At 41.5% G+C, this 72,089-nt stretch overlaps 3 protein-coding genes across 7 annotated transcripts in view; all 3 read right to left on the bottom strand.

Moving 5' to 3' along the window:
- Window positions 1-1,967, bottom strand: part of tle2a (TLE family member 2, transcriptional corepressor a) — a 41,703-nt gene extending 39,736 nt beyond the window's left edge. For all 5 annotated transcript variants that reach the window (XM_083940139.1, XM_083940141.1, XM_083940143.1 and 2 more), the window contains exon 1: window positions 1,546-1,967. In XM_083940139.1, the coding sequence (XP_083796265.1) occupies window positions 1,546-1,569 (24 nt within the window). In that variant the 5' untranslated portion in view covers window positions 1,570-1,967. The remainder of the gene's footprint in view (window positions 1-1,545) is intronic.
- Window positions 1,968-19,363: 17,396 nt separating this feature from the next.
- plpp2b (phospholipid phosphatase 2b) lies at window positions 19,364-40,604 on the bottom strand. Its single transcript, XM_083940361.1, has 6 exons — window positions 40,187-40,604; window positions 26,161-26,312; window positions 25,625-25,887; window positions 25,407-25,464; window positions 23,393-23,569; window positions 19,364-22,379 (listed from the first exon to the last, which is right to left on the bottom strand). Exons 1-6 carry the CDS (start codon window positions 40,260-40,262, stop codon window positions 22,221-22,223), a joined length of 885 nt encoding a protein of 294 aa, XP_083796487.1. The 5' UTR covers window positions 40,263-40,604; the 3' UTR covers window positions 19,364-22,220.
- Window positions 40,605-48,161: 7,557 nt separating this feature from the next.
- On the bottom strand, window positions 48,162-62,951 carry mier2 (mesoderm induction early response 1, family member 2). The gene is given in 13 exon segments (XM_083940339.1): window positions 48,162-50,919; window positions 51,754-51,851; window positions 52,553-52,565; window positions 52,568-52,695; window positions 53,505-53,635; window positions 53,727-53,821; window positions 55,241-55,322; window positions 57,475-57,626; window positions 57,769-57,838; window positions 58,320-58,399; window positions 61,661-61,772; window positions 61,870-61,983; window positions 62,800-62,951. Coding segments are annotated over 13 exon segments (1,554 nt in total). The 5' UTR covers window positions 62,827-62,951; the 3' UTR covers window positions 48,162-50,467.
- Between the last annotated feature and the right edge of the window lie 9,138 nt (window positions 62,952-72,089).

The raw sequence follows: 72,089 nt of genomic DNA, 5'->3' as shown, positions 1-72,089 counted from the left end.
CTTCTGCAGAGGGTCGAAATGAAGGAGGGCCGCTGGCCTAAACATTCCACGCAGACCCGCCGCAGTCTGCTCCTCTCACCCCGGGACGCCTGCCCATACATTAAGATGTGGTTTGGAGGCTCTCACAGGAACACAGTGAAGAGAGGCTGGATGAGAGGGATTGGGTTTACAGTGCAAACCACAGACCCACAGTCTGCCTCCTGCCCTGCCTTCCTGCAGTCAACTACTACATACACAGCTGCTGGGGTGTGTGTGTGTGTGCGTGCTTGAGTAACACGTTTGTGTATGTGCTGTGTGTTTGGATAGAGGGAACTCTCAAGATCCCTTTATCACTCAAAGGAAATACAGGCTTATTTACTTAAATTTACAATGCTTAATGCAAATACACAAAAGCTACAAAAACAATGTGTTGTTTGGGGTCTTTAAATGAATTTGTGAGAAAAATTAATTAAAGTGGCATTCACACATTCACTTGGAGTTATACTTCACCGTGTGCTTAATCTGGTTTCAATGCATGGGACATGAATGTCAAAACACTGTCAGGGTGGGTGCAGGGTGGCATTGCTGAGGGATGGAGATGAGGGTTAGGCAAATGAGCAGGTCTTAATTGATACTTCACACAGCTGGAGGACCAGTGTTTATGTATTTCAGTCTGCTCAAAAGCTCTCCACCGAACTCGACTAAAACAAATTAAAGCCACGCCGCAATGAATTTCGCTCCTAACCTCGCAGAGATCCATCTCAAAACGAGACAATTTCTTTCTCATTTCACCACATTACCAGCCCTTATAGTGGACTTTGTGGCAATCGTCGGGGCAGTGAGCTTCTTGAAAAAGGGGGACGCTTCTAGTTCCCAGTCTATCAAATCTGGGTGCGTGAATCATCCAGCTAGGATGAAAGAGAAATAAAAAACAGATTAAAAAAAAAAAAAAAAAAAAAGAGTGGCACTTGAGAAGGGCAGACCATTGAGTGAAGATGTCAACAAGCCAAGCTGACTCACTCTCCCCCTCCTCACACACACACACGGAGCCCATGAGGAAAGGGACAAACAAACACACACTTCATCATCTGGGTCAACTCCACAATAGTACGGGACCAGAAAGAGGCTCCATGTTTCTAAACCGGAGGTGGAGGTGGTGGTGGCCACCAAGGACATGAGATCCACACACACACAAAGACACTCAGCAAAGTTGGATGTTGCACTAAACCCCTACTGACAGCAATCTGCCTGACCTTCATAGAGCAAAGATTACACAGGGCGTTCATATAAAAGACCAACGAGACCATGTGTTGTTTATAACAGCCTGTACTGTATCATAATTCCCCCACAAAGGAGTCCCCGGAAATACACAGTACGGGCGACAAAGGCAAAACAATTTCTGCTTACACTTTCCTATCGAGGCTCAATACGTTTAATAAAAAAAACAAATAAAAACAACCTGGCGTTTATTGCACATATGTTGTATTTAATGTGAGAGTCCGCATATATGACAATAACCTCGTTAAAACGCACGTAGACGGTTACATAGTAGCGTAGCCTACTTACCGGTGGTCGGTTCTGAGGAAACATTGTAGCCGCCGACTTGTGTGTGTGTCTCTCTCCGTGAGCGTTTTTTTTTTTTTTTGTCCTTCTTCTTTCTCGCTTTTCGGGGCGGAAAGCTTCGTCGAGAAATACGAGCAGCCGATGTACTATTGTCGGTCTCAGAGAGGCATTTGGCCCGGTTTCAAAGGTAATGGCAAAGCTAGTCTCGGCTCGCTCATTCCTCGCTTCAAGACTCCTTTGTTCTGGGGTTATATCTCCAACCGCACACCGCACTCGACGCGTAGTGAGGACGGGGGAAGAGGAGAGGAGGAACACCCGGTCCGAGAAGGGAGCTTTCTTTCCCAAGTCCTTTTCCAACTTCCAGCAATTTATAATATCGCAATTGGTTTCCCTCTCCGATGTGTCTTCGCCGTCTGTAGCATAAAGGCCAGAGAAAGAGAAAGAGAGAGGGAGAGAGAGAGAACGAGGGGGGAAATGTGGTTTGCTTGTGGCTTCAGAGACGGACACACCACCGGCACATTGAATGCAGCCGCAGCCTCTTTTGTCTCGCTCGTTGGCCTGCACTCTTTTCACACAACACTCCCAGTCCCTCACTCCTCTCACCCCCCCTCCTTCTCTGATCCTCAATGGGACATAACATATGAGTAGCTTTCTTTAAGGAGGAGGGGGAGACCTAAAAGACAGTGTTCTCTCTATCTCTCTCTCTCTCTCCACAGTTTGTTTTATCAAAATTAATAACCTCATGATGGTTCCGTGATGTTCTTTTTTTTTTTTTTAATCTTCACGATCATTCATTTAATCTACCATTCAAAGTTATAAATACTGGGCGAAAATCCGAGCATCGAGCTTTTTGCACAATGCTGTTTCTTCAAATAGCCTCATGATATTTGCAAAGAAGCTTTCTTTACCCTTTTTTTCTGAGTGTTGCATTAGAAGTAGGTTCACAATCATATATTCGTGTAATTGAAAAAAATGGATAGAAAAAAAATCTATCCATGTAATTAAACGATTTTAATTTCTGTAAAAAAAAAGTGCAACATTTGCTTTAGAAAGAAGAGGTTCAGATGAATTGTTCAACTGATTGAATGAAATCTCCACGTGGGGCTCGGCCTCGCCACGGTAAACACTGGTAAAATGAGCCAATGAGTGTTGAGAAAGCCCACGTGGGGCGTGCTGACCGTTTGCTGATTGGACGGTATAGGTAGCACAATGCTCCGCACGTCAATCAAGCAGCCTACAACTCCTCTGTGAGGTTAACCCTTTCCTGGGTACAAGGGGTGATTGAGAATGCGAGGAGTTGTGTGGTGGCTGTATCAAGATTCAGTGGTTTTCTTTTTTTCTCCCCACAAAACCATCAATGCATTGAAAAATCGCACATTTCCGACCAATTCGTCCTCATTGAAGTAGAAATAAATAGACTTTGCTCTAACTTCTGAAGCATCCTGCTCATTTCTAGATGTCGAAAATCAATCAGGGAGCTGACCGAACATGGAAAGACCAAATGCATTTGAATCTGAGCCCAAGAAGGCAGCACAACCCACAGAAGTACAATAGTGGTGATGCTGCAATGCTTGCATGGACATATATTGAATATGCGCATTGTTGTTATACCTGGAAAAAGGAGAATTATTCTGGAGAAGAAGGGAGAAATGGTGGAAAAAATTGGTATTCTGGTGGCACGACCCCTTTGGCGGGGCTCATAATTAGAGAGAGAGATATTGAAAAAGCAATTTCTGACAGTGGAAATCACAACCTGCCAGAGGTGGAGTTGGAAAATATAGATGGGTGTGTGTTTGTGTGAGAGTATATATGTGTGTGTGTATGTGTGTGTGTGTGTGTGAGAGAGAGAGAGAAACAGAGAGAGGAAACGCAGAGGGGGTGGGAGGGCGGAGGAAGAGAATAAAGGATGAAGGACAGCGGGGGGGTGCTGAGAAAGACGAGCCAGTAGGAGGGTGAGAGATTGAACGAGAAGGAGAGTGCACACGGGTGATGAAAAAAAAAGTGTGTATATGTGTGTGCGCCTTGTGCGTGTGTGCGTGCTTGTGCGTGTGCGTGCATGCTTGTGTATGTGTGTGTGTGTGTGTGTGTTTGTTGAGCAGACAAGTGAGGGAATGAAAAAGAGGGAAGGGTGAGGGGAGCAAGTGGAGAGAGAGGAGAGGGGAGGAGAGAAAGAGAGGAAGAAAGAGAGAAAGAAAGATTTTATTGCCATTTTTTCCCATGAATTTTAATGCACAGTGCTGGTCTCCCTCCCGGATTCTGGGATCACATTTATTAGAAGAAAAAAAAAAGTCATGAGGAATGCAGTGCTTTGCAGTCTGCTGGTGCACCGGGAGACGTTTCATGTTGGTGTGTTGGTGAAAGAAGGGCTGGGCCGTGGGCTTGGGGGGTGGGGGGAAGGAGGGAAGGGGGTGCACAGGATGTATGATGCTGCGTTACGTTGTGCTGGGGGGGGGTTATAATAATATAGATGATAGAAAATGATAAGTGAAGGACACATATTATTGCTATTGGCAGGTCAGATGAAGGAGTGTGCTAGGTGTGTGTGTGTGTGTGTGTGTGTGTGTGTGTGTGTGTGTGAGTGTGTGTGTGTGTGTGTTGGCTGAGCTCCAGTGATTAAATATACCAAGTCCACAGTGCCCTTCTCTCCTCCACCGAGAGGCTCAGAGCAACGGGACATCAAAGTGGCCCCACAATGGGACAGGACACAATGGTCGTAATGCTACAGGAGCTTTTTGGTTTTAGCTCGGTGGTGTGAGGTTGTAAACAGACACACATGCACGCACACACACACAGACACACACACACACACACACACACACACACACACACACACACACACACACACACACAATTCCGTCAAACACATATATGCTGAGTGCAACTGCTCACCTACACACACACCTTTTTTCAAAGGGGAAAAACAGTGGAAAGTGCCTGAGGGAGCAGCAGCATACCTTTATTATCACAACTTAAGGCAAGAAAAGAACAGCAGTGGAAGCCAAACCACCGATTATCCGAGGGCAAATAATCACCAGGCAGCAAAACATGAGGGAGGGAGATGTTTTTGAATGAGGTGCTGAAAACAAGTTAACTTCCCACGACTTCATACCTCTGTGGTTGCCAACAGCAACATCAGAGTCAAGCTGTGACAGTGATATTAGCGTTATAAATGATGCCCCTGATAACACCGGACAGGGTCTGCTGGACAGACATCCTGTCAAGAAGATGAACTATCATGTCTTTTCTTTTTCTTTATTACAATATTTTTGGCTTGGATCAATACGTTTCACTTGTCTGGTGCTCTCTCTGTAGACACTGGTGGTTGCTGGATTGATTACCAAAACCCTATCTATAAACATTGAGGGGCAATAACTGGAAAATCAAAAGAAAGATCAATGGGCAATATCACTGATGCACTGTGCATTTCCTTGCCTCTTCTCGTTGTTTGGTCGAGTGTTTTGTTTTATACGAGCGGCGAAAGGCCAAATCTAGATGACCACTTCAGTATTTTTCCAGCAAAGCGACAATAGAGTTTGATTTATGAAAATATGTTCAATCACATCACTGGTTAACATCTAGTTCGAAGAGCAAGGCCTTCTTTCCAGACCTACAATTTTGCAACAATCATACCGGTAGGACACGGTCATAGACACCGCAGGGAAACCATTTATCCCTCAGCAGTATTACCTCTACAGACCACAGTGTATGTGGGCTGAATACATTCTGCATATCGAGGGCTGCAACTACACATTGTTCCTGAAATTAAAAAGCCAACTTCTAGTTCTAATATCATTATTTTGTTCTCAATCATCTTATCATGTACATAGGTGGTACACATTCCAATGAAACAAGTTAATTTCCCTTTCTCTGTAAAAGTTTTGGGAAATGAAGAGAATCACTTAAGTCCCTAGTACTCTACGTGAGAACACATCGAATGGACTTAACCCTGCCAGCTCCACAAAGTCTTAGTAATGTCCGATTTAGCCCAAAGTGGGAGAATTTACAGCGAGCATGTGGGCGTGTTCGTGAAGTATTTATCATGCAGCTCACGCAAAACCGGAAGAAAGCAAACATCTGAGGGCGAAGAAGAAGGATGATTTACACGAAGACGGTTACAAAAATGTGTAACCAAAGAGACGAAGAGATTCAGGAACTTCTGTCACTAAAGGCCGAAATCGTCAGACAAATTCAAGGAACGACGAGAGGTTTCGGTTATTTTAAAATCAAATTACTAACTGACCACTGTGTAATCTGCGTCATTTCTTCCCTCCTGCATGCTCTACCCAGGCGCCACCCCCCCGCCTAAACCCACTCACTCACTCATCTTCAACCGATTATTCGGGGTCGGGTCGCGGGGGCAAACTTCCCTTTCCCGGGCCACATTAACCAGCTCTAACTGGGGGATCCTGAGGTGTTCCCAGGCGGAGATATAATCTCTTCACCTAGTCCTGGGTCTTCCCCAAGGCCTCCTCCCAGCTGGACGTGCCTGGAACACCTCCATAGGGAGGCGCCCAGGGGGCATCCTTACTAGATGCCCGAACAACCTCAACTGGCTCCTTTTAACGCAAAGGAGCAGCGGCTCTACTCCGAGTTCCTCATGGATGGCTGAACTTCTCACCCTCTCTCTAAGGGAGACTCCAGCCACCCTCCTGAGAAAACCCATTTCGGCCGCTTGTACTTGCGACCTCGTTCTTTCGGTCTCCCACTGAACAGAGTATTTCCAGTAAGTGAGTGAGACTCCTGTTTTATGCTACACACGTGCGAAAGGGCAACTCTGGACGATGTCTGCACTTTCTGATTCGTTCGGGTTCATATGAGAAAACAGCTCTACTGATCCTTAAACAGTCAAAATCAACTTACTTAAAAAAAGCATTTTATTTCAAAATCTCTCCAGGGAAGCCTGTAAAAAAGCGGATTTTCCTTCAATTCAATTTAATAGCAGTAAAGGCTCCTCTTTAAATAAAAAAGCATCCCATGGGGAAAAGGATGATGTGCGAGGATGGTGCTTTGGCTCAGTTCATAAACTTTTGGTTTTGTGGTATCCCTATTTGCTCCCCCTCCCTTCCCAGTCACCTCTGTTCAATTTACCCCAGTGCCTCTGGGATGGGGTCGTGAACGGCTCCTGCTCAGCGTGGGTTTGAGTGACAGGAAGACAAGGCCACAGTGTAGTCATGGTGGTGCACCCCCCCCCCCCCCCGCCACCCCACCCGCCCTCACCTCTCACCGCCCCCACCCCTTCCCTCTGTCCCTCATCAGAGAAGCTGGGTGTCAGCGCAGAGACGGCACTGTGATTTATTGGTCTCTACTCCTCTGGGACACCCCCACCCCCCTAACATGCACACATTCACGCACACAATCTCAACCCCTCCATTTTTCCCATCCCCCCTCCCCCCCAACACCCCTCCATCCATCCCCTCCCCTTCTGTCCTCTCCTGCTGCATGGCCCCTGGGGGAAAGAAGGGGTAATGACCCGCATCAGCAGCAGCTATGGTCTCTCTCTCACTCACACACACACACACACACACACACACACACACACACACACACACACACACACACACACACACACACACACACACACACACACACACACACACACACACACACCTCCTCCTTGCAGGCAGATACAAATAAATACCCTCTGTGACACACATATGTACACGTATGCACACATAAAACAGGCGCTGACACATTTACGCCCGCGGGCATGTGTATATGGGCACACAGGAATTTCTGTGCCGTAATGTTGTTGCTCAAAAATCTCCTCCACTGAGGAGATCAATACTGAACTGTCTACCTCTGTGTTATTTGCTTAATAGTTCTTTCTTTTTGTAAACAGGACGCTGTTTGCACCATAATCGGCTGAGGGAATGTACATTTCCCCTTTTCAATGGCACTTTTTTTCCTTCATAAAACAGGACAACTGGATGATTTGTGTCCCTGCAGTTAAGTGGAATAAGATCTCCTTTTGACTTTTCAAAATATCTGTGAATGCATCAGCTTTGGTCCTGAAAGCCAAAATTGCACTGCACGCACACAGAGGTAATGATGAAGCAAGAGGACTTTTAGAAAACACTTTCCTCATGGTGTCTTGATGCAAAAAAGACAACTTCATATGTATCAGTGTTTTATATTATAACATTCAGCAAGTGAGAAAGGGAGCTTCTTTTCAGGGGTTGATTTTGAATCCAGGCAGTCGATCTGCACTGAAGGGAGAGTGAAGAGGTTAAATCTGATGACGGACTTGCAAATGCTACTGACAGCGCTCTGCATGTGCTGTCACTCATCTCTCACACAGCCAAGCAATGCTCTCGTGCAAAAAGCGTGCAGCTACTGCCAAAGGTTTCCACTGTACATGAGTGGGTCAGGTGTTAATGTGTGTGTTAAAATAGCAAGAAGAATAGAGGAATTCATTTTGCATGCAAGGGAGGACAAGAAATGTAGCAGAGAGTGAAATGGTCTGTTGGTTTAAGACTGGGCAAAGTGACGATATATATCATCAAAACAATATAAAAATGTCTATCATATATATATATTTATATATATATATATATTTCATATAATTTAAATTGTATGTAGCAAAAAAAGCAGCCGACCTTCGTCATGGCAATATTATGATTCGAATGACTCTTTAAGCTCTGATCCTTGCAAGTTTTGTTAATGTTGCTCCAAGTTTCTTAATAAAATGAGAAAATACTCATTACTTTTGATTTGTCCAGTATTTACTTTATACAGAGGTATACAAAAATAGGTTTTACAATGTGGTTATTTCATATAGACTATTTACAGAATTACCTGAAAATCGCGACACATATCTTTATCTATATCAAATATGAAATGACCTATATTGGGGTGGAAGACTTTGGCCATATCCCCCAGCCCTGTTGGATGGACTTTACGTGACCTGAGGGTAATTGTTGTTGCTGTACAAAGTAGGAAAGAAGGCAATTATAAAGAGCTAAAATGGTAAATATCAATAAATGTGCAAGTTTAAAAATTCTTGAGAAAAAAAACTAGAGAAATTGAACTATCTAAAAATAATATTTAGCAATACATTTGTTAAGAATCAGATGTTAAACAATGGACTAACTTCGTTGTTGTTGTTGTTGTTGTATAGAGTAAGCAAACAGTTTAGGCTACACAAAATGTGTCAGTATCTGCCTTCCAGACAATTGGGCAAAAGTCAAGACACCGGGCTGTTGCAGAGCCTTCTGTGGGTTTGACCTGCGCGCATACAGACTGCAACCCTGCGTTATACTGCCCCCTCATGTTCGACAGCGGTACTGCAGCCACATCCAACTGAAACAGGTTGGGCAGGGTGTGCATACAGTTAATCTTTTGTTTGTCACTGCAGGGCGCGATACTGTAATCTCATTATTTAAACTACTGCCAACACTGTATGCTAATACACCTGTAAAATAACCTACATGTTCACAGGGGGAGGAGAGCTGGGGCTGTAAGGGAAACTATTTGCAAGTCTGCACAACCTGCTTTTCAGGAGGAGGTTTCCTGTTAACTTACCTGCTATTGGCTAACTTCGTCCAGGTACAAACTTCAAACCAATGCTGACAAACAGCTCTTCATTGTAAAAACTGTGTAATCTCTACAGTAGGGCGGTGAGTTAGAGGACGCCATTTTCCGGCAGCAGCCTGCAATTGGGGCTTTGTACCACACGATGTCACCATTACACTGTACATGTCAGGAAGTCAGTGCGAATCAGGAATATTTGTGTGTGTGTGCGTGTGTGTGTGTGTGCGTGTGTGTGTGTGTGTGTGTGTGTGTGTGTGTGCGTGTGTGTGTGTGTGTGTGTGTGTGTGTGTGTGTGTGCGTGTGTGTGCGTGCGTGTGCGTGTGTGTGTGTGTGTGTGTGTGTGTGTGTGTGTGAGAGAGAGAAGTTATAGTTCCCATAGGCCCTATGTGTATGCTTAGTCAGCACACAAGGTGCATTAGGCTACATTATTTTCCACGGAGCCTTTTATTCTCGCACACAAGCAATTATATTTGGGAATATGATTTCCTCAAAGACGTTTTCACAAACAAGAAGCCCATTGAGGGCCATTGGTGGAATACTATTATAACTATAGTTCAGCAATTATGACAAAACACAGTTAAGTCTTGGCTTGAGCCTTCAGTAGTAGGCTACTTTTCACCCACAGTGTGCCTGTGGGCAGAGCTACCCTATATATCCTGAATTTAAAAGCAATCCTTTATGTACTTTACCACCCAGTCAGATTATAATATTTTCACATGCACACATTTTGCAAACTTTGTGGAGGAAAATGTGCTTCGAATCAGCCACTCTTGTTGCTTTAGCGAGGGATTTGGTCAACTTGCTATACAACATGGTCTTTCTTATACTGTAAACATGCATTATTATCTGATTTATTACCAATGAGATTGTTAAGGTGGTTCAGTTGGTCTTGTATTAAATGTTACCATGGTTTCTCAATGTCAGCTGGGTATGACTTCATCAACCGACCTGGAACTAAAAACTGTGATTATGTTCGTACTGTCAGGTGCTGCTGTGAATGTCAATGCTAATAATGATACAAGTTAAGTCTTAGTCCTGCAGTCTGTGACTTTATATCCTGTTTTTTAACTTCCTAAGTGCTGAATCTTAAGACTCAAGTAACAACCTTTGAAGCTTTTTGTTTCTCTTTCTTTAACCACTTTACCTTCTTATCATTGAGGTAAACACACATTTTCCCCTTTCTTTTCTTCCTCCAGCTCTAGCTCTTCCCCCTCTTTAAAAAAATTTGCATTTTAGGAATATGAACCATCTTCTCCTTCTCAGCCTTGGCCAACAGCATGCACACTAAACTTTTCCCTGCTTCCATTCACTATTCCCTCTCACTCTGCAGATTTCTGGCACAGGAAGGCATCTTGTATTTTCCAGGAGAGACCAGCTGGCTGTAGAGCAGACCCAAGCCTCCCACTTCCCCTTGTGGTCCTTCTCTCTCTCTCTCTCTCTCTCTCTCTCTCTCTCAATTTCAATTTCAATTTCAACAAGCTTTATTGGCATGACTGTGGTTCACAATATTGCCAAAGCTACAGAATTACAGAAAAAAGTAACAACAACAATAATAATAATGATGAAAACAATAACAACAACAATAATAATAATGATGATGATAACAATAACAATAATAATAATAATAATAATGATGATAACAATAACCGTAATAAACAGCATATCAGTGTGCAGGTAAGAACTCAGTCAGGATCAGCTGGTTCATGTGGAGGAAATCATGTCAGGCATGGCAGGCGTTCACATATCTCTCTAACTGTCTGTCTGTCTCTCTAACTGTCTGTCTCTCTAACTCTCTCTTTCGCTCTCTCTCTCTCTCTCTCTCTCTCTCTCTCTGCTGCAGCTACATGAACAGCTACATACGATAAGAAAATTCCATTTTAAACCCATTTTGGTTAGGATTAAAGCTCAATTAGGCTTCTGAAATAGTAATGTATGTCTGAATACACCTGTATTCACCGTCTGTCTGAAACGCTTCGTTTTGGTGCCTGTCTCTTTAAGCCGCCCTCCTGAAGAGGCCAGTCTGCTCTGATTGGTCAGTGTTTTCAGATCTTTCACATCTGCGCTCTCTGCGTCTCAGCATCATCATTGCAGTAGCGGAATGACCTGTAAACTCACTGTTGTGGCAATTTCTGACTATACGTATATCGTAAAGTTGTAACACATCACATTTGTACAGAAGTCCTGGTGGCTCGTTTATAGTCACAGTTTCTGAATACGGGCATTTCCCTGTGGATTGAGTGTTTTGATACTTAATACACAGTATTTATACAGCACCAAGACCTACCTGATTTGTAATAATAAAAGAAAACAAAATATGGAAATCTCTCTAATGTAATTTCTAGCAACAATAAGATCTGTTTCAAGACTCAGATGTCAGCCTAATTCTTTCCCTGGCGCTATTGTGTTCATAGATATTGTCATTAAAAGTCGAACTAGCATGTAGCGAGAAATGTTAGAGGCCTAAAGCAATTTCCAGCACAGCTATGGGATTTATTATCCCAGGAAGACAAGACAGACCACATTTAGAGTAACTATGTAAACAGGAGTGTTAAATGACAAGTTCAGAATGATATACAACACCCTCGTACCCCACTGGGGGGTGAGTGACTGTGTACTCAATGTAGCTGATTTAGTCAGCAGTCAGAACATTTAGTTTGGGTTCCACAAAAATGTAGTTAAAGTGTCACTTAGGTAAACATATTGGTGTTTGTGAATCACCATCCCTAAACTGCAAAAATGCTGAGTTAGAGGGTTTGAATCATGTGTGTTGAGTTCACGGATGGCTTAAATCCACACACGTGTTATGCTAGACCTGTATCTCGCCTCTTGCCCCATAAGATAATACATAACTCTCTGTGTAATCTAAATCTGGAAACTCAAACATAACAGCATTATTAAAAACGTCTTGGGTTTAATACTGTAACTTAGTTGTGTTTGAGAGACACGTACGGGTGGTCTCTGCATGAGCCCATGCATGAGTGCTTTACAGTATGTCACTGTATATTAGTACCTCATTTTTTTGTGTAAACATACGGCAGAAACAAAATTTCACCTCTCCTGATTATCGTTCTTGTGCGTTAATAACTGCAGCCTGTATTCATCCACGTGGCCTTAACTACACGCTGCTGTTCCCTTTGGAATTACATCAGTCCTGCCTGAAACAGGACCTTGGGCTGTTTCCCAACAGAGACCTCTAGCGACGTTTGTTTACCCCTCTGTGTCGCTACTATTCCACGGTGGTACACGTTTTCCCCTGTCCATAAATCTATAAAGTCTTGCATGACCTGCAGGGTCGAGGCAGTATGACATGAAGTCCCTGGCCGAGGTGTGAGGAATGGTGTGTGTGTGTGTGTGTGTAAATATATAAATATATAAATCCCTCCATGGGTCACTGGTGGTAGTGGGGAGGATGGCTAGGAGCCAAATAAGCTTCTTCTTCTTCTCTCTCTCTCTCTCTCTCTCTCTCTCTCTCTCTCTCTCTCTCTCTCTCTCTCTCTCTCTCTCTCTCTCTCTCTCTCTCTCGCTCTCTCTCTCTCTCTCTCTCTCTCTCTCTCTCTCTCTCTCTCTCTCGGCTCCCTGAAAGAAATGTGCCATTGCCCAGCGGGTCCCCTACGGCCGGGCCCCCGAGCACAGAATCATTGTCCAAGACACCATGCAAAGGCCAAGAGCCTGGATGCTGGAGACGAGAGAGAACGCTTTAGATACCTCCTCAGACTGTTTATGACCACCTTTACTACGGCCAAAAGCTGCTCATACCCCACTACCTTTTCCTCACTACTTCTTTTCTTTCCAGTAGGTCATGGCCAGTGAAAGTGAAACGTCTTAATATCTCACCAGCCGTGCGGGCATTCCCGAGTTCAAATTGGACTGATGTGTAGAAAATGAATTACGTTTTGAGAGTACATGTTCCTGGCTTCCTCTCTCCAGCACTTAAGACTGCAGCTGAGCTAAACTCTCTCTCTCTGAGATACAAAATTGCAAGAAGTGTTAATAATATGTTGTCTGACATTTCTTAAATGAAATGTGACCTAAAACCTCTGGCTCACTGTTCTTGGAACAATGGAATATTACTTACAGTCAGATGCTCCACACATGCACATTCTAGCTTAAAGCCAAATGCCAAACTACAATCTGACTTGGATGAATCCTGACATTGTACAGACTAGAAACGTTTTTTTGAGTTTTTTATTAGACACTGGTCTCAATACATTCTTTCCTCACTTATTTCTCAATTTGTTTTGAGTCACCTTTTGGAGCTCAGGTGTAAGGTGAATGAGCAGATTAAACACAACTCTCTCCTCCCTGGGGATAACCAAGTGGTCCCAAAGCAGCAGCAGCAGGGAGGTTTAATCAAATTATCACGTCCAGGGTCGGTTCTGGGGTCTTCATGAAGGCTGTTATAACTGGTCCCTCAACAATTAGATAGAACCGAATCACTAGGGCCCACTAGAGTAACCATGTGTCTGCAGACTAGTGCTTGGTGGCCAGAGGAGCTGGTCAAAGCTTTTACAACTATCTTTCGGTTTTGCAAAGCAAATTAACTATTTGACAGGAAACGGAACGAACACTTCCCCCGACTATGGAGCATGCCTCTTTGCGAACAATATAAATATGACAATAAGGTAATTGCATGAAATCAGTGTGGTGTCTCACAGAAAAGATCAGGGAAACTGCAGTGAGCTGCACATTGGAAGTGGAGATCTAGAGATTAGACTGTTGCTATAATCCTTTGTTCTATCATCACTTTTCCTTTATCAGCAGACGAGGGTGAACTGGATGACAACACCATACAGAGCTTTTGAGCAACAAGCTGCTTCTGAACCCTGATTAGTTCAGGATAAGATCAACATTTGCAAATATGATAAAAGATTTCACCTCTGGGGTTAAGACATTCATTCATTCATTCATTCATCTTCAACCGCTTATCCCGGGGTCGGGGTCGCGGGGGGGCTGGAGCCGATCCCAGCTGACATCGGGCGTGAGGCGGGGTACACCCTGGACAGGACGCCAGTCTATCACAGGGCACACAGAGACGAACAGAGACAGACAACCATTCACACCTAAGGGCAATTCTTAGAGTAATCAATTCACCTAACACATGCATGTCTTTGGATTGTGGGAGGAAACCGGAGAACCCGGAGAAAACTCACGCAGACACAGGGAGAACATGCAAACTATACACAGAATGGCCCAGGCTGGGATGCGAACTTTGAACCTTCTTGCTGTGAGGCGACAGTGCCACTACACCACAGTGTAAACAGATATCTGCATATTTATTCAGATAAATAACCAAAAAAACAAATGAAAAGTTAAATCGTTGTCAGATGATAGCTGTCGAGTTTTGAGATTGCATTCCGGCCAAAGCGTTTTGCCTCTTTCGCTCTCCACACGGACTGTTTACCTGCATGCAACCAAACACCGCTCAAACGTGATTGGTCAATCCTCCTCGTCTTACAAACAGAAAATAACGCTTCCGATTCCAAAATCTTGTCCCGTTGCCAATATATTCTGATTTCATAAGCAGATATCTGTTTTATGGAGGGTCTCTGTTGCCACCAACTGGTTAAGGTCAAAGGTTAGTATCCTCATTATTGATGCTGTCATTATCATCATCGTTGCCCGCCAGACATCTCATCCTCATCTCCCTCAACCTCAATCTCCCATAGCAGAGTGGTGTAAATACAGTGGCTGTAAACCACTCAATCACTTGTATGGAGAGGAGATGTTTGAAAATTAATCACAGGTTTAGGGTCACTCTGATCTGTCATTATTGATTATAGAAGAGAGAAAAAATCATAACATCAATTTGAATAAATCCATGGATCACTTCCAAAGGCAAACAGCTGCAGGTTAGTGGGCTGGGGAAAAAATTAAAGTAAAAATTAATGCTCTCAGTGAGTAAAAAAAAAAAAAAATGAATATAGGATTTTGCTTAATAGGAGCAAACTTCCTGGTCCATTTAAATGTAAACAGTCTTTAACTGCAGAAAAATGAGCTGGGTATTTTAAAGGATGATGCTCCCTTACCATAAACATGCATACCTTTGTAAATAACTTTGTAATTAATGTACACCTTTACGTGGAAAGCTCATAAAGCAGCTATTTTTGTCCAAATTGACTCTAACATGTTTGTACAAGCTGCCTTATTGAAAAATGTGTGACCAAAACATTGAACCTCAGTAGGTTTTCATGGCAGAAATGCTAAAATTCTGATCATGAAACAATTCCCTCGGCACATAGGGATGACAATTCATCTGAGTCTTGTGGGTTTAATTATAAAATAACATATTCATGCTGTTATTTCAAATTGCACAAGGCCACGCCACTGACTGATGAGCCTGCATTAATACTGTCGGTATGTGTAAGAGTTTGTGAAATAGAAAAGGGGTTAATTAGTGAGCCTCTTTACAGGAGCAGAACTCTTAGCGATGGAGTAGAAAGAATAGCTACTGTCTATAATAGGAAGAGGAAAACAACAGAGACTAGCTGCTCATTTCTGGAGGCATTTTAATTGCTAGAATACAGCGCCAAGCTAAAAATGTCTCCACTGGCCTCCAGCGTGAGAGAGTAACAGAAGCTGCTCTCTGTAACACCTCTAATGTTGCAGAATAATCGCCGAACTTCTCTGAACTATAAGGCACTTACGTAAGGTAAACTTAATCAAACTAGATTTTATTGTAACGCCTACTTTCACATCTGAGTCTGATACAAATTATTCTCTCAAGCAAATCATCACATGAAAACAGAAGAAACGACTGCACTTTGGGTTTCAGACTGCTCAACTCAGCCAAAGGACTCTCATTTAAAATCATTAAACTGCAATTCCACCAACATTCTCCTGCCTTTTTTTTAATCAATGAAAGTACGTCCAGAGGGTCAGAAGCACCAGTAGTTCCTGAGGCTGCAGTATTGACTTTCTGTGTCTCTGTGAGTGTGCAAATGTGGAGCATTAATGCCGCTTTCCCGCGTTACGGCCGAACTCAACTCGACTTGCTCTTTTTTGGTTTTTCCATCAGCAGTTGTGGATACTACCTGATACCTGGGACCTTTGTGGCACCACCTCAGTAAAGCAAACTAGAAGGTGGAGTTTAAAGAATGCAGGATACTGATTGGTTCGTGAGAATCTTCAAAAGTGCAACACGGGCACTTCCAACAGCATTTAGCATTCAGCATTAATTCGGCCGAGATTAAAAAGATTAGCCCGTAACACTATATGGTACACTACACTGTACAATTGACAAAGTGCAGACATTCCTCTGTTTGGTCGCAGATGACAGGATTTAGCCAGTGTCACGTTGATGATGATGTCACGGCAGTTTCATGTGGCACCGTTATGCCAATCAGCTGAGACTGAGGGGGAACCATCCGCAGTGGAAAACGAAAAAAGAAAAGTATTGAAAACACGACATAAGTGACTTTCTCAGAGGCGGTTTTCTCCCTTTTTGAGTGCTGAAAACGGGATGTAAACAGTTCCAGCTCGATGGAAGCCACAAGTTAATAACGTTAAATTCGACACAGGCTGGAGAACAAGACCAGGCCTGTGCTTCCCATTTATCCACTTCTAATCATGTAAACCAGTTCGGTTCTCCTCCATGTCTGTTTCAGTTTTACAACGACCCTCCCCCTGATTCCCTTCGCTTCTTATGTTGCCTCGATATTCTCTCTTCCTCTCTGACAGTTTCTACAGAGACCTGAAGGGGACACTGCCCTTAGCTTGAGTCTCGTTGGGCTCCCCGATTCATCTGACTCCATCCATTTGATGATGTGTGTCATTAAATTATTGAACAATTTCCTGTCTTATACACACTCTTGAACAGTAAGCAAGGAAGGAACCAAAAAGAAGTAGAAGAGTCATCTACACAAGATGAGAGATGCCTCCCTTGGTTACTGTTGCTAGGCGTGTCAAGCTTTTATGTCAATAGGGTGTTTTCAATTAAACCAGTAAGAGATATTACAAAGAAAATAACAGCAATTGTATGGAGTAAAAATAGTGAAACAAAATCTGAGAGAGGAAGACCGAAAGGACTACAATATGCATCTGAGAGCTACATTCACAATATAACGTAAGACAACGACAACGATTTGTCAGCGGAGTATTGTGAATGAAGAGGATGTTAAAACCCTGGTCCCATAGTCTATGGCCCATTGCAGATGTCAGGCACCCCATGTCTTGACAATTCACGTGAGGGAATGTTCTTGTATAGACGGGGAAGTCAATATATTATCTTAATTTATTTTAAGTCAGAAACTTCTAGTCATACACTGTTAGCAGCATGCAGCCTTTAAAATGCAGTTGGACTTGCAGGTCCCATATGCACGCCGTTCCTTTGTGAAGGGTCAGTTGTGAACAAAGCGTTGGAACACGCCAGAGATTACAAATATTCATAATTTCAGGAATCTTTAAAAGGATCTTTCAGGGATCACAGATTTTCTAGGTGCACCCCTGTCCCACATCCATTCTTCTCTGCTGTTTCTGGTCCTGAAATTCCATCTTGAAACCATACGGCCGTCGCCCACAGGGACGTCGACCAAAGTGGGCTGAACGGTCGAGTATATAACATTCAGTGTCGTCTACCGCAGCATCAAAATACTGGCAGCCGGGTCATTTCTGTCATGCTTTACTGTTTCCAGTGCTGAGGTTTTCCCAAAACCGTTCATCTTGAGAGCCACTTCTCACCAGGCAGGCTCTTGGTCATTCACAGAATTCCACCCCTGTGGACCGAACCATTCATGGATGGCTGTGATGGTTTCTAAGGAATGATCTATTTGCTGCGTGACACTTTAGTCAGCAGATCAGACTTACCACATTATTTTGATATAAACCTATTTGCATTTTGGCTTAAAACAAGGTCTTGCACCATATTTAGCCTCTCATGAAAGACGTGTGCTGAACAATAGTTCATGATAGATGATGCTAGTTATTTCAACTGTCTAAAAGGATCCACAGCATGCTGATGGTTTGGTGACCTAAGCCACAGGAATCTAGCTATCCAGGCAGATAGTAGATCTGATGTCAATGCCTTTCAGATGGATAGAGTCTTACTAGTATTAACAACCAAAGGTGAATATGCTGTTTAGCAAGCTTAGAAATGCCCTGGTTACCATAGAGATCATGTTTCATGATTTAACAAGGTAAATTTAGTCTTAGGCCTTGAGGGTAATATATTCAGCAAGGGTATATTATGCATCTCTGGAGAAATGAATGAGAAAACTACAGATTCACATATTGTAAATCACCCTGAAGAAGAAGCTAAATGGGTAAAATATTCATGTAAATAAAACACCTTAATGTTTCCACTTCCACTTGTTTTGACACCACAGTAAAAAATAGTCCCTCGTACACACAACGTGGAAGTGAGCAATACTGTTTTAAATGAGGGATGACAGTGGTTTTCTATACTGCTGCCAACAAAACTCCCACAAATGTTCCCATGGGTCCAGTGTTTATTTCGTTATAAATATACACGTTTATTTTTGTGGAGCAGTTCATTCTCCTGCAGAATCTGGACGCACTGAGGCAGCAGAGGAGCCCTTTCTAACCCCTCCTGAGTCCTCACCACTTGCTTTTAATTATTCCTGTTGCAAAAAGGTCTAATGCACAAGAAAGTCACGTCATGAATCAGTCACTTGACAGCCTGTCTCCAGAGTTAAAGCTGTAAATCTTTACGCAGTGCACGAGTGCTGAAAACCATTATACATGCAAATATGAACCTTCAATTTACATTCCCCCGATTCTGTATTATTCAAATTTGTGTAATGGATCATCATTACCATACAATATTATCAGTGCGCCTGGGCAAACCTCTGCAGTGCAGAATGTGTTTATTGAACAAAACTATCCATTTCAAATATGCTGACCTTTTGGTTTGCGGGTTGAAGTCTTGTAATTCTGCATCATGTTTTTGCAATCAAGATTACATTGAACTTGCCAAGAACATCTGAAATCCTTGATGCTGCAACAGTAACATTGCGTGTCATATTTCATTGCTTAAAAGAGTTCCTTTCTATAGACATGTTTACCATCAACATCTATCAAGTATTGTAGACATGAACTACATCATGCTTCAAACTTTGTATCAGCAATTTCGAAAGCCCAGTGTAATTGCATCACAACATCGGTGACATTGAGGGTCCCAAAAAAAGTTAAAAGTTTGATTTCCATGTTTTTTTTCTTAAAAGTAGGTTGAGGTACTACTAAATTCTGTGAAAGCATCAAAACACTCAATCCAAAGAAAATAAGCATATTATGGGCCCTTCAAATGTATACATTAAAACAAAACAATACAACTGAATGTGGATTATATCTTTATTTAAAATCCTCCGGTTTAGAGCCTAAAGATAAAATCTATATACAAAAATGCAAACGCGAATCACAAGTGGACATATAAACAGAAGATCGGCCAACCATTGCCTATATTTAAGGCACTGATCCAATAAGGCATAATAACATATGGAGCCACATGATGAGCTGAGAACCCTGGATTCCATGAAGCTGGAGGGGCATCAAACACCATGACATTTCTACATCCTCATCCTCATTTGGGCTATTAGTCTGGCTGCAGAAGATTTAGATGTAGGGGAGCAGGGGAGGGGGGCTCGTACAGCACTTCACCACAACCAGTTCCAGCTGTTTCTTGTTGTAAATCTATGTTTTAAATGTGTAGAAGACTCCAGGGACTGAGGTTCGCCATGGGATACCCCGCCCCACACACCCTGCAGTACCCTGCTTCTCTCTAGTCCCAGCTCAGCTTCAGGGCCTCACAATCACTACCAGGTGAGATTCTCTCTGTCTTCCTGTTTTCCCCGTCCTATTGGGTTTGTGGTCTGTCTGATATGTTGTCAGTCCTCCAGGGGTCTGCATACTGTACAACTGTACAGGAGACCTTATTCACAAATTAACCTCATCTATCAACACAGGAATGGGAAAAGGAACACAGACGGATCTTTGAAGTGGGAACGGAGCAGTGTTACTAGCTTCAAAAACACAGTTGGGTATGTAACCCTTTATCATTACAACAGCCCTTTAAAAGTTCTGCCAAGGCATCTGGCTTATGTTTGGACCTGGAATTGGATCCGTTTGTGTGGCGACTCCTGCTGCCAACAGTCTGAGGAAGCAAACTGTACAGGTGAAATGAAAATGCACCTACATGCCAAATAAAAACGTACAGGCATATATATATATACATCCTTCACGCAACATGAAACATGTCTCATAGCATTAGTATATACAGTATTTGTGGCTCATAGTGGCAAGCAGGGGTGATTGCACAAAAACCTTAACAGCGCTGGCGTTTCCAACCTTAGAGTAAACAAAGAACTTCTTATATTTAAAATAAATTAAACACCATTTTCAAAATGGTTGTCTCATCCTTCTTTGATTATTAGTATTTGAGGGGAAAAAACACAATAAAACAGGAAAAAGAAGAGAGGCCAAATTGCTTAATATTTGATTGGCATTATAGTAGTGGTATGACACATGAAGTCCAAAAGAAATTAAAGGTATCTGCATCAATGGTTTCTAGCTCTGCAGTCCATTTTACACAAGGTGGGGGACATCAATCATTTCACAAACTCCACAATTAAATGTATACACTTCATGAAAGCATCACCTCTGTTGAGGGTGAATCTGACCCAGTCTGGACAGAAAAACTGCCCTTAAAGTCTCAGACGCATATCTGGACACACTCTGGCAGGGAAAGAACATGACACTAAGAATAATTGCTGGGAGTTTAAACCAGAGTGAATCATAGTTGATAAATGTAGTGTGAGTCATCGGGCAAGACAAGCCTGTGTAGTCACTTTAAAAAAAAAACATTATATTGTTTGTCAGTTTGTCAGAGCAGATACCCAGACCTGTTTGTGCAGCTGGCAGAAACGTATCGTCAGCCAATTCCAGATCATAGGATGATATTCGATATACATCTTCTTTCAAAGAACCCTAGGGGTGACCTGTAGCTTTAATTTTTAGTTTGTGGGCCTTTTTGCCAGCAGGATGACATGATATATGAAGAAAATGAGCTCATCTACTGTGAGCTGTTGCCACTTCAATACACTCCTCTAGTGTGTAGCCAGTTTAAGGTGCACTCAAATAAAGCTAATCGTCAAACTGTGCCTTTACTAACATTTATAAACATTCTCGTCCTGCCTCTCGTTCTTACATTTATGTTTCATCACTGCCAACTAATTTGGATCTCTGCATACAGAAATAAAAAAGGTACAAAAATTGGTAAAGGTACATTAAGCGATGTATTTGACTAACCTGGATAATAAAACAGTTGCTAGTGCTATGAATCCCATTGAGGGTCGACGCAAAGATCTTTCAGGCACCACATCTCTGCAGTTTTCAGGCTGTTTTAGGTCCCCAATCCATATTGGTTTCCTGCAAAATAGCTTGAGAAATAGACTGCGAAACACTGAGCCTAATAAACAAGTGACAAGTAAAGAAAGTGGAGTGTGTATCAAGCCAAAGACAGCATATTTTTCTCAGGAAGTGGTGGCATGAAGTCAAGTGGATATCAGACTTACATTTGTCAGTTGGCAGGAAAGGACTCTCATTGGGTTGCTCTGCTGTGTGTAACTTGTCTGCGCACACATTAGCCACAAGCACTTAATAAGTATATCATAGCCTTGTTGAAGTGGGGTTTGGAGTCTTTTGCTTAATGCAGCTTTACGCACATATACTTCAACATCAACAACGATGTCTTAAAAAACAATATGCTCCTCTCTCTCTTACAGGAGAAAAGGAGGTCATCATGGTGTCTTTGAGAGGGGGCTAAGGCGATTGGATGCAGCCCCCTCAGTCAGTCCAGTGGTTGGGGGAGTAGGTGGGGTGTGAGTGGTTGACACCGGGAGAGGGAGCAGCGGGCTCGGAGGCTGCAAGCTACAGACCTGATCCCTAGCTTTACTCCTTTCAAACAGACATACAAATGGACTGGTTGCAGAATTCATATTGACACTCTAAAATTTAACATCTCATACTCATAGGACTTCACATCAGGAGTCTGCAGCGGACAGCCTACGGATGATGACCCAGGTTATTCCCTGAACTAAACACTGTTGACTGCAAAATCAAGGTTGAAGTTTAGACCCTATCACACAGGTTTGGGGTCTGCAGGCTGCAGCCTCTGTTCCCTATAGCGTCAGCCCCTATCACACAGGGCCTGGATTGTGGTGATAGTTGTAATGGTTGCTGTGCTCGGAGTCTGCAATCTGCAGGCTGGGTTTCCTCTCTGGCTCTTCGCTATCAGCAGTGTCTGGTCTTGTGCAACGTGGAGGACGCTTCTTAAAGAAGTCTGACACAAAGCGCACCTGTAGACGAAGAGGAAGAGAGAGGAAATGAGAAGATGTTAGTTCTGGTTACCTAGGAAATATTCTTTCCACAGAGATTGGAGTATAAGCATGTAAGGGACACAGTGGAGGTAAAGGCTGGGCTGGAAACTGTGATTACGTATGTCTGCACAGGTCTGTGCAGAGCTGTTAAGTGACACACTCACACCTACTCGCATACAAGCATCTGAGAGGAACACACAGAGAGCAGGCACAACCCCTGAAGGCCATAAAGTACTATGCCCAAGAGGGTCTCTAATTGCACATAACACTATGAAGGCCAGAAGTTAGCGCTCACTTCCCAATCTCACACAAACACACGCACGCGTGCACACACGCACACAGCAGTGCTGACAGCAGCTCACTCAAAACAGGGAAGTGGCCAAACAATAAAGAAGCCCAGCTGGATGAAGTGAGCAGAATGGACTTATTGCCTGGGAACCTGCCAGTATAAGTGTGTGGGTTTGTATCAAGTCACACTTTGCTGCTGTCACACCTCACTCCCCTCATGCTTTTTGTCAGCTATATGGATTTTTACTGCCAGAGGGCAATAAAGCTGAAATATGGATTATTCTGTTCCGCTTTGAAGGGAGTATCACTAACAGAAAGATTTCCATTAAATGTCATTTTTTTATGATCTGGACCCAACCATGTTTGCTTTTCCTAAAACCAGAAACCACAGGAGTAAGACTCAAAGTTACGATGTCATCAGGTCTGAGGCTGGAAAATTACATGTCAAAAAAGGGGAGCATGATTTCTAGAGATAAGTGTTAAATTTAGCTTCAAGTTGAATAGGTGACATCATACTGTTTCCAGTATTAAATCTAATATATTCTGTAAATCACCAAAAATTGGCTTCCATTTACTGTGTGAGGACCTCAGCGTCTTGATACCAAACCATATCATAAGTCATGCCGGTCTGCCATGGAAATATCATGCAGGAACTCTTAAATTTTTGCAGTGTTTGCCCTTGAGAAGTTGTCGTGGAGACTCACGTTGAGTACAGCAACAAGCGCTCCCTGCAGCAGCCCCACCAGCACATCGCTCCAATGGTGCTTGTAATCAGAGACTCGGGTGTAACCCACGTACACCGCAAAGGCCACCAGGAAGAACTGGATGGTGGGCCGGAGAAGTCTGGCCCACTTAGCCACCAGTCTCGCCTGCACATAAAGCTGGAGGGAGTGGAAGAAGAAGAAGAAGAGAGTGGTGGATCGTGGGGGAAGGTTGAGGAGAGAAGAGAAAGAAAGGAGAGAGATAGGGGAGAGACTGTCAACTTGCTATTACACTGTAAAAATATATCATAAGTTGTTTTGTTCTCCTAAAACGGGTTTTCCAAGTCTCAGACAAAGCTTTGAAAAAGGCGTCTCCTCACCGCCCTTGGTTTACTTGCTTAGGTTTGCTCAAATTCTGGACACATATGGGGTCATGATTACCAGCAACGATAGGTGGTGTTGATTTCACCTTGTGAGTCTGTGTATCATTATCAAATCAGGTCATGGAGACAACTACTGTAGCGGGAACTAACAAAAGAGGAGGTTTTGATTATTTTGCCAGGTGTTAATGTGTCCTTCTGTGGACAGATTTAATCACCGCGACAGTGGCACAACCATGCAAGATGCTGTCACGAAACTTCAGAGGTGTGCTAGTTGAGATGAAACTGAAGGTCAGGTTCAAAAATGAGTGTGATCAGAGCAAGTAGTACAGAAGTGAACTTTAGACTATACCAAATACATTAAAAAAAAAAAGTCTGTCCTAAAGCATTTATGAGTTTCTGACTCCTCCATACTACCGTATCTATGAACTCTCTCTTTTTATCAGATCACACACATTTAGGTTATTCTATGTGATCTTCTTTCGATAACTGACATAATATTTTTCCACTTCCATTTGCTGAGCCTCTCCTGAAAGTGTTTCACGCCCTTGGGGAGTCCCGCCTCCAACTGTGAAAACCTCTGTTGTAAAAGGTTATCACACCACAAAAAGGTTAGGATAATGTAAATAGTCTCTGGAGTAAGATCTACAGTATTTGCACGGACATAATTTTATATAAATGTCATGTAAAAGGATGACAAAGTAGTGAAGTCAAGCAGCTGTCACATGTCTCAGAAGTTATCTCCATATTTGCTTATAGACAGCCAAGTCCGTTTATGTCTCTCTAATGCAAAAACAGTGGCTGGTAAGCCTAAAATTGAATTTAAGTGACTAAAAACGTGTTGAGTACAAATCTAATTTATGTTCACTATGGACTGAAACTTCCTTTTTTAATACTGGAAAACAGCAGGCGGCAGAAATTATGGACCTGGCAGCAGTACAGACTTCTCCAGGCTTCTGCTGGGCTGCTGTTGAAGGTGCAAAAACTGGCAGTGCACTACAGCCCCTCCTGTCACACAGCCACCCTCTGAACTGAGAACTGTAGGACACAGGCTGGATATCTCAGCGCAGCTCCATTTGTTTGCAGCATTTGCCTGGCACAACAGTGAATGTGTCAGGAATGGACACTAGCTTAAGATTATTCCACCATTCCTTTCAAATGTCCTTTGAACTGAACAATGTTGCTTTGCTTGGCCTCTTTAAGCTTGCCGTCTACCACTGGTGCCTGGATTTGAACACAAAGAGATGAAGCTAAGGGTAATGGACTGGATAGGCCTGGAAGACACAACGTAGCACATGCTTTGCCTTCGTCATTGCTGGGAAAAAGGCAGCAGAGGCCTCCAGATCATTCCTTTCAGTATCCACATTCTTCCCCGGATCTCTTGCCTTGTCCTTTTATGTCCACAGGCACAAACCACCTCTATGAGCCCTTTCTCCTTCTCAACAATTAGCCCTTGAGTACGGATCCAAATGCATAAGCCTGCTATCAGATGGGTCCATGTAGGGACTGTAATGCCTGATTCACAATGAGATATCTGCATGGATATATTTCCCTGTTTACTGTACATAGAGATGCCTATTGACATTGTGTGTTAGAGGACTTTTAGTCATGGATTGAGGCTCACATGCAGTACTTACCGCCAGGAAGAGCATGCAGTACATTCCAAAAGAGGAGTGACCAGAGTAGAAGGACAATCTGGAAAAGAGGAAGAATCAAATCTAATGCGTCACACAGGATATTCAAACTGTAGAACAAAGACAAACAGTAGTATATATTAGTTTATTTTTCGATCTAAACATATTTTCCTTTCTTAGCATAACGATCAATTATACTACTATGATCCTCCTCCTCATACCTGGACTCTGTGACGTCCTGCGGCTTGCCGGTGCAGTTGATCACCTGCATGTATCCTGTGCAGACCTTAGGGACGCATACAGCCATGAAGTTCGGTCTCGGGCGGCCGATGGTGAACTTAGCAAGATCGGTGAGTGACTGGCTAACAGATGCTCCAAACAAGAAGGTGCCCACTACTTTGTAGAGTGCAGCTACGTACTGGTTGAAGTCAGAATTAGAGTAAATCCTCTTGCTGTAGACCAGATAAGCCTCTCCAGAGGAAATCTGAGGGAAGAGGGAGAACAGTGAAAACAGCTTTTAAAAAAAAAAAAAAGGTTTGTTTCATTATCTTTCCCATTTTTCGCATCATTAGAACAAAATTACTTTTCTTCCTTATACAACACTTTGCTCAATTCCTCAAGTTGGTAATGGAGCAGACAGCAAATGGTGTTGTTAAATGAGTGTAAAGTCATTTTCATGATTTTGGCTTTACCGAGGTGCGACGTAATAAACTTCCCTGTAAAAAAAGAGAGGCCAGATTGATGAAGTAATACTTACAATGACGACAGTGCAGGAGATGGTGACAGCTGCCAGCATGCCATGGGTGATGGTGTCTGGTTTCAGGGGGTACATGATGCTCTCGTCGTCACAGTAAACCCCTCGTTCATATGGCTTGAACACGATGGTCATAATGATGAAGGGCAGCGCCGCTGTAGCCAAAACAAAGTAGAAGAACGACAACAGTCTGATCAGATGTGCTAGAGGTTTCACTATATTTGGAGTGCTTTTGGTGAAATGAGATGAATACATTAGTCCCTGCCAAGATTATAACTGGGCATACAGACCAGGGACAACGTTGATCCAAGTTAATGGATCGTCACTATTTGAGAAAAAAAATGCTTTGGAATAACACACTTGTCCCGTTTTATGCAGCTTTTCAGACATGACATAATTTCTAAACGCTTGGAAGTGAAAATGTTTCTTTAAGGATAGCTAAATTGTTTTCTCTCCCCCCCAAACCTCGAGGACTAAAACCATAATGATGAAAACAACCCACAAGGAGAAAAAAAACAAACACTCAGTCGTTAAATGTCAGGGGAGAAATGCGCAGCACGGAATTACAAAAATAAACAGTGCAAAATAGTATTTATATACATAGGCATGTGGACAAATGTAACAAATCACACACACATAGTCAACAGACACAAGAGTGCACACACACTTACAAGACTTTACACAAATGACTGCAGACACAACACGTACGACTCTTTTGAATGATGTGGCTGTGGGCAAAAATACGACCAAATATAGCTGCTCAAGGCTCCTGAGTGCACGGATGATGTCCTTGAGATGTGGGGAAACATCCATCCCAGAAATACCCTCTTCCACTTTATGCACATACACACACTCCCTTCACTGCATTTTGTAGATGTATGAGTGTGTGGAGGAGTAAAAGACAAATGTTCTTTACAAAGTTGTATTGATAAACACATTCTGATGAATACACTGTTCAGATGCTCTTTGGCTCCTCCCCTTTAAAGTCAAACGTCTCCTAATTTGGAGGCTGACAGAAGATTTTTGGCGAACGACGAGTGTTTTGAACATACTGAGGATAAACAGTAGATGGGCTAGCCTGGATATCCAGACCCACATCTATGCAGACGCAGGGTCTGGCAACGAGCAATGGACCTTCCCAACTCAAGGAGCACCACTGAACGCAATAGCAGACTTGTTGCTGCTCATGGGGGAACTGTTGGGTCTCTGTAAATTATAAATAAAAGTCATAGTGTGGTCTTTACCTACTCTATATGTAAAGTGTCTTGAGATAACTTTTGTTATGATTTGGCAAGGTAAATAAAATTGAATAGCACTACGACCGACTACGACCAATCAGAGCAATGAAGAAAGTGACGTATCTAGCCAACTTCAACGGCGCAGCACTTTTGTCATAGGTTACGCCCGCCCATAACAGAAAGTACGATTTGTTTGGCGAGTGGGATTTTCTGACATGGTTAATGAGCTCCAATGGTGCCTGCTCAGAGGTAGCAGCAGAGCAAATAGAAATTTGCTGGCGGTGCATCTTGATCATCTATAGGGTATAGATGGGCAAAGAAGAGAAGTGGACTCTGGTGTAAGTAGTTTGAGGGGGTCCTTTCTCCTTTGGATGTTATGATGATGATCTTTACTCCCAGTGGTGAAAACATTTCACCAATGAAGACCATTGTAACTGACCATAACCTCTAACTTTTTACAAACCTTTTTTAAGGTTTTTGGGTGGAGGAATACTTTATTAGATTTAGCATGTCTGAGAAAAACCCTACCCCGATTTGATAGACATAAATGATAATGGTAAGAATGAAGTAGAAACAATGCCATTTTAAAACTGGTCGTTTGTGATGGGTATTTGGTATCATCTTTGACAGAGTGACTTATTAAGTGATAGATGACAATAACCATGAGTTGCAGCCTGACCAAGGAATGCACTCACCCCCCTGATATCCGCCACCACTGTCCATAATGGGCAGACAGACAGTCTTGGGGCCACTGTGGAAATGCCATGCATACAGCCACATACTAAAACTCAAGAAAAACAGCCGTGAAAAAACACTGCATACATATGAGAAGTGCTCTCACCAATAGTATTACATTTCTGTGTAAATGAGCAGTGCACCCCTCCCATTCTTTCAAAAAAAAGGTCTGCAGCTGACATAATTCCAGGAAGACTGATGAGAGACCAAGACTCCACATGCTGAAGACTGAGACTAAAGGAAAATATACAACTCGATGTGTGGATCAGGATTCAGCTGAGGTGACCACTCTGTAACACCGGGTTTAACTCCACCCTGGAACGAATACGGAACGACAGCTTACTGCAAATGCATGAATAGTGACAAAAAACAACAACTTGTGGCATGTTTTTCTTGAGAGCTGCTGGTTGGGCAGTTCAAAAAGATGCGAGGAAGGATGTATCACATGTTAATGTGACACTAAAACCTGAGCTCATGCTAAGAAAAAAAACATTGGCACACCATTATGACTAAAACTGTCTTTAATAAACCACTAATTAACTAATGAAGCAGGGCAATTCATCTATTAAATGCTGTAATTCAAGGTAAACAACAATATACAATAACACCTGTACAATAGCACACCAGTGTCTCACTTGTGTCTGACATCACATATATCCAAGGAGACATAAGATGAGTATGGACATTGTTAAGCGACATGCCAACTGCACACATGTTCGTCATAGACACTATGGAGACAAAGAGTCTTATTGGCTCAGTAAAGAAAGGCAGCAGCAAAATAGAAGCTTTGTGTAGAGAGGAGAATAAACAATAGCGCTCTAAAAGGAGAAACACGTGACTGCACATGGATTCTTAGTAACCCGACCTTGGAAAGTTTAGACACACAAGGAAAAAAACGCAAACAGAGATACAAATTGATTTCAACACAGTACTTATTCACGAAAAAGTAAATCAAAAGCCCCAATCTGAGTATAAACACAGGATGTCAAAGTAAAAAAAAAAATACACCTGTCCAATCAGCCAAAATGTCCTTCAGTTTGGTGTTTGCCAAACAAATATTTTCTTGGCAGGTTTATTGTGGGTGAAATCCAAAATAAAACATGCCTTCTGTCACCTTCTGACGGAGCCAGGCTAGCTGTTCCCGTTCCCACTCTTAATGCTAAGCTAACCAGCTGCTGACTGTAGCTTCATATTTAGTTTACTCAGATCACGCACCAATTTCCATTACACTAGATATGGAAGAATAAAGAAAAGCTGTGCAAATGTCTACCTACATTTTTAAGTTGGAGCCCTGAACTACAGTATATGTCATGCTCACACCTTGTATACCATGTTTCACTTTATATAAACGGTATAATATACTGACCAGTTAATAAACTTAGACCTAGGTCTTAGATATGACTGGAAATGTTATTCTTGCCGCTGCATCTCTATGTTGGCCGTGTCATGTGATATGCTATTTCATCACACTTTAAGAACAAATAATACTGGGACCACTACGGGAAATTGCAGATGGACATTTTATATCCAGGAATTTACATTGACACTACCACTGACTATCCATGTAACAAGTTGACCCATTTAGCACATTCACTATAAACAGTCCAGTCAGATACTAGGTTTTGACCTGGTCTTGTTCTCATACGGTCTAAATATACCTGTATTACTCTGTTTGAAACGTTCCCTTTTAGCGCCACTTTTTACAATATGAGACCTTTAACTCATTGTAGTACCTATAAGCAATTTCACCACCTGTCCAATGCATCTAATCCACCTACCTCCCTTTTGTCTACACCCTCTTTGTGAGCAGCAGCAGCTGGATGACACCTGTCCCCACACAGCAACTTCCCACTGGCCTCCAACAGACACATGCCTGGTTAGCACATCTACCAGCCAGTCAGGACGTGGTGAACCGGGTGAAGTTTTATTTCACATATTTTTCCTCTTAGCACCATCAAAATCCTGTTTGTGACAACCACAGCACAATATATGTTCTCTTGTTTTTAACCAACATCCTGTCTCAGGCGCCTCAGGGGAGCACCCTGATATGGATTTACTGATGTGGCTTTTGGTTGGCAGCAGCTTCTGCATCTGTATCCTGCATCCTGCTTCCAGCTGAATGTCAAGAAGAAACAACTGCCTCTGGTTTACCTTGGCATCTCATCATAGCTGAAAAATAGGAGACTCTAAACTCTCAACACAGTGTCTCGCACCCTGATGCTATAGTATCTTAAAAATATTGTCTAAATATTGCCAGACTCCTCTTATATCAAGTATGGTTGCAATTGAAATGTACACAGCATGTCAAATATGTTGTTTGGTAACTTAATTAGAGTGTTTGCATTACCACACGTGAAAACTAATTTTGGCCCTTGGGGTTCAATCCATAGCAGACTTTTGGGGGTGGGGAGACATTGGAAATTGAATCTGTTTCCATATAACGTTGGCCAATACCGTGGCCAACTTTTTATTGAGTGTGGAATAATTGCATTCAGCACAGCATTAAAAACCAACTGGAGCTGCAAACATATCTAACATGGCTTAACTACATAACAGCGAGTTTTTAAAGGTTTGTGTAAGATTGTGCCTGGACAAAGTCGGGGGGAATGTTTATTTACTTAATACAGTATGGTAAATGTCACTTTAAAATGGCAGGAGGACATAATTATTTCTATATTGCAGTCACATAACTTCAAACTGTTTTATGAAGCTTTTAACACTTGCCAGAGCGGGGCCATTAATCACAGCAGAGGGAGAGAAGAATTCAGTGAAAAGCTTCAAAGAGAAGTGCCAGGAGCTAATGAATTATACTCCTCTACCCACATAACAAGCTCACAAAAGGCTAAACAGCTTTTGCATGTACTGTACATCAATGGCCTTACATCTGTGGGTATCATTTGTATTTATCTGTTTTGCCATATGCTAAAGGTTTTAATTAGTCTTATGCACTTATTAAATCCTCTTAAAAAAACTTGGATTTTGCCAGTTTGCCACACATTTCATGGACTGAGTGAAGTCAGGGCACCTGGCCTTAAATAACCCTCCTCTGGCTTGTAAAAGTAGTATGCATTTTTCATTTACGTGTTCATAAACGAAGCACTAATTTAACTGACACATGACTTTCTACTTGTTAGTCATAAATTACAAGTTTGGATGAAAGTAAAAGCGCTCAAATAAAATGATGTAAATAGTCTGGACTGCAGTCATGGGCAAAACGAATGGTACATCCTGAGGTGTGTTAATGTGTCTCATGTGGATCATATCTGTAAGAAACAAACCAGCCTCTCTCTTGAAAAGCAGACACACACACACACACAGTTAACAGGCAAAAATAGACCCATTTGCAGACAAAATAGGTCTCTGGGATACCACGAGACAACCCCACAACCCCAACTGACACTGCTCCAGAGCGTTTCCACTTAAAGGGATAGTTTAGATTTTTTTTAAGCAGGTTTGTAAGAGGTACTTAAACATAATCAGTGTATTACCTACCGTAGATGGCAGTCAGTGCCAGTTTGGAGGAGAAGGGTACAGAATCTATAGTGCCCTAAAATAGCTAAAGTAGAAGCTAACATGTACCGCGGTGGCAACGGCTAAATGTATTTTAGCCACATTAAAAAAAACTTCTTTATCTTGCCATCAGACAGCTCTTTTTAGGTTTATGTGGTGGAACTGAAGTCGTTATCTCGGCTCTTGTCAAAGCCACCAGACTCCATTGACAAAAACAGTAATTTTACATCACAGAACACAGGAGGTTGCTGGTCTACCGCTACCTAGATCAGTTAGTTTGATGGTTAGTTTCATTAGTTCCTAACCCTTTAAAACACAAAAGTGACACAACAACACAAACAAACAGACAGACCAGTCAAGGCAGACGGCCGTAGACCAGCAACTCCTGTGTTCTGCAAGGTGAAATTACTGTTTTTGTCATTGGAGTCTTGTGGCTTTAACGAGAGCGTAGATTACTGCTTCAGGTCCCCCACGTCCATTTAAAAAAAGGAATGTCTGACAGCATTGTAAAGTGATGAAAATAAAACTGGGGAGGTGACGACTGCCATCTACTTACACACCGACTACGGAAAAGTACCTCATGCAACAATACTTAAGAAAAAAGAAGAACTATCCCTTTAAAAGACCAAACCTCTGACTTGTATAGTGGATTTTTCTCCCATGTACACGGAGGGAAGGTAGAGGGGCTGGATGCACTTATTCAGGACACAGGAGAACCTTCTTTCTAGACACCTGCTTCTATGGATGAAGGCAGGAAACGCTGCCAGTTTGGAATGTAGCCAGGAAGCTAATCTCCAGCTGCCAGTCAGAAATCACCAGCCTGAGCCCCTAATGGGAGCCTGTTTGAAGTCGCAGGATGCAGGGCTCGAGCTTTCCTGTCTCAGATTAAGAAAGGCCCATTTTTTAGCGGCTTGTGTTCCATTCTGGGAAGTTTAAGGCTTCTCATTTACCTGGCCGCAAATTAGCACTCATCCGCAGTGGCACCTCTGTGTCTCCCCCCTGCTGAAATGGGCATCAGTGCCACAGAGAGCTGGGTAATTGATGATGACTGCGTGTCAAGAGGGTCTAAAGAGCCTAAACAGTCAGAGGAACGTCCTGGGACTTTTTTTAAGCATTAATTCACACCATGGACAAACAAAGATGTCAGTGTGAGAAGAGATTTCCTCCATTCCTTCTCCCACTGCTGATTCACATCCTCCATTATGGTTTTTTCTTCTTCTCTTATTCAAAGTCATTCATTCCTCTCTCTCTGGAGCTCCATCTTTCTGTCTGTCATTCTCTTGATCACAGCGTCCTCCCACACACTTCTCCTTCTGTTGTAAATATAGAGGCCTCAATGGGACAGTGCTTTATATAGCTGGCAGATGTGCAATTATGACGGACCATGTGGACCACAATGGCACTCTTGAGGGTGAGATTCGAGGCCTGTCACATCCTCTCTCTGTCTTCTTGTTTTTTCATACGTCAGTGTTTCTGTCTTTGTCCTCTCACATTTCTATTCGCCTGTCCTACTAAAAAGGAAAGTCGACGCCTCGATTATCTGAAAGGCGCTCCGGTGGTTTGAGAGTACCTCACACCTACTTGCCCTGGTTTCTCTGACACAACCTGCTGCACCTGCAAAACCATGTGGCCAGACAATTATACTCCTCAATTTGAAAAACATACAGTCTGGGTTTTCTTAATGCATATTTTCAAGGTAGAGGTAGGTGTGTGTGCGTGTGTGTGTGTGTGTGTGTGTGTGTGTGTGTGTGTGTGTGTGTGTGTGTGTGTGTGTGTGTGTGTGTGTGTGTGTGTGTGTGTGTGTGTGTGTGTGTGTGTGTGTGTGTGTGTGTGTGTGTGTGAGTGAGAGAGGGGTGTTCTCATGCCCCTGGGCTGCCCTGTTTGTTCTAAAAGTTTCCTTCAGGGTCACAGCTGGAGCTTTTCCCTCCTTCTAATTTATTCCACTCTCATTTCTGGTGTTCCAGTGCGAAGGTCACTCCGTGAGTTTCGTATTTCTCTATTTCTCCGTGCTTTCCAATCTATCTTTTCCTTCTACTGATGGCTCTGGTTTCCTCTCGCATTAACACCATTACTCTATCAACCCTCATCCCCTGCCACTGTGGACGAGGACAGAGGAAGGCTTCTTTTTTTTTTCTCCTTTTAGAGGCATTCAACATTTCCACGTTTTTTTCTCTCTGCTGCTCCCTTTTGTTTCCTCCCTCCAATTCAAACATTGTTGAAATCACAGTGAGAGCCCTATAGCACCAAAGCTCTGGAGTGTGATGTTACAGACCTTTACAAGAAGGCTCGCAGTAACAAAACAACTAAACGCTCCCTCTTTCTGACTGTCTCACCCCAAGCTGGACTGACTAATGTGGAAGGTATGTGCTGAGCCTACAACCTCTGCCGGCGTTGGCCTCTGGAATTCTAATTCACATGAGGAACGCCCAACTTCACCAGTCACACCAAATCCTGCTGCCCATTCTTTATTTTTAATCCTGCTGTTTCGCTCTGTCCATCATTTACGCATGCTTAGTCCAAGCAGTGCAGACGGAGACAGGGTGCCGGCAAGCGAGGTCGTAGCAGTGGTGGGAGGGCAGCTAAATCTGGCAATCAAAGAGTCTGGGTTTGTAGGGGATCAAAGATGTAGGCCACACAGGTTTAAACCTAAACCATAAAAGGTCTGCAGGAGGGGTTTAACTGTAGAGCTATCATTAATGGTGATGAGAGGTCACTAAATGTGTTGTTATGTCGTCTTCAATTTGTCGTAAAAGTGAGTGCTTCTCCAAATTAGGGCCATATTTTCCAAAATTCTGGTCTCTGTCAAGAAGGAATCTTTGCTCATATGTTTTCTGTCTAACTTAACTGGAAAGAAAACAACGTGTTGGCAGCTCGAACAGTTTAATCCTCTGCCTTTAAAAGACACTGGAAAGCTTCATTTGAACAGCAGATGCAAATTGTTTTCATATGCAAAGCAATTATGAAAGTGGTGGTGGTGGTTTTTAATTTTCAAACACAGCGACCATGTAAGACATGATTGTGTTTGAAATAGCAAACTCTGCACGACATACTAAAAATGTACACTATGGTTCAACATACGTTTGTGTGGAGATATAAAAACTTTTTTTTTTTAATTCATCATTTAAACTGTTAAAGATTACATGACATGTTCTGTTGAAGTTGCATGTACTGGGCCTGTGTTGAACTTTGGTTTCCTGATGCTGATGTGTAAACTGAAAATAAAACAATTACCTGTTACTTGGTTAAAGAGTGAGCCAAACATCACCAAAGGTTAAGATGAGGTGTCTTTTATAAAACTATCCTATATAATGATGTGTTTGAAATATTTGCCTTAATCCTATCCAGTTGTTAAGTCTGACGGAACACCCTTTCAAAATAGGATTTCCGGGTCCAAGCGCTCCGTTGAACCAATACAGTCACATGTGAACAATTACGATTCACCTCTTTCATCAGTTAGACGTCTCTTTCATCGATAAGAAAGGGATAAAATGACGATTTGATTGTTTTTTTAAAACTCAGATCTGTTCAAACAACACGGTTCTGCTGCATTGTAGAAATACCAGGCTCGGACCGGCTTGGACCCGGAAATCATATGTTGAAAGGGCGTTACGCCATGACTTAACAGATGGATGGGTTGCTTGCTTATATACCAACTGATGACTCAAACTCAATGACAGAGAGTGGAGGAATCTCTTACCATTGTGAAGAACAACTAAACACCTTGTTTGTTTAATTTTTTGAGTTGTTATAGGTGAATTTCCACAACAACAAACAGCAGTATGTGTCTTTTCAGACAGACTGAACTGTAATTAACACATAACTTCCTGAAAGCCTTCTTGCTAGGTGGAGACACGCAACCATGGTAACCCCCCATGACAACCTCAGCTCTACCAGCATCGCCAGATAAGGCTTAAATTACTGGAAAAGGTTGCATGACAAAATCACTTATTTTTAATATGTAGAAGTGTAAATTCAAGCGTTATTGACATTACAGATCTGCCTTGGCTGTGGGATATTTAAGCAGGTGTTGTGTCCAATTTGCATTCTGTAATATTTCACATGAAAGAATATTCACGTACTAGTGGTTTCATAGTAAGATTTCGGACTGACTAAGAACAAATAGCACATGCTCTATTAGCTCACTGATTCGGATGCAACCAATAATTATTATTTTTATTATTACACAGCTTTGTTGAATATGAATTCTTACAGGCCGCTGATGAGGACCTGCAGCCTCTACATTATCCCTTACTAATTACATCAAAGATACACACACAATAGCGCCTGACATCTCCTTCAAATTCCAAATATTACTACCAGCTCACCGCTGAACTCTATGAACTCATCTGTGTACTTGACTTAACTTTTGGGGAATGTGGCTCAAAATGAATGTGGTTATGAGTGTTTCAAAGAGAACCACCACATCCCTCTTCCACTTAAGAGTTTGACTGATAAAAGGCCATTTTACCAGAAATCCTTGTGCAATTAAGATCAGTAGAGAAACAACAACAATCTGGAGAAGTAGAAAAAAAACCCCCAGACTCATATTTCTGAGAGCGACATGCCTGTTTGTTAAAAGGGCTTCAGTTTCCATGACAGAGCTCTCCTGAGGAAAACAATTCCCATCAAGCCTTTCACTGAGAACTCAGGACGATCCGTTTTCCCAACACAACCGCCTGAGAGGCCCAGCTCCCTGGAGACGCTGCAACACGGCTTCATTAACAAACTCTAACCGACATCCAGCGAGGTCAAAGCACGGAGCATGGGCATATTTACATGGAGTCTAATAAGAGGAAATTAATGCAAGGAAATAATGGAGCAACTCTAACCCAGTGTCATCTAGCACAGTTGTGTCTTACAAACAGAGCGGATAAGATTCATTGACTAGTTGTCAACTATTATCAACTATTTTAATAATGGATTAATCGGTTTGAGTAATTTTTCAAAGAAAAGTCAAAATTCCTGTGTCTTAAAAGTGAATACTTTGGGGTTTATTTACTACTCTATGACAGTAAACGTAATATCTTTTGGTTTTGGACAAAAGACATTTGAGAACAACATATTGGGCTTTAGGAAACACTGAATGATACTTTTCAACATTTATAGACCAAACAACTAATTGATTAACTGAAAAAACATAATTGACAGATTAATCGACAATGAAAATGATCAGTTGTTGCATTTCTACGTGCAAAACATATAAAGAGAATCACATGACAGGAAAATTAAACTTATTTAAGCAAAACACGTGTGTGTGTGTGTGTGTGTGTGTGTGAGTGAGTGAGTGAGTGAGTGAGTGAGTGAGTGAGTGAGTGAGTGAGTGAGTGAGTGTAATCAAAAGGCATAATACAGAACTGGTTTGTCCCTTAACAGCACAAAGCCTTCACACTGAATAACTAAAGTGTGTGTGAGCGTGTGTCTTCCACCAGTGCCTTGCCTCGAGGCTGTTTAGTCACACACTACCTACTTGAGTGTCTGGCACATTACTCATAACACACAGCTTGTTGCCGTTTTCATTGCCTTCAACAGGCAGGCGCCCAGGCCACGAAGCAAAGTGAGCTTTGCTCCTCTTCCGACTCCTGAACAACCTACACCTGCTGCAGTACTGCACCTACGACTATGAGCTGTGGGCAGGGAGAGGTTAAACCCCGGCCTTTCCTCTCTGTGCGCTCAGCCAACACCCACTGTCTATTTGTGCTGAGTGTAGACTTACAAAGAGGGAGGGATACACTGGAGGAAAGAATGGAGAAGGAGGAGGGAAGCCCAAGGCTTAAAATTAACAAGAAACTCAAGACCAGGGCAGATATTTGAAAGGCAAAAACAACTCAATGTCCACCATGACACGTCAGTCAGGTTTCTTAGCTATAAACTAGACACGTAATACAACAAACATTGTGTCTAAAGAATAAAAAAAAAACACTCCCTGGCTCTAAGCAGTCATTTTATATCAGATTTCTCCACATTGTGTGAATATTATAACACCTGTTAGTTTGATCCAAGCAGGGAAGGGTTTGAGTGACAGAGAGCGTGCCAAAGAAACGGCTGTGATTGTATCTGCTGCTTTTATTTGGCCATTGAATTACATACCAAATGTGTGATGCATAAGCAGAGAACAAGAGATTATGGAGTCATAGGTGAACACAGAAATGGCTTCTGTTGATGAAAGGCTAAAGAAGATAAGAGCAGTTGTTAATCAGACAGGATTACATTCAGTGTTGGTAGATTTTTGAAATAAGAAACGTAAATAGTCCAAAAATGCAGGCAAAAACCAACTCAAACTCTGTTTCCATATAGGCTAAGGGTTAGAATAATTACTGTGCTTCCATGTTGTTATTACACGGCTGGGGCAACCTCACATAAGCTTGGGGTTGACTGATTATTTGGGTGGCTGACGTGGGTGGCAAAAGGGGAAGGGAGAGGCAAAAGGGTGGGATGCAGCTATCCAGACCTCACCGACCGACCAACCCAGACGTTAATCCCAGACTTGTGACAGCAAAATGGCGAGGCTTATCAAGTTCAGCAGTCTGTTGGTGTTCCCACAGACGTAAAAAGAGCCCTAAGCTCTCACAAAAGCCAGGGGGAATCAGAAACCGCACAGCAGCGCAGATCTGCCCTTCCTTTTCTGTATTCTCCCGCCAACTTCCACCACTATTACCAGTGCAGACACAACAGGGGATGAACACGCCGCCAAACACCAGACCAGCAACCCACATCCATCAAGGGCTTCTTGCATTGATACAGAAAACCTAGGTCCCACCACCCTGGTACATTCAACACACACACACAAAGGCTGTGAGGCTGAAGACAGCTTTTTCTGAGGGTGGCGGGCGGTGAAGACTTCTATCATGGTTATAATGCATTCTGAATTTGGATTGCATTTGAGTATTAATGGATCTATTTTTAAACCATGCATTTATTTATAGTTTTTGATGTTTTCCTATAAAACCTATTACATATTTATTGATGGATTGATATATTTATTTGTAAGTTATTTTAATAATACATTTTAATGCCCATTTATATTTATGAAATAAACTAGTAATCCATCTCTACATGTATGGTAAGGCTGGGCGATATGGCCCAAACCTTCTATTCTGATATTGGTCATTTCATATTTCCATAATGATATATATCACCATATGGCATGTTTTCTGGAAAATAAATAAGTACTTTATATGAAATAACCGCATGTTATTATACTCATGTGTGCATTAAATTATTGACAAATGAAAAGTACTGAGAATTTCCTAATTTTATTAAGGAATCAGAATGTAAAGTATCGCCCAAATTAAGGTACTATTGCCGTAACACAGCTCTGCTGCTGGTTTTAAAAAAAAAAAATTTTAAATAAAATTTTTTAGGTGATTTTAATGATAGATACTGTGTGTATATCTATGACAATATATATATATATATATATATATATATATATATATATATAGTCATATCGCCCAGCTCTAATTATTATTTTATTATTTCCTATGTTATTGTCCAATGAGATAATTAATGGAAGGCTTTATAATTGTTGCGTTATTTAAATGACACCTATGGTCCTCAGTATATGATATATCATATTCATTACCATCCATTAAAGGTTGATATCTAAAGACAAATGTTGACAACAATGACCACAATATGTCATTATTTGTCTATTGCCCAGAGGGGGAAGAGGACAAAAACATGTACAGTAATGGTGTGACATAATGAGTACAGCAATGCAAAGCAACAAACTCTTCAGAAAAGTGAAGTTAAAAGCAAAACACAGGTCTGTGGGTGATGTGGAGGAAACATCCTGACCGATGTATGTGGGGAAGTGGGGGGAATTCTTGAGAAGATTCCTGGCAGATAAAATACTGAAGAAAATGAGAAATAAGCGGGGCACACTCGCATATCAAATTTCCATAAACAAACTCTGAGCTTCCTGAAGCTCTGTAAAAGTCCTGCAAAGTTTTTCTGGTGAGTAGTTCAGGGGGGAATGCAGCAGGCCCTGTGACAAGAATGAGAATGAAATTTCCTCTTGTGGATTCACCACGGTGCTACATAATGTCACAATTCAGCCTTGGACAATATGGCAGTTGGGCTCTGCGTCAACAACCGAGATGGCAGGCTGTTCTCTTATAGTAAACTATTGGACTCAGGCGTGGAAACACACACACACACAGTTACTTCATTTGCCTTTTAAAGAGAGACTACAGCTTCTGTGCTCAGGAGCTTCCCCTCTCATCAAAAACGTGCCTTCCTGTCATTACAACAGAACAAAATAAATAAAAGGAAGAATTCCTGAGTTGTTGTCAGGAGTGACTGACACACACACACACACACACACACACACACACACACACACACACACACACACACACACACACACACACACACACACACACACACACACACACACACACACACACACACACACACACACACACACACACACACATATATATATGATCTTATCAGAACTCTTGCTGACAACACTGAAGTGCAGTTCCTAGATAAAAGGTGGATTATGCTGACGTATAGTTTTGTACTTAGTGTCCATAACTCACCGACTAAAACGCACAGCACGTCCATCAGCACGTACAGCTTCTTTTTCCTCAGCTCCTTCATCTTCTCTCCGTTCATGCACTTAAAGTCAACAGAAAAAAACCTACTTCTTCAATGTGCCAAACAAGTCCATCGGCGCTCGCAAGCTTTGGAATAAAAGCTCAGGCTATGCAAACAACCTGGTAACCTGCACTACGAGTTCTTCCGGGATCCTCTCCCCCTACCTGTGCTGACATTGACAGCAAAAGGCGTGTAACTTTCTTTGAAAAAAACCACTTTAAAAAGTCGTTTCCGAGCAGATACGCGACGGCAGCACTCGAGTCTTGCGTCCGTTTGCACGCATTACTGCGCCGGCTACGAAGGCTGAAGAGGAGAGATCCTCCGATTTCACAGCGCTGCAGGCGTCCGGAGAGTCCAACTCTTTTTCTCCACACAAACACACAAACACACACCACGCCACCACACTGGTCCCTCCTCCTCACTTCCTCGTCTGGCTCCTCTCTGGCTGTCTGATCATCGCCAGGCTCCAAGCTTTTACGCACAGGCGTGCAAAGAGCAAGAGAGAAAAAACTTCCCAGCGGTTTTGCCTGATTTTCTTTCCCTACCTTGCAAACCAGCTTTTTAATGTCGTTTTTTATAAAGACAGGGGTGAAACACTGCAGATCAGAGCAGGGAGAGGTCAATAATGCTCCTGCAGAATCAAGAGAAAGGGGGAATAAAGTAATATCCTGAAACAATTGACTGTCGTTTACACCTGACCTCATTATCTGGAGTAATCTGGATTTAATCAAGAACCTACAATCATGGGATTTGAAAGCACTTCAGTAAAGCCAATGACTCAGCTCTGCCCCCCATTTGTGAAACCCTCACACAGATGAGAGCCCTACATGATCTCATGCCATCACGCACTCCAGTTTCCCCACAGTACACACACTTGAACCGCTCAGTTTTGTTGAGAACTTAACCATTTCCCAGAGTGCACTCTTCTCCCATATATGAGGGATATTTACATCAAAGCTGACTAAAAAGCAAACAGCTTCTTAATAAGGTGCAGACATATTAGTCAACGCCTTCATGTCACTGGGAGGTGGACTCACACTGAGCACACTTGGTGGGTGATGAAAACACAGAAGAGAAAATGTCCAGCCTGACAAAGCAGGTAGACTTTAATAAGGCCTGCTGGGACTTCAGCAACATTAGCATGACTTAACACCAGCATGACTCCAAGCTGTGCTGTCTTTTTGTTGTTGTTTTTCTTTGCTTCAGGCAGGCAGGATGTTTCCCCATGCACCAGTGCCCCACATCCAACGTGTTTAGCCCTTTAAAATCATTAGTGTGTATTAACAGTTAACTCTGTTTGCATGACAAACATCACGTTTACCCCAAAGTCTATTAGTTCAGCACCCACCCTTGAGTTAAGTAGATAATCTTACACAATCTTACATGCATGTTCCAGCTTTATTTGACTTTCTGCACATTTGAAAATTGTAGCATTAAATGCACTCAAATAAGATTCTAAAAAAAAAAAAAACACGTTCAATTACAACTGCAAGTGGAACATCAGTACACAAAAATGGAGGGAAAGGGAACTGCAAGGAGACTTCAGTGGAACAGTACAAGGAAAAACTGAGATTTATCTGCCCCCTTCTGGTGGTTTCAGCAACAACACGCTCATTTCAACAGAAAAAAAGTCTTAAACATCAACTTTTTTGAGGGGGTGACATTCCCACGTTCATTCAGATATCCTTGGGGAAAGAGATCCACAAATATGATCTCGGAGTTGTGACACCATTGTGGTGGAAAAGATGAAAATGAGTGTTGACAACGTTTTTCTGAATGCATTAAGGAAAGGATGCCATTCTTGATTCTTTACTAATATCATTATTTTATATTTTTTATTTCTTAACTCCATACATGTTCTTTTTTCTCCATGATACAAACCCCTTTTCGTCATGTATTATAAGTAAAGCACAACATAACCTGCCATAACGTTGTTATTTTAAAGTAAGAAACAAAACAGCAACAAAAAGAAACTGATATAAACCAGTAGGAGCCACTGACTGATGAGAACCAGTAACAAATTGGAATCAGAATTGGTATTGATTTATCGATTAATTTTATCAGTGCCGACATGATTTTCTGACAGTCATGCTCCTGGAAACTTGCAACAAGGAGTCCGAATAGTGTTGTTATATTAGTGCCACGTCAGAGGGCGGATATTTTATTTGAAAAAATATTTTATTTGAAAACAAAACACAACAAATTGATCAGGAATCAATAAGGGACTTGATAAAGAATCAGGCCGATAAGGATAAAATAAAAATATTATTAATACTCATTCCTAACCTTGATGGTACAACATTAGAAAAGTCCAAATTAAAAGGCTGTAATTTAATTTCACTGCATGCTGAAATTTGAAACGCTGTGTGAAAACTTAAAAAGGGACTACCCGGTTGGAGAACCTACAGTATATTACTTACAAACCAAAGCTATCACTTGTGTTTGTTGGCAAACTGTGGACAAAAGTGCAATTTTGGTGACAGTAAAAATATATATATATAGAGAATTTCCGGTTTAATGCCTCTGCCAACCAGTCAAGTTGTATTTTACATCCAAACTGTCAAGATGTTGAATAATTAAAGGTAAATAAAAGTGTATCTTTTGATGAAACGTGGATTCTTCACACACATCTTCAACCGGCAGCACAGAAGATCGAAAAAACAGTTTCAAGATTAGTGTCACCAATTCAGTATCGGACCAAATGTCTCCCCTTATGTTCCTGAGTTATGAAACATTATGATGTCACAGTGAAGTTGACCTTTGACCTTTGGGTATAAAAAGTCCTAACTTCATCATTTTATCCTGTTGGAGCGTGGGAACTGTTATGGCCAAAAGTGTTTTTTGTGAGGTCACAGGGACCCTGACCTTGACCTCCAAAATCTAATCAGTTCATCCTTGAGTCCAAGTGAACTCTCAGGGCGCACTCACACTGTCCATCCGTACCGTGCCCCGTGCTTTAGGACACTTGCCCCCCCTCCCTCTCCCCCCCGTGCCCCAGGCCCGTTTGTACTCACACTACCTGGGCCTCGGCGGAATGCTTCTGGCTGCCTATACGTCATCACGGCATAACACGCCACACGCATTGATCGCGATGAGTCGCTTTGTTTCCAAATCTTTCCACAGACCTCAGAGTTTTTGTGCGTCTTGTCAAACTGTTTTTGAATTTTCATCGACCAAATCTGCAGTAAACACTCCACCTCCGCATCACACCAACGTGAACCTTTCGCAGCCATTGTTTTAAATGTCCGCGCATGGTCCGTCCTTCTTTTTTCTATGTCCGAACAGGCGCACATAAAATGACGTCAAAACCACTGTAGGCCTCGTGCTCATGCTCGTACACGTGCGCACGCTCGTGCTCGTACATGAGCAAACGTGCTCTACAAAAGCCCACCTATCCAAAACAAGCAAGCGTACAGCTCCTAGACGCGGTACGGTTGCACTCACACTGGTCAAACGAACTTGACTTTAGCCGTGAAACGTGCTCGGGCACGGTATGGATGGACAGTGTGAGTGCGCCTTTATTCACAACCAAAGGGACAGAATGACGGACAATGCCTCCAGCCGACGCTGTTGCCGGCCAGAAAGCAAAAAGTTCACACAGCATCCCACTTTAATCATGCATGTTCATACATTTACAATTCTATTTCTAATCCAATCTTTTTTTCCAAAGGCAAAACACTGATCTTCAATAGTTCATTAGGTCATTTAGAGGTGGAAGTGTGAGCCATTCCCCCTGAGTGGAAGCTTTTCGTTGTGCATTGAGAGTTATGCCAAGTTCCCACGACTACAGCTATCAGGGACTCCAAGAGCCAGTGGAGAGTGCAAGACACAGGCTGAGGGAAATCCAGGTGGGAGGGGGCCCCTGTAACGATAGAAACTTTTTTCTACGGCACAGGCAAAGCAGCGGGGAGAAGCTCAGCCCCTGGCCAGAAGAGAAGCCGCTGCAACCGGCTACATTTTCACGGCCCTTTGTGTTTCATAACGACACACAAGAAACACTTGGGTTTAGGTTTCAAACACACCGGCCGGGCTTTTAACTGAAGACACATCAGGGATTCCTGCTGGTCATCTTGCATATGATGACTCCTTGTTGCGGGTAAATGTAATTAGGCCTAGTGTGAGAAAAACAATGACTTCAAGACTCCCGAAGTTAGCATGTTCTGTAGTTTATACAGTACAGTATTAGTATTGACTTTGAAAAGTCTAGGGACTTTGCATTAGTCTCTGTCAAACAGCTTAATGCAGGGTCAGGAACTGGAGACAAGATGTTCTGCTTTATCCTGGCAACAAGGAACAGAAACCGTAAAGGGTAGTCTTGACATTTTTACTTTTGTTCAGCGGGCCATTAATTGCGTTGTGAGAGAGAAAGCCTACACTTAAAGAGCATTTCTCCCGATGAGAGACTGTGCAGATTTACATTCTCACCCACACACTCACTCAAACTCAGTAGAGACAACTCTGCTAATTTAAGCAGAGAGAACAAAGCATGTATTTACTGCTTGTAACTTTGCACTTTTTATAAAGAAAAGGGAGAAAAAAAAATCTACTTTGTCCTTTAGTTATTCTGCCTTGTAAGAAATGTATACTACCTGTATTCTCTTAACTGACTGCATTAAAGTAAAACAATCACTTCATTTTTCTGCCTCCCCAGAGGTGTCTTATAGCCACTCTGCATTTATTCTCCTAATGTAAATAGCTTGTGTAATTAGCAGCGTAGCTCCTAATCTACCAGTGAAACCTGGCCTGGAGAACAGGAGGCCAGATGAGATATAGGGTGGGTTATTATAATTAAGGGCTTTTTCTGCTGGTACTGCTCTACACATGCACTTCTTATTCTCTGTACTAATGTACTAATGTAGCTGAAATGACCCTCCCGTCACAACTTAAACTAAACACATGGCTCTCACCCCAAAATGTGATATAACAAAGTGTTTTCACAGCCACAGCACTGTGTAATATTACCCAATATTACACAAAAAGAACATATTATTCTCATTTTCAGGTTCATATTTGGGGTTTCTACTAGAACATGTTTACATGCTTAAAAATGAATAAATAAATACAATTCTCAAAGCTGCCTGTCCTCTGTCTAAAATGCTCCATTTTAGACCCCCTCCTAAAAAAGGCCCAGCTCTGATTGGTCCATTTTTCCAAGCCTTCCACATCAGCACTGTAGCAGCACTTTCTACCTATATATAGTATTTTTGTGACATCAGAAAGTCACGGTTTCTGAATAAAAGCTGTGTGCATTTCTCTGTGGATTGATCCTTTCACAGTAGTTATATAGCACCTCCACCAGCTTTATGATAATAAAAACACACACGGAGATCTAAATTACACTATGGTACATTTAAAGAAAAAATCTTCTTTTTTGGTTAAATGAATCTTATGGTTGCGATGTTTTATTATAATTTGGAGTTCTGGACATCTTTCAATAAGACGTATAATGTGTTGTTTTCTAAAGACACATAATACCACTGCAAATGAACAGTTTTTTAATGTGCTATAGACTGAGTCAGCTGCTTTATTCTGCCTTGTTTTGAGACAATTGATAGTTTGTGAAAGTCATAGATTATACAACCTTTTGTTTTACATCATTGTTGGTATAGATTTGAAGTGGTAGATCACCTCACCACTCATCTCTTACCGGACACTGTGTGCACTTCTCCTGCAACAGCACAGTGCATTACAAAAAATAGTCCACATATCTGCTGTGTACTGGACTTTGTTAGAAAAAGATTTAGCACAGACATAAAAGCAATATCTACTTTTCCCAGTCAGTGCTATTATACAAGGCTTTAAATACTAAAACACAAATACTTTTGACTATTCTTGTCAAGCAAATGAGTGCAACAGTATGGTTTCTGTGGACTGTACAAGGCACAACATATAGTAGAGTATATCGGCCAACTATCTGTGTGTGTTTTGTACTTGTCCCTTTGTTCTCCATCCGAGAGTCGAGGCTGTATCTGGTGATGAAGCCATGCTGCCCCTAACTAACAGCCGGAGGCTCCCACACCACAAAGAACTGCATGGTTGCTCTCCTTCATCTGCAGTCTGGGACCGGCAGAGGGCACCGCAGAGCCTGGCAGCTGGGAGTAAAGGAAAGAAATCAAAGGAGAGGGAGGGATGAGGTGGTGGAGTTGGGAGGAACTGTGCTAAAAGAGAGATAAATGTGCAGAAAAGAATGAACAAACCAGAGTGAGGTAATTCTCCACAGAGAATTGTTATATTTCTCTTTGACTAGCTGTTCTTCTAGCTTTTAATAAAGACATGTTCAATGCATTTAATCCATTGACAGATCATTTCTGTATTTCCAGTGTCCCCTGCTCTCAGCAAATAAACAGTTAAAAATACACAGAGGGACAGTGACTTCATTCTCTGCCCAGGATGCCATTACTCCATTATTTCTTTACATAAAAGATATTTGTTCTGAATGTCGAGTACAGCCCCTTTAAGCATTACTTAAGTATATGATTTGTTCCTTTATTGTAAAGTGTTACACACAATAACAGCCTATTTTTGACACTAGTGTAAAAAAAACACCAAGACACCCAAGTTAATGGTAAAATGACATAACCTGAATTAAACAAGTTTACAAAAGGGAGTGATTCCAGCCTTCCAAAGTATCAAATTCTCACCTTGAAGTTCTGCTTTAACAAGTTTCCTTTTATTGTCAACACACATTTCCGTGTCAGGAACAAATTGTAACAATATTTAAACATCCAAAGAAACTTCTCCAACAATATGTGGTCGTCCCACTGTGGTCAGCTGAATGCTCTGCCAGAGGTTCAGCAGAGTGATAGCTCCCCCTTCTGGGGTTTCTTACGATGTTGGTCATCATTGTGAAGTCACTCTTAAGTATCTCTGAATACAATATTAAACACTATATGTATTTTTTTGTTTTAGTGTTGTTTTTACCGGTTTGTTATTTAATACAGTTTTGATGTGTGTTATAGAAGGTTTACCTTCATTATGGAGTAAAACAGAAAAAAGGAATTAACCCATCTCCCATTTTCAACACTCACCTTTCTAATTTTCCTCTCAACTTTTGTTGTTCCGTAATGAGATGTGTGTGTCTAAGTATGTCCATGGTCAGTTTAGGATGTGTGTGTAACCTCGGGGGAACACAGAGGAGGGTGTCTGTGGTGTAAGTCCTGGTGATGAAAAAAGCTTCAATTTAACACATTTTTCCAGCTTTTTTACTTCTGGAATAGATAAATGGGGAACTAAATCAAGTTTTCCCCAAAGCAATTTCAGTCAAAGGCAACTGGACTTGGTTATTTGTCTAGGAAGACGTTTCTCCTCTCATCCAAGAGGCTTCATCAGTTCATGTATCGCTGGACCAGACCCAGCGTGGTCAGATGTGACAACGTTGACCTGGACAAATGCGAACATTCACAGGCGTAAATCAAGTTCATCTTTTAAATGAATTGCCAATATTTCACAATTCTCTTCTTAAACAAACATTATGTGTGATTATTCACAATCGTTTCCATGTTTATCTGACAATGCTCATCTCATAAACAAGGGCAGGTGCTGTTTCAGCGTTCAGAATAATGAATACAAAGGTAATCAGTTCAATACTTCACTCGTGTCCATTTTAATTGTTTTCTTTTTTTAACAAAATATAATAATTAACAATAACAGAAGCAGTACAATATATAAATTGCTAAAAGTAAAAGGTAAGAATTAATAAAAGGCAGTGATTCAGAGCCTTTTCCCGCCTTCATGGTCTCGTCCTGAACCCTCCCACCCTCCCCCATGTAAACAAAAACAAAACATACATTGATCTGAAACAGGCTTTAAACGTTACAGTAAGAGCTCTCACATAACAGACAATAACAAGGAATAAATAGAAGAACAGACAGAAGGAAGAACAGGGCTGAATCCTTTCACTCCCTGAAACGTTGCCTTTATCCTCTTTAGACAGTGTGGCTAAAATATACTGACATGCAGAAGAAAACACCACATATGTATGAAAGGATGCACAGATCAATACAGGATTTTGTGAAATGACTAAAAATGTATGAAATAATCCCTAATCTTGAAGGCATCTTAAAGCTCATCCATTAATTCACTTTTACATAATTTTAAATAATCAAATAACATTCCCTGTAATAATCTTTATCATAAGCTTTGTCCATTTATATGTATTCATCATATCTCTACCATCACGTCATGGTTACGTCTATATACCCCCTCTTTCATACACGCACTGCTTATCAAAACATCACCCGGAGGAGCTGAATGTAAGAACGCAAACGTCTGAATCAGTCGGACCGGATATTAAACAGACTTAACCCGGCAAGCTCCCCCAGTACAACGTCTGCTTTATGTCAGGTTGACATTCTCCAGACTTCATATGAGAAAACGGCTAATGATTCCCAACCTGGAACCGGCAGATCCTTTTGAGTTTAGAAACTGTACGGTTACGGTTTTATAATTATATCTGTAACAATTCATTTGAAAACTGAGGATATAAAAGTTTGACATCCACAAACAACTTGACAACTCTAATTGAGGGCTCCATGACAGCTTTGGGACACTGGAAAAGAGATTTGCACTATAAAATATGTAATTATTAGAATTGATAATGCATTTGTACACTATGTGACACTTCAATGTCGTCAATAGGTTTCATTTTGTCTTGCAGAGGTCAGTGAGGGAAACATTTCAGAGGAGAAAGAGAGATTTCTGCATTTGTTCAATCCACAATGCAGTTTGGATCTGTCCCACTCTGACACTAAAATGTACCTTTGTTCACACTTGTTTAATGATTGGACGATATTTGAATGGAAGAAGATATCAGAAGATGCCAGAACTGTTACATTACAGGATATTAGGATAATCCCAACATCTGTCATTACATATGGTTTTACTCTTACACTGACAAGATGCTTCTTAATACAATAAAGTTCTAATAAACTTAATCCCTTTTCCATCTGATGTGTTTTTGAATTTGATTTTCAACCTGTCCAGAGTTAGTGACCATCTCTCACTGATGAGTCAGGGGGATCATCAAAGCTGCAGAACCTGAGAGAGAGCAATTGCATTCAGTGACTTACCTATGTTTGCATGCACATTTTACATTTACACATTTTATTTTAGGGTTGTTCTTCATGTCAAACAGCATCTTAATCATGAGAGAAACGGTGATCAGATATTATGATAAAGAACTGCGTTTTTATAAAGCTCTATGTAAATTTTGAAATTAAGAACAAGATGAAAACTTCCACGAAAGCAAAAGTAAAAAATAAAACCAGCAAAAATATGAAGCTAATTTTTCTCTGATCATCATCAAATCTCAACCTCAAAATGTTATTTAGTCTAAGCATATCATCCATCCATCCATCATCTGTAACGGCTTATCCCAGTCGGGGTCACCGACACCGATCCCAGCTGACAAAATCTGAACAAAATTCTTGAGACAGATCGACTCTTAAGTCAAACGTTTTCAGACAGGTGGAGTGGAGGAGACGGATTGCAAACAAAAACGAAATGAAGAACAGAGTTAATTGAGGATGTTTCACTTTGATTTTTAAATAAAGTTTTGTCTATAGTTTGAAGGGACAGATTTTACTCTGTGGTCAGACTTCCAGCAACCATGTCACAGTGGTTCTCTCCAGAGACAGATCTTAAATGGCTGCAGGGGCAAAACTGCTGAGCAATACGCAGAACATAGTTAAAAAAAATAGCTCCTGTTGGAGTAGGTTTAGATGAAATCTGATCAACAAATCAAACTCTCTTCATCCCAATAATAAGAAAACAAAGAAACAGTGGTGAACGCTGTCAATCATTGGTGTGTTTTAGGAAACAAATGGACTGCTAGCTACTTGCTTCCTGTTTGTTTGCATGGTTACTGCAGCTCTCCCCACCTACACTGGGCTTCCACAAGTATGTATTAATCATAGCCAATCAATAGTTCTGCCCTGGTGCAGGTTGTGGTAATCAACTGTTAATAAACACATAATCAACACCTGAAATAAGTGATTAACTCATCATTCCACAATGGACAGAGGGTTCAAGTGTCTCAGTTTAAAAAGAGGATTCAGACAGACGAGTAACACGAGTGCTAGGTCCATTCTTTTTCACAAAGTCAGGTAAATGCACTTTTTGTCCTGGTTTCTTCAAGCTTGGTGTAAAAACCAACACAGAGCAAAGATTTTGACACAGGGAAACCCATGAAGAGTACCACTTAGTTTTGATCTCCCCAAGTCCCTTCAATGTGTGAGAGAGCGGGGATGCTGGACGGGAGGGGAGTGCAGCAGGTTCCCAAATGTTTGGAAGTGTGATGGGAGGACAGACAAGGAGGGAGGTGAGGCTGATGGCAGGCTAAATTCCACCTGTACCCCATGGGGGGAGCCAGTCCCACCGCCCGCTGTATCACAGTCAGGGTCCTCAGAAACAAAAGGTCCACTACACATGTGTAGCTGGTAAAAACAGGAGCCTGGGAGACGATGGTCATCATGGCAGGACAGAGGGCTCCTGCCTGCCCACTGGGAGCCCTCGGGGGAGGGGCGGGACTGGAGCTGAACTAGAGCTGAGGCACAACAACTGCTTGAGCCAGAATCCCGCAGGTCGTCCATGGGCGGGAGAGAGAAGGGACAGCCAAACAGCTGCTGAGGACATCCGTCACCACACAAGCCTGACAGCCCCATCACCAGCTCACCATCTGTACAGATGTAGAAGAGTTCATAAAATGACGGATCAGCGAAATATCCGTAACTCAGTCATATAATCTTGCTTTATTTGTTCCAGAAACTATCACATACTGTATATTTTAAATTAAATTAGCTTCGTCCAAGACATTTTCAGTGACCTAAATGTATACAGCAGCTTCAAAAATGATTTATTCCACTTTTATGATACTGAGATGAAATCACTCAAATGGAAATTCAATAGAAATGTTGCAGTGTGAATGACCTAAACTGTAAATTATGGTATCAGAGAAGAGGCCGAACGCATGTGAACAATTTATCTGCTTAATAGTTTAGCACAAGAGGAATATGTTTAATTATTTCATTTTGATTTGCACTGTAAATTCCTCACACGTCAGATTGTGTTTGTGTGCAAGTTGTCGACAAGAGCCACAGACATTACAACAAACTTTAAACTTGTTCTTAGCAAATATGTGAGATTTGAATTTCAGACTATTGTGCTGGTTAGATTCTTGCTACCCAAACATTTAGTATGAATTTCCATTTTTCGCTACACGTTGAGCAGATGTGATGGTAATTATCAAATGCACGTAACTGAATTTTAAGCGAATAAAAAGGTCAAGAGGGCAAAGGTTGAATTCAATCTGAAATGACTCAATATGTCTGACAGATAATTAGTGGCATTTGCTGAATAGCCACAAGAGGCTTTATGGCTGTATACAATAGTCCTGCACCCTTTGGCTCTAATTAGAGTTTGATTATCTACCACAGGCAAGTTAATGAGATCTGTTCCCAATCACCACAGTGTTAATATTCTCTCTTTAATTCTCTCTTCTTGCCTTCTTTACCTGCAGGCCCAGCCTGCTTTCTGTGGCCTGTCTGGACCGAGTTCATGGCTTTAAGAGAAAGCGGGGAGTTCGTCTGCGGCGGGGACGGCTCTCCTCCTCTGGAGCACCATGTCAACAGGTGTGCATGGATACACACACACACACACACACACACACACACACACACACACACATACATACATACATACATACATACAGATACAGACATGCATACGTGCACACACAAACACAACAACACAGGACACACAAGAAGCAAGAAAATAGTGGGGAAAACAAAGAAGGTGAGACATAAAAATGATTCATAACATAAGATAATGTGATGTCAAAATAAAAGACAAACCATGAGTTCAAAATAAGACATTCAATAGACAAAAATGAAATCCATAGAACTGCATGTGAAACATGATGGATACCAGAAAATGATGGTAATTTGGAATATGTGTCTGACATGGTATGTAAATGGTTGATCTACAGAAAGATGCACGGCTCTTTCTGATTTAATCGTTACAGGAAACCAAACTCTATTCGCCAAATGGTAGAGCTCTATGTGCTCTATGACCAGCCACCACTTCAAATGAAACTCTGATCTTATGAGTTGAAATCTTCTAAGATTGTACTGTACATGTGCTTGTTTCTATGCGGTCCGGTCTTGCTGTAAACATGTGATAAAGAATACCATTTCAGGCCATGGCTATCACAATTGCTTCACTATTAATTATGTTGGTCTCTGAGGCAGAACATTTACTCTGCAGCGCTACAGTTTCAAGAATTTGAGCCATCACATCAGGTGCTTGTTTACCTTGTTTGTCCAGTTCCAGGCTCGACCGGGGAGGTAATGGGGACTCCAGCTGCCCAGTGCCCATGGAGCTGTGAGACAACAAGCCTGAGGGATTGTTGCTTCCCTCAAGCTCCCCAACTTCCCCATCCTGGTCTCCGTCCTCCCTGCACCACACAACACAACCGCCGGATTAAAAAATGACATAAGAAACCTCCTTTTCCACCCAGAAACAGTGGCCCCTGATCGTAAAATAAAGGTTAAATATAAGTATGAATTAGTTAAGACAGGAGAGTTTGCGAAAAACATTTGCTCACAGTAATGCCTCAGCTTAAAGTAATCCAATGGAAATAATAAATAACAAACCAGATTGGTAATAACAAGATGTACTTATTTTGGACTTATTTAATCATATTTATTCACTCCATATTACATTATTACAAACAAAACAAGAACAACTGCACTATATCATGTCAATATGTATATATGTCTATTTTCCATTTCTTCCCTTTTTAAATTTAACTTTATTGTTTATTTTTGCTATTTTTTACCTTATTTTGTCATACTCTGCTGCTGTTGTAACAAAAGAATTTCCCCGTCTGCGGGACATTAAAGGTTTTCTGATTCTGATGTCCAATGGATTACTCTTAGAATAGTCTTGACTAATGGGGATTCATAAATAAACTGTATAAAAAGGTCTGGTGGATTTGGAGTTAATGGGAAGTTTAGAAGAGAACGAGAAATCCTCATTGCAGGCACATTTATAACACAAGCATGTCCTGAGATGTACAGTAGAAAATATGAACACGTCTTTAAGAAGTTTTAGGTGACTCAGCCATAAGTTCACCTCTTTCCATTATTTTATATTCTAGGATTTCTGCCTATTGAATAGCAGAAATTATTATGAGCTCACATGTACAATTTTTTAGCTCAACTAGACTATGAATCTTATCTTTAATGCTCCAGGAATACTCACATGGTCCCCGATTGGAGGCTGAACTTCTTGCGGCTGAGCCTGGTGGTCTGTTGGGTAAAGTACTCGTGGCGGTCGGACTTCTTCCACATGTAGTAATACTCCACACACTCCCCAACGGAGCGTGTTCGTACCTTAGGAGGAGGAAAAGGTTTTTGCTTTGAGAAAAAAAACTGTCAACATCGGGTTTTAACATCAAACTTGAGGTTCAACCGGAGCACTCACCTTATTAGCCTGAATGAGGTGGAAGTTTTTCCCGTAAACCCGATAGCCTTGCTCAAAGCTCCTACACTCCTCTTCACTCCAGGCACAAAGCTCTTCTAAAGATATCAGAAAAGCACCGGGAGTCTTTTAGCACTATGCATTTATTGAATTCATGGTTAGCATACTTTTGACGTTATATTGTTTTAAATGAATGTAAAGCAGTCACAGCTTTGTGCTGCAGATCATCACAAACCAGGGCTTTGAGGGTGACATTCAATGTCCGAGCCAGCTGCAGGAAAATTGTGACGGGGTGAGGCTAAATGTAGCAGTATGGTCAGGACTCTCTGATACAGACTTCAGATATAGTCATATTCCACAGTACTCTCCAGCAGACATGTTTTCGTAGTGCTCAAATGTGCGTTCTGCAGTTTATTGAACACAACAGTTGACTTCAAGCTCCCAAACGAGTCGAAATTAGCTGCTTTTACTCAGTGCCCCCACATTTCTAGTTTCCGTTTAAAAAAAGAATGTGATCAAAAACGTGTGCCCCGCAACTGCAAATATAGTTAACCGAGTTTCTGAAACATGTTACTTCATAAGGAAGTTGTTAGCTTCAAACTTGCATTCCTATCATTTTCCAAGAAGATTATAATCTCTTCCTACAGTTCGTCATCATGTTGCTCAACTCGGGACACAACAGGACTTGGATGCAAGTCCCTCTCTTTATATCATACAGTACGCCCACTGACTGCACTTTGGGAGAAATGCACTTGAGCATTTGGTAGACCCCTAATTTTCTAGCTGCTGCCTAAGCCCTGTATGTGCTGATCCTCACAAAATCCTCCAATTTCAGATTAGCCTCTTTTTAAAGAGGTGAAAGAAATGAAAACCCATTGTAATCCTCCTCCACATCATCTGCATCAACAAATCTGACAATCCTATCAAAAAACTGCAGTTTCGCCTGTCAGCTACTTCTTAACAGAAGTCTGTTTCTGATCTTGTTTATAAGCTGCGAGTTGCTTTTTTTTATTTTTACAAGAAAACATTTTCATAATATGTGCAATGCGTTTGTAGGGGGGTAGTTTTCAGCTTGAAACCACATCAACAGCTGCAGGGAAGATTGATTCCCCTTCTATTGTGTGTAGCTTTTTAAGTGTTTGCAGTTTCTTTCTGAGGGAGTACATGGGCTTGTGCTCTGGAAGTCTGGTGTCCAACCTCATATTGTGGCTGGTGCACGCAATGAGCTATGATTTCTCTTTAGTACCAACAAGCCCAGAAGAGGCCTCCCCACTTTTGGAATCACTGCCCTGAGGTTTATCTGAGTCAAAGAGGGATAATTTTGCTCTGAGACATTACTTTGAATAACGTTGTGAATTAAACTGAACTAAAAATACTGCCATATTAAATTCAAGTGCATACAATCATTTTATTATAAGATAAATATGTTATCAGTCACTATCACAGTCTTCATTTGGTGGATTTTAAATGAGTGCTATAGCAGGGTGGAAAATATTGGACAACAGGAAGGTTCTTACCACTGAACACTTTCACATTGAAGCGTAGTCGTCTCAGTGCCTCTTCGGCATTAAAGTTGCATTTCACTAGTTCATACAGTGCCTGAGAATCAAGAGAATGGACGAGAAAAAAGTTAAGACTTTTAAAAAGAGAAGCAATGGGTTCTAGCTTCCACCAGGCACAAAGCAGCAGCACAGTGCAACTGTCAATGCTAGTTTCAGGCCGACACAGTTGTTACTGTCGTGCCCATCATCCACATTATTTAAGTAGAAAATGTACGTGCGCCCATGAGGTGATTAAAATGAGGCGTGGCCAGGTGCATTAGTGGTGCATTGCTATCTTCAGGCAGCAGAAAGTGATTGGGCCAATAACCAAAGAGAACCAGGTCTGAAGTCAAAAGTGTAGTTTTTCCTGCAATTTACGGGGCGCATTATAGTGACATTAGTGACGCACAGACTAGTTATATCCAAAGACCCACAAATAAATAATAATGGGGGGGTTGTGGATGGGTGAAATTATACATCATTCATGTGGAAAATATTAATTACATTGTCTAAAATATGAACAGAGCAGGGCAGATAATTACGCACAGGGAACAGCAGTCAGAAGCTTAACTTCATTGATTATTTCAGAGGCTAAAAGTTTAGTCCAGTTTCCTCTGTGAGGCTTAAAACTAAGTTTTGCTGTTTAACTGTCCCACGCTGCTATTTATCACACATGGAAAGTTTACAATCACTGAAAGCAGCCTCTGTATTCATTAAAGAAAACACTCATCAGTACAACACATCATTGTAAGCTGAGTTTGTTCTGCTTAATGATGCTGCTATAGGCCGAGTCTGCCGGGGGATAATACTGTAACTGATACTCTGAGCTTCTATCCTCTCTGTCTGTTTTATTCAACTTCTTCCCCTGAGTTTTGCTTGCTTTGCTTTGTCGTCTCTCAGGTCTCCGATCGTGGTGGTGTCTGCTGCCACAATCCTGCATGACACTTCCTGCTGCTTATTACTATTACTATTACTATTCTACTATATTAAGTGCCATAACATATAAGTCATATTCACATTACTATAGATACTGTTACTTTGGTGGTTCCTTGCACCTTTGGGGCTGTCTCTCTGTCCGTCTTTGTATCTCTCTGTCCATCTGTCTGTCATTTCTCCCTTTCTCTCTCCTTTACTTCCTCCCCAACCGGTCAAAACAGATGTCCGTCCTCCACAGTGCTGGGACTGTTCGTTCCTGGCTGCTAAAGGGAAGGTTTTTGTTTCCACTGTGATTGTGGTCTTTACCTCCTCCATATGTAAAGTGTCCTGAGATAACTATTGTTATGAATTGACACTGTAAATAAAATTGAACTCAATTGAAAATTGAATTAAAAAGCAATAGCCTAAAGGGGCTTACTGGTAGAGGGGGAGTGAAAATAATTCATTAAGGCGGGTGACAGGTGGAGGATTTAAGATTTTTTTTTGGCAGTTTTCCAAGCCTTTAATATAGAGGACAGACAGGATATGGGGTGAGAGAGAGAGGGAGAAATATGCAGCAAAGGGCCGCAGGTAAGAGTTGAACCCGCGGCCATTGCCTTGAGGACCTTCCGCCTCTTAAAATGGCGTGACTGCTCTAACCACTCAGCCACCGGCAGGTGAATGATTTAAGAGTACAAGTGGATTTGAATGGCCTCACACTTGCTCCTCAAATCATGCTTGTTACACACGCACGCACAGCAACACTCCTCTTCCTCAATGAAATAGGTTATCATGCATTTGCTCAAATGCAATCAAACTGAGATGTTGATGGGACAGAGGACTGAATAGATACAACCCCTTTGCCCCTTGCACCCTACATTGCTCCATGCACTTTAGACCATGAGCTTTAGATTGGCTGAATAGGGCCCAGGGGCTGCAAAACCTGATATTTATGTTTACACTGAGTGGAGTACAGAAAAACTCTTGTTCTTTCCAGTGACGCAAACGGACCTAACCATGATCCACTTTAAACTATATTTAGTTGGGATAGGTTAATCAGTTATTAAGAAGAGACATGGTTAAGTAAGAACAGAAAGACTTGAGAGAAAAAATGAGAGAAAACGCCTGTCACTTAAAGACAACTGGGAGAAATTTTGTGACAAAGGGGGTACTACTGAATATCTACACAGCATTTAGGAAGCAACTACACAACTTTAGTGGGCAGCACATCCATTTTAACAGCTGGAATATAATATTTGACAGTGTCTTACTAATGCAATTTAAAGTTACTATACCTGTTGGTTGTCTCTGACAGTGTCTCTCTGTGTTTGTGTGCATGCTGCCCCCTCCTGGCAACATAGTCGCTGTGCATTCAGCAAGAACTCTTCCACTTCCTGCACCGACAGAACATCCGGCCTCCACAGCAACTGGTCCTCACTGCTGCAGGCTAAAGGATCAAAGAAAGGTAGAGAGAATCAGGGGAAATGCAGTGGAAAATGATTAAGAGACAGAAAAGGCGATGGTGACGGTAGATATAGACATGTTTGATATTGTCTTATTTCCTTCCACCATATTTTTCAGTTGCTTACCTCTCTCCTGGTAGGTATATGAACTGAGTGGAGGGATCTTTGCCTGGTACATAGAGCCAACCATGATCTCCTGAGAATGAAATCAAAGATAAAGTCTGTTATAGCTCTGAAATTGGTCATACATGCTAATAACTGCTTACACCGTGTTGAAGTATGCACTGTGTGGTAGGGCTGTTCAGGCAGAACTGCCCACTTGAAAATACAAGAACCTGAACACAACCAGGTTTCAGCTTCAAGATACTTGACTACTTTGGTTTTCAGTCAGATTTTATCACCACTAGTCTTTTCCTGCCTTACATTAATTCAATTCAACCAGCAATTTGTTATATTTTAGCAGTAAACTGAAAGCAGCGGAAAGACAAAACTGTACACACTTTAATGTCTATTCTATTTATCTCAAGTTATTTAACAATCAGACATTTTCCTCATTTCATGCAGCCCTAAAAGGAAGTAATTCATAAAACAATTTATTTTGTCATTGTCTATTTGTTTTGTGTGAGGTGCTTCCTATAGTGATCATGAGATGTGTGTTGGAGCCAGCGGTGGCCTACCTTGTGCTCTTCATTTGAGGGAATATAGGGGTCGTCAGAGTCCTCATCTGATGAGCTGACTATCGTGTCTTTGTCTCCACCTGAGAGACAAAACATCAGAGAGGAGGATCAGACAAATTTGTGTGGATGATATGATCCGTTTTGCAATGTTCAACTAATTTATCAGGCCTTTATGTTTTATTTAAATACAGAACAATTACTATGCTTGATGGTGTCTTACAGTTGTATCCATCAATACAACTAGCAATAGCATTTTCTTTAGTTTATTATTAAAGCCGGAGCCGATCCCAGCTGACATCGGGCGTGAGGCGGGTTACACCCTGGACAGGATGCCAGTCTATCGCAGGGCACAGACAACCATTCACACCTAAGGGCAATTTAGAGTCATCAATGAACCTATTAAACAAGTAAATTCTTATGAGATAAAAAAATCATTTTTTTTATCCAACCGAAAGAGTTAGAGAGTGACAGTGTGGACATAGTTAAAATAAAAAATGCAATTTATTTAACTCTATAAAATACAATTCAGGATGAAGCAGTGACCCGGAAATAATCAGAAGAGGAAAAAGCACCTCTTCTCTTTTACCTTAAGAAAAAAAACAAGTGCTCAGTTAAACTCTCTAAAATGTATTTATTTATGGTTTATTTTTATAGGGAAGGATACAATTTACAGTATATACTGTATATATAGACAGACAGAAAATAGTTATCCAATAAAAGTATCGTAGTTTTTATAGCAGAAGCTAGAAACCATGTAAGGAAGATACAATAAAAATGCAATAAAATACACAATAATGACGACACTTTATTTGACTCAGTGGATTTAATTACAGACTGGTCAGTCTGAGACCAGGCAGCCAAAGCATAGGACAAATGTGAGAAAATCATTGAATTTAGAAACAGCAGGGCACATTCAAATGTCATATCAAAAAAGGTTAGCTTCCATCCCCCCTCCCTCCAGTTTTATCAATTCTGGATCCATTTGGAGTATAAATTAAATATTCAGAAGTGTGCTATTTTTTGTCTATCCACAATCTATATTTCCCTTTAAAACGTCTGACAAGGGGTCCAAGTATTTGGGGCTGTTTATCACCAGCTCCTTCAGGGACCTTTTTCAAAAGAACTTCCAGCCACTATTAGATAAATGTAAGTCGTACTTGTCTAGATGGGCGGGCCTCCCCCTGTCCCTTAATCTTATTAAGATGGTCATTCTACCGAAGTTCAACACCTCCCAGTCTGTCTTAATAAATCTTTTTTTTGCTAATTTAGATCAGCAACTTAATGCTTTTATTTGGCGTTATAAACCAGCCCGTAGCCGAAAACATATTCTTTAACTCCCTAAACCTGAAAGGGGACTAGCACTCCCTAATTTCTGCCACTACTTCTGGGCCTACAACATTAATACACTTTTATATTGACTCCCTGGTGGAGTTGAAGACGTCTGCCCACCCTGGGCTCATACTGAGATAACATCTTCCTCCTGCTCTTTGCATTCTATGATTTGCTCACAGCTCCCCACCACTGCCCATAAGGTCTCACCTACTCCGGTCATCCCCAATACCATTCAAATTTGGATCCAGTTCAAGGAGCAGCACGACTTGCACAGGGCTTGGACCCTTGCCCCAGTTCTGAATAACTATGCGTTTCTCCCTTCCTGCACAGATCCTACGTTCTGCATATGGTCAGATGAAGGCCTCAAAACGCTTGAATGACCAACGTGTTTTTACGTCCTTTGCATCTATGTCGGATAAATACAGCCTGCCTAATAGCCACCTTTTTCGGTACCTAAAAATGAGACATTTTATCCAAAAGCAATTCCCACGTTTTCCGAACCGCCCCCCCTGAAGCTGAGATGGACCAATTCCTGTTTCTTAACGTACAACTTAAACGACTGCTATCTGTCATTTATAATAAGATTGCTCTTCTGAGCCCAGTCCCCACTGTATCGCCTAAAAGTGCATGGGTAAAGGATTTGGGGTCCAGTGGAGGGACATTTTAAAACTGGTTCACTCATCCTCAATTGTACAAGGCACGGCCTATTACAGTGGAAGGTGCTCCATAGAGCCCATTCCACCTACACTAAATAGGCTAAGATATACCCTAGTCACAGTGATGCTTGTAACCGTTGTAAGCAGTCCCCAGCAGTCCACGCACACATGTTCTGGGCGTGCCCGAAGCTTGCTGAATTTTGGTCTGATACATTTCAAACCCTCAAACAGGCTCTCAACACAGATTTGGAACCAAATCCCCTGACTGCTCTTTTTGGGCTTCCTCTGTCTAAAGATCTGCCCATTACCACACAACATGTCGTGGCCTTTACCACCCTGCTTAACAGACGTAAATAAATGGAAACATGTTTCTGCACCGACTCAAAAAACGTCAGATACGTGAAATTTTACAATGTTTACCATTAGAGAAGTTAAGATTTCACAGAGGGGATCTTTGACAGCGTTCCACAAAACTTGGGACCCTCTGCTGGCTTCAAGTAGCAATAGTTTTACTGTTATTCCTGATGATGCTGAGTAAGCTTCCTAATTCTTGGAAGGAGAGAACACTTTTGTTTCTCTTTAATTCCTTTTTTTATTTTTACTAATATTTACAGATTTTACTCTTTTTTGTCTCATTGTATCTTAATTATCTACGCATCTTATATGCTATTTAGTTACCTACGTCTGACATGGGTTGTTGGGAGGTTGTTGGGAGGGATAGTGGGAGTTCTGTTGGGTTTTTCTTTTTTTTTTCAAATTGAAGAAGACGCTCTGATGCTCTATACAACTTTTTTTGCCTGTCTGCAAAAACTCAATAAAGAAAAGGTAAGCTTCAATGGTTTGACTATTTTTTTTTTTTTTAATAGATAAAGGAGACAATCTGCCATACATTTGGTTATCATGATATTTTCTGGACATCAATACTGTCTCTACCAGGGAAGGCTGTTGGAATATATTTAAAATCCTTCAGTTTAAAGTGTATTTGACATCATTCTGTCATACGGAGCGAGACACATAAAAGCTGTACATGTTGCCATACCAGGAAGTTCACATATCACATTATATAGAAATAACTAAATCAAAGCTTTCAAGTCATTTCCTGACATTATAAACGCTGGCATGTCGAGTTGAAGCGTACCACCCAGCTGTAAGTAACATGCTGCAGTCTCAGCAAAGCACTGAATTTAAACTGAACTATCAGAAATGACTATGAGATAGTACTTTCAGTACAGCGATACAGCTTTATCAGAAAAAAGTATGCATGTGTGTGTTGAATTTATAGATTTTCTATCTTTTTTTTCTCTGAGATAATTTAAAAGGTCCTGTGTTAATGTATGTCTTTGTGTGCGTTACCTTGGAGGCGGCGGAGCAGATCTGAGGTGTTTGAGGTGACTGAGGGGGTGAGATCATCCGCTGACGATTCTTCGTCCTCCTCCCCAGGAAAGAGATCCTCAGTTATCTGATCCTGTTAAGAACAGAACAGCACATTATAGCAAAGAACACAATAACACAGAATACACTAATATGTCAGAAGTTAGCAGGTTCTCTGCGTTGTATCTGACCTTGTCCAGTGTCATCTCCGGCAGGCTGGCAGCCATGTGACAGGTCTCCTTCTCTGGGTCTGACACTGTGTAGCCGTACAGAGCCAGCAGCTCCTCCAAAGGAAGCTCCCCGGCCTTCAAAGAGATCCAGAGAGAGACAGCCACAGGTGGAAGAAGATGATTGCGTTACTTTCACATTTCTTTGCCTCGTTTGCCCAAATATCTCCAAAGCTCTCACTCAAGTTTGCAAAATCGCTGTTAAACTGTCAAAACATTTCCAAAATAAAACAATTCAAGAATGGAAAATGGACAAATGCTATCTGGATTCCTTCTCAGTGTAAAACCAGACCAGCTCTTTTCATTATCAGTCAGATTTGAGACGTTAAAGCAGATGTGAAAATCAAGAGCTGTGTGTTTATATCATTTCCTGAGCCTGGTTTTAAGGGGAAGTTTGTTCTGATCCATACAACGGGGGAGGACAACTAATGCGACTCTATTAAATGTGCCATTTAGCAAAGTTTGCCAAGAGGAAGACATCTTTCTTTGTCTTGCGATTTTGTAATAATGGGGATAAGAAGATGTACAAAGCAAATCTATTATCTGTAAACTTCTACTGCTGTTTTGTTTGCAAATAAATCCGCCAAAGTGTTTAATGGCAGAAGGGAAAGCGTGATACTAGCGGGAGTGTGACGCTTGTTTGTGTGTGGAAGTGGAGCTCCCATCAACAGGCGTAACAGCTGACAGAACTTCGAGAAAACTCAATTATTACGTTAATTACTTTTAGATTTGAACTCAAAGCATACATTTCCAATAGTTAAAATAAGAATATTGTGACCGTAAATGATGCCGTAAAGTCTGCCGAAAAATATTTTGCTGAAGAGAATGTGGCTTTCGTGCAGCAACTACAACTACAGCTTTAATATATACAGACATGGCTGAACTTAAACGTACAGTGTGCGACTGCCCGGCCATCTTCATGAGGCGAAAATTCTCCTTCAACTCCTCTAAGGCCTGTTAAGACTTCTGCTTCTCCTGCTGAGGGCCTTCATCACTCTACCTCATCCACTCTCCACTAGGCCACAACCGCCACACTTATCTGCCGGGGCTTTCCACCTACCTACAGACACAAACAAACACATTGTTATTTGTACGGACATTCATCGTCATGTAAAAACAGCATGGGGATGCATTACGACATGGCAGCACATTCCTCTGTGCGCCCATGACACAAACGCACACACAGACAACATGAGCTGATCCTGGCTCATCCCATTACAGATCAGCTGACTCCTGCCTTTTAAACCACCCTTGTAGGGATGGCTGTAGGGATACAAGTATCATTCAAACAATCATACTCTACAATCAATGTGTTGCATTCAACTGGAACTTTAAAGGTCCCATATTGTGCTCATTTCCAGGGTTCATACTTGTATTTTTTCCACTAGAACAGGTTTACATGCTTTAATCTCGTACTGTCTGTCTGAATATGCTCCGTTTTTGCACATGTCTCTTTAAACCCATTCCTGAAAAAGCCTGGTCCGCACTGCTTGGTCCGTGTTTCCAGGTCGTCCACATCTGCACTCTTGGTGGCTCTGCACTGTCAATGCAGCTGGGGGAATGACTGTAACAGCACTAGGGATTGACTGATATGGATTTGTCAGGGCCGGTGCCATCTTTTTTTTTTCATCAGCCTTAGCCGATGACCGATACGGACTGCCAATTTTCTTGAGCCGATACTATTTTTGCTCCCTCAATATACATCATAAAAATTACACAATGATGATAAAAAATGTTATGAGTCCCAATTTTTAAAAAAAGGAACATTTTTTAAATTTGAACAAAAGCGTCTCCAACAACACGGAGCTGCCTGTGGACGCCATTTACGTCTGTAAATAATTCCAGGAAAAAAAGGGAAAACGAAGCAGCTTGCATCAGCCGATACCTATACACCTAAAAAACGATAATACTGGCGGATATTTGCGATGTATCGGTCGATCACTAAACAGCACTGTACCTTTATATAGAACAGTTGTGACATCACAACCAGAAGAAGTCCTCACAGTTCGTTTAAAGGCCGTTTTTGAATACAGGCTGTGTGCATTTCTCTGTCGATTGACCATTTTGATACTGTCAAAGTCTTAGTATAGACCTTTATAATGGAATTCCATTGCTAGGCAACAGCCTTGGTCCTTGTTTACTTCCTGTCAGCCGATGTCATTCACATACACTGAAACAGGAAATAAACTAGGACACATTTAGAATGAAGAACTTTGCAAAGGTCTATTGAGCACCCACTTTTTAAGATATATTATCACTACTAAAGTTGATTTACGTGGGATAAACATATAAATATAAATATAGGCTACCTCTTAAACTCAATATATAACAGCTAATCTTCATGTTGGGAGCCAGCACATTTCCCCACCGTAGCAACGTAGTTTCCAATATAAGCTTTGGGTTTAAAGAAGAAAAAGTAGGATATATTGAAAGCTGAGGACACAAAAGAGTTACAGATGTGAACAAAAAAACTTTCGAGTAGTAGCCTACAGGACAACTAAGAGCTGTAAACAATCCCACCCTACCTAGTTCACACCGAGCCACCACTCACTGAATCACATTACACGTCTAAGGACAGCATTCCTGGGTTAAAGAAGTTGTAAAAGTCCAGTGAAAACCTAAATATTCATGTGGTGTGCCTCTCCCAACCCATCGGGTGCTCGTCTCTCTGACCAGGGGCGCTTTCCTGTGACTTGGTGCTGAACGTCTCTTCCTCTCCCCGGCTCACTATGCGAGCAGCACAAGAAGGAAATAAACTAGTTCGCAATATTACCGAAAGAGACGGTCGGAGAGTTTCCCTCCGCCGAGCCGTGACATCTCTCCCAACTTTTCCCACTCAGGGCGCACCTGAAATAGTTCAGCACCACCGTGTTAGACTCCGCCGGGCTCCCCTATTGTTTTCTACGGGTTTACTATGAAGGCGGAGGGAATGGCTCTTTAAAAGCTAAGAACGCGGAGAGAGGCGATACGCTGGAGAGGTTCTCCATTTCTTCCTCCCGCGGCCCCGTTAAAATGCCCCCGGTAGCCGTCTTTGAGCCGGCGTTCACCGGCGCATGAGACCGTCGACACCTTCGTGTACCGTTCGGCGTGACTCGAGTCTTAAATTCGGTCCAGTTTTTCTATCATTTGAGTCACTACATTCCTCGTTTTCGCTCACTTACCTCCGCCATTCCGTTTCTGCGCAAGCTGCCTATTGCCCGGATGTTGTAGGTCTGCTCCTCTCTGTTACAGCTCCGTTTATTGCCGCAACGATTCAAGCAACACAGAGTGTGCCCACAGTTAGTTAGGTGCAGAGTTATAGCGACTATTTCCAAGTAATTCTGCTATTTTGGTCTCGCTTGACAGCTGGCATTTTAAGGATTTCCCCATAGTTAGGCCACTTAAACACACTTTCGGTATGAATTCAATTCAAGATTCAAGATTCAAGAAGCTTTATTTATCCCGAGGGAAATTATTTTGCAACAGTTACAATACAAAGGTGGAAAAGGATCAGAGTAACAATAAGCATAAACATAAATCAAATCAAAATAAAGCTAACATCAGATAAATCAAGCAATGAACTAAGTGTGACAGAGTGCAACGGACATCGGGGTTAAGCGTAGGTAAATACAATATACAACAATACGCACTGTTCAGTTTAGCAGCAGATTGAAATTAAATAAGTACAAACTAAATAAGTGAGAAGGAGCGATAAGTTATAAGTGTTAAAAATGTTAAAAATGTAGCAGCATTTCCTAAATAACTAAGTGACAGTATGGCACACTGAATTCATATCCTGCTTTTAGTGCAATGTTGTGAAAAACAAACTTCAGAGGAAAGAAAAAATAAAACTCGTGTTTCAGTTAAAAATGCATTTTAGTAGTTAAACGCTTTAATAGCTTATAGTCATTTATTTCCTATTCCAAATGCTATAAATATTGTCCCCTGTGTTGCCCCTTTGCATGTTAGCAGGTTAGTATGTCACTGATACTAAAGTGAAATTTAAATGTCCATTGGTGCACATATGGTGACTATAGCTCGTGCTGCATATGTAAACGAGGGAGGGGACAGGGCATGGTCAAAGCAGATAAAGGTATAAGGCTCATTACTCAGCCAATGACTTGCATGCTTACTGCTTTCAAGAGATAGGAGAGGCAGAGTTAATGTATGTAGACCCCACGTGACACTCATTCAACCGCAACAAACACATCAGATCACATGCATTTAATCTGTTTTACTGTAGGGAACAACTATAGTTTGGCATCAGTCACGACATTCAAGTGAAAAAGACACTTCTTAAGGAAAAAACTATGTTAAAAAAGGTACAAATTATACAAAATAAAAATGGGATTGAACAGAGTCACTGAAATAAAGTATATCATTTGTCGGAGGTGACCCACTGTAATTTATTTTGGTTTTAAAATAGACTGCAGTTGTTATGATTCTTCATTTGTGGAGAGGACAACTTGACAAAGATAACTGATATATGTTTAATTGTTTTAATTAAAGATGTAGAAGTTAAGAAAATGCATCACAACAGCTGACTGGATCTTCATGTACATGTGCTTCTCTGGACATTTAAGTCGATTAAAAGAGGCTTCTAGTGCATAAAAGGCCAAACAAACATTACTTTACATCATTTTCAAAACACCCACCCATTTCTAATTAAGAACTTGTTTGCTTCTTGATGTGTCTATGTGTTGTGTTGTGTTTAATGTATTCAAGTGTGCATCAACCTCAGAACCGTTGTAACTCCATGTTTTCCAACTCTCCAGCTGTCAACATCACCTCAGTCACTGTGTGTCAAAGGGTATTGCAGAGAAAAGGACTGGGTTTGTGTTCAACAAAAGACTAAAGCACACAGAGAAAACAGAACAAAGCACATTTGTTCGTAGATTATGACTGCATGCTCTCATCTCACTGTGTCGGGTTTGGTCGACTTTTTGTATATAGACATTTTTTAATGAATGAATATCAAGAGAAGGTTTATACAGCCTAAAAAGTTTTTTTCCGGTGGTGTGTATATCTCTAAGTGTTTGTGTAAGGCAGTAACGGGTCAATACAGAGGTGAGCTAGTCTGTTTGCATTCATCAGTGCGATGGACGCTCAAGAAATGTAGCCTGTTAGATGGTTTTCACATTTAGAGCATTGTGCAATAAGGATTTAATGGATAAATGGTCAGTCGTGAGGCAGAAGATTCACATACAGCACAAATGAACCACATGAACCACATATCTGCTTCTTTAATTCATCTTCATATCTCATATTTTGTGTTTCATAACACATAGAGAACATGTGAGAGGTTGAAGTGAACCTGGCTGGATCAGAACAGTATATAATGTGTTCATCAACAGGCGGCTCCTCCCTCACAGAGAGCCCTCTCCTTCCTTTAATGACCCTCAGTGAAAGTGTTTTTTTTTGTGGCGTCATTACAAGGAAGGATGCTTTGTTATGTCCCGTTTCTTCAGGGTCTTTAACTCTGTGTGTTTTGTGTGCGTAAGAGGAGGACTGAGGTGCTTTGGTGAGGCTCTGTTGGTGGTATGTTCTGTGTGTTTAGAGTTATAATTTAGAGCTTTTACATTCGGGAGAGGCTACCAATAAAATGTGTAGCAATATATCTGCCATTGCAAAAATGGACTGTATTGTAGAATTTTTTTAAAAATACATTAAAAAGTGGAGAGGAAAAAAAAGATAAAACAATCCCAACTCAACTCTACTTGCTTTTGTCCCTGCAAACCCTGTCATATGTTTGGTTTTCATTAGTGGATAGAGTTTTCTCAGTTCTCTGATTATGATGTATGATTATTCTTCACCTTGGAGATAATAGCTGAGAGATATTTCATCGCCATGAAAATAAAGCAACACTGAAGAAAATCGCGTGCTATGATTGAGAAGCCTTGAGTTGGCACTATACAGTGCATATAGAAAGATATAATACCCTTTTGAAATGGCCACTCTTTTGGTTTTACAGCCTGAAATGATAATACATAAAATATATATGTTTTTCCATATGTAATTTACACATTTAGCCTCATAACGTTCAACCAAATTATTTATTTTGAAAATTTCTGAAAATGAATAAAAAATGAAAACTAGAATAGCAGGGTTGGAAAAGTGATGAGTCCCTTTAGAATAACCATTATAAACATTCTCAGGTATAACCAAGATTACACACCAAGTTAATTGGCCTCCACCTGACATCAACTGTGGTGACTTTGATTACTTCAGAATAAAATCAGCTGTTCCTTGAGGATTTCACTCCTAGTAGTGCATGGTAACACAAAGAATTCACCATGGTTGGAAAGATGCTTTCAAAAGAGTTCCAGGATAAAGTTGTGGATGGGCACAAGTTAGGAGTATTGTCCAGAAGTGGAAGGCATACAGCACCACCCAGACCTGTCCTAGATCGGGCCACCCCTCAAAACTGTATGACCGAGCCAGGAAAAGATTGATCAGGGAAGCTACCAAGAGGCCAATGGTGACCTTGATGGAGTTACAAGTCTTAATGGCAGAGGTTGGTCGATCTGTGCATGTGACAACAATTTCACAAGTTCTACATGTATGACAGGGAGGGTGGCAAGAAAGAAGCCTCTTCTGAAATAATGTATTACTGAGTTTTGTAAAAAAAAAAAAAAAAAACATATTAAAGTTTCTGATGCCATGTGGCAAAAGGTTATATGGTCAGGTGAGACCAAAATTTAACTTTCTGGGCTGAACTCTAAGCTTTATGTTTTGCAGACACCAAACACAGCACACCTCCAAATACACAATATCCCTACAGTGAAGCATGGTGGTGGCAGCATTATGTTGTGGGCTTGTTTCTCTTCAGCAGGGACTGGGCAATTGGTCAGGATTGAAGGGATGGATGCTCTCAAGTAAACCTAAATTCTTGAGGAAAGCCTACAGCCCTCTGTTAGACACTTGAAAATGGGCAGGTTGTTCACCTTTCAGCATGACAACGACCCAAAACACACCACCATAAAAACAACACAGTGGCTAAAGGACAGGAAGGTGAATGTCTTAGAGTGGCCGAGTCAGAGCCCTGACCTAAATCCTGCAGAACATCTGTGGATGGACTTGAAAAGTGCAGTCCATCGCCGCTCACCACAGAATTTGACTGAACTTGAACAGTTCTGCAGGAAAAACGGGGTAAATATTTCCCAATCTAGGTGCACAGAGCTGGTAGAGACGGATCCAAACAGACTGATGGCAGTAATTAACGCAAAAGGGACCTCCACAAAATATTAAATCTGGGGACTCCAACTTGCTTTTCAGAAATTATGAAAAAAAAATTCACTGGAATGTTGCAAGGCAAAATGTGTAAATCACGCTGGAAAAATATTTTATTTTATGTATTATCATTTCAGGCTGTAAAACAAAAAAAGTGACTATTTCAAAAGGGTATCGTGACTTTCTATAGGCACTGTGCTACTTTCAAGGTCAAGAATAAACTCTAATGCTCAACAAAATCATTTTTTTAAATAAGAAGTACCCTTTATACATAGGTTAACATAATTCAATATTTATTAAACTACCAGTTTAAAAAGAAACATATATGTATTATTATTTTTTAACAGATACTACTCACTCTGTATGGGTGTCAGTGCTATCATTACTCTATGGCCTGGCTCATGTTTAATATACAGAGAATCAATGCCATAGAAGTATTTTTTCATTATCCAGTTTGACAGTCAGTCATAATGTAAATAGAACATAAACAAACTACTTTAAAGTAGATGTTTAAGGGGGGGCTAAATTACGTGGGATCGGATGGTGCAGACCGGTGTACTCGCCGATACCAATACCAGCATTTTAGGTAATATCAGAGACACTGAGGAATCTATAAAATAGTTATGCTGTATGATTGTAAAATGAGAAATTTAATAAAGATACCAGGGTACTGATTCAGTTTATGCAAATACAGCTGCTTAAACCCATATATGTTCATTATATATTAAGTATGTATTTGTCCTGGCATCATACAGCAGCGTAGCATCAGTTGGTTAGGCCTTAAGTTGAGTGAGAGGTCTGATTGTGCATTTCTTTAGACACACAGTCCTTCTGCAGTGTGTTGGTGGTTGGCTCAGTAAGAGGAAGGCAAATACTCTGGTAATCAAAAATGGCTGCTCAGGAGACTGTAGTATAATGACACAAACATTGTGAGTTTATTCAAGCGCCTTTAAGTAAAGTTATATATGCTTTTCTACTGTTTTGATATAAATATAGTGCTTTGCCTATCGTGATCTTTTTCCAGAACAAATCTTTATTTCATGTGACTGTGCACTATGGACATGTTCTAGATGTGGCCATAAAAGAGACGAATTTGCAGTGCATCATGGGGAAATGGGCACTGAACCATGATCCATAACACCCTGCTGGGGCAGGGAGCAGTACCTGTGCTGCCGGTGATGAAAGGCAGATGTGAAACAGAGACTATACTTAGTGGCTGATGGTAGTTTCTCTCTCTCTCTCAACAATCTGATAAAACTTTATCTCCAAGTTTTAAGAACTTTATTATGGACATTTTCACTGATACAGCTCCCTAACATTGTGTGTCTGCTGCTTACTGTCCCATGCATTTAGTGTTTTTTGTGCTCTTGCTGCTCTTGTCAGACTGCCTGTGTGTCTTCATAATGTCTGTTTATGTTACTCTTGTTCTGTTGCATTGCCCGATGCTGTTGTCTGCTAGCTACCTGCCTGATGCTTGTGTGCTTGTCTGCATGCTATGCAAGTAGTGAGTGTGTTGGACATGTTTGGATGTGTGCTGCTGTCTTTTAAACTTTTGACATGTCTTTTTAGCCTCCTTTCTCAAGAGGCTTTGTCTTTTGCCAGGCCGCCATTGTAAGTAAGAATTTGTTCTTAATGACTTGCTGGTTAAATAATTGTTATATAAAATGTTATATTCTCTCTTTGTGGCATATTCCCTGGGAAGTGTACTGTATTCAATTCAATTCAATTCAATTTTCAATTCAATTTTATTTATAGTGCCAAATCATAACAAAAGTTATCTCAGGACACTTTACAGAGTAGGTAAAGACCCAACGATTCCCCCGTAGAGTACAGTGGCAACGAAAACCTTCCCTATAACAGGCAGGAACGTTGGACAGACACAGCTCTGTGGAGGACGGCCATCTGTCTGCACCGGTTGGGGAGGAAGAAAAGGAGAGAGAAAGATAGAAAGGCAAAGACAGACAAAAGATAGAGACAGACACACTTCCAGTAACTATAACAATATCTATAGTAATGTGAATATGACTCATATGTTATGGCAGTTAATACAGCAGAATAGTAGGAAAAGGCACATCTAAGGTGATAGAATATGAAAATGATAAAAATTATGACAAACATGATCAATGATGAGTAGGGGCAATAGCAGCTACGATACAGCAAGACATACCACTGATGGTGTTTTTATGTCTACAAATTTTATAATTTATAAGACTAGTGACAGTATAAATGATTAATAGAAGTAGCAGGAAGCGTCATGCAGGACCACAGCAGCAGGCACCACCACGATCAGCAGAGATCTACACACAGGACCACGGCAGCAGGCACCATCACCATCAGCCGAGACCTGCACACAAGACCATGGCAGCAGGCACCACCAACATCAGCAGAGACCTGCACACAGGACCAGGGCAGCAGGCACCACCACCATCAGCAGAGACCTGCACACAGGACCACGGCAGAAGGCACCACCACCATCAGCAGAGACCTGCACACAGGACCAAGGCAGTAGGCACCACCACCATCAGCAGAGACCTGCACAGGACCACGGCAGCAGGCACCACCACCATCAGCAGAGACCTGCAAAGCACAAACAACTCCGGGGAAGAAGTTGAATTAGTAACATGCATTGATGAGACATGAATGACACAGACAGAGAGGAGAGAAGCTCAGAGTATCTGGAAAAGTATTATCCCCTGGTAGACTAGGCCTATAGCAGCATCATTAAGCTGAACAAACTCAGCTTTAAAAATAACAACATAGCTGAGGGCTCGTAAGCCCTAGCTGTAAGCTTTATCAAAAAGTAAAGTTTTAAGTTTACTCTTAAATAAGGGGACAGTGTCTGTATTCCGAATAACACTTGGGAGTTGGTTCCACAAGAGAGGAGCTTGGTAGCTGAAGGCTCTGCCTCCCATTCTACTTTTGGAGACCCTAGGAACGACGAGTAGCCCTGCATTCTCAGAGCGCAGCGATCTAGT

Source organism: Echiichthys vipera, assembly GCF_963691815.1.
Source record: "Echiichthys vipera genome assembly, chromosome: 3".
In the NCBI taxonomy this organism is placed as follows: domain Eukaryota; kingdom Metazoa; phylum Chordata; class Actinopteri; order Perciformes; family Trachinidae; genus Echiichthys; species Echiichthys vipera.
This window is presented reverse-complemented; position numbering and strand designations above follow the sequence as displayed.

Excerpts from the sequence above, each read along its gene's own strand:
- plpp2b (XM_083940361.1), bottom strand. The coding sequence starts at position 40,262 with ATGAACGGAGAGAAGATGAAGGAGCTGAGGAAAAAGAAGCTGTACGTG. Across the intron at positions 25,465-25,624 it reads CAGGACGTCACAGAGTCCAG|ATTGTCCTTCTACTCTGGTC; the intron begins GTATGAGGAGGA and ends CCTCTTTTCCAG. Across the intron at positions 22,380-23,392 it reads CGCTTGTTGCTGTACTCAAC|GTGCGCTTTGTGTCAGACTT; the intron begins GTGAGTCTCCAC and ends CTTCGTCTACAG.